The sequence below is a fragment of the Coenobita brevimanus genome, chromosome 92 (assembly GCF_032717465.1).
Source record: "Coenobita brevimanus isolate Jiangsu-jjx chromosome 92, ASM3271746v2, whole genome shotgun sequence".
Taxonomy (NCBI): Eukaryota; Metazoa; Arthropoda; class Malacostraca; order Decapoda; family Coenobitidae; genus Coenobita; species Coenobita brevimanus.
This window is the reverse complement of record NC_137045.1, coordinates 7,049,237-7,121,325: the sequence shown is the minus strand read 5'-3', so window position 1 is coordinate 7,121,325 and position 72,089 is coordinate 7,049,237. Positions and strand designations below refer to the sequence as shown.

General features: G+C 41.4%; 1 protein-coding gene, 2 non-coding genes and 1 pseudogene across 4 annotated transcripts; 2 read left to right on the top strand and 2 right to left on the bottom strand.

The window, feature by feature from the left end:
• Positions 1-20,806: 20,806 nt before the first annotated feature.
• On the bottom strand, positions 20,807-20,925 carry LOC145412324 (5S ribosomal RNA). Its single transcript, XR_013899582.1, has one exon. It is a non-coding gene; the product is annotated as a 5S ribosomal RNA (ribosomal RNA).
• Positions 20,926-21,653: 728 nt separating this feature from the next.
• LOC145412341 (5S ribosomal RNA) lies at positions 21,654-21,773 on the top strand (annotated as a pseudogene).
• Positions 21,774-22,904: 1,131 nt separating this feature from the next.
• On the bottom strand, positions 22,905-57,544 carry l(2)37Cd (general transcription factor IIIC subunit l(2)37Cd). Of its 2 annotated transcripts, XM_080282152.1 has the most exons (12): positions 57,530-57,544; positions 52,909-53,042; positions 52,427-52,583; positions 50,934-51,035; positions 45,763-45,932; positions 44,557-44,670; positions 38,536-38,703; positions 37,286-37,421; positions 34,405-34,490; positions 33,175-33,315; positions 31,405-31,570; positions 23,243-23,457 (listed from the first exon to the last, which is right to left on the bottom strand). In XM_080282152.1, exons 2-12 carry the CDS (start codon positions 53,035-53,037, stop codon positions 23,357-23,359), a joined length of 1,470 nt encoding a protein of 489 aa, XP_080138278.1. In that variant the 5' UTR covers positions 53,038-53,042; positions 57,530-57,544; the 3' UTR covers positions 23,243-23,356. The 2 variants fall into 2 exon arrangements, with proteins under 2 accessions (XP_080138279.1, XP_080138278.1); XM_080282153.1 differs by lacking the exon at positions 31,405-31,570 and having other exon boundaries at positions 22,905-23,457.
• A 14,393-nt stretch (positions 57,545-71,937) lies between these two features.
• TRNAP-UGG (transfer RNA proline (anticodon UGG)) lies at positions 71,938-72,009 on the top strand. The gene has a single exon. It is a non-coding gene; the product is annotated as a tRNA-Pro (tRNA).
• The last annotated feature ends 80 nt before the right edge of the window (positions 72,010-72,089 follow it).

The window sequence follows — 72,089 nt, the reverse complement described above, 5'->3', positions numbered from 1 at the left end:
GTGTTAACCTCTTTACAATGCTGTATATATATATATATATATATATATATATATATATATATATATAATCAGTATATCTATCTCTATCCATCTATCTGCCTATGTCTGTCTATATCTGCAGTATATCTATGTAACTCATTCAGCCTAAGTACATCATATATTTAATTCCTGAAGCTACCACATAGTTTCATTCAGTTTAGGAGAGCTCCCAAGTAGTGAAGGGGCTGTTGAAGGCTATTCAAAAAGTTTCTCCTGTACCCCCCCTACAATATGTCTACCCGCGATGTATATATGCCCCCCTCCCCAATGCATACATGCCCCCACTAAACTTGCTGACCTAGCACGCTTTCCCAGAGTCCAAGCCTGGGCAGAGGGCGTTACTGCGTCAGTTCTGAGCAGACACTCACGAAGGGCAGACTATTTTTGTCAGAGCTCGTAATAAACTCCTTAACTAGCTGTTTGTACACGGAGTTTCTATCACCAAAGTATTGCAAGTTACACTCCCAAGCTTAATGAAATCATGAGATAGCAAGAATGAAATTTAAAACATCCTGGGGCTGAAGGACTTAATTCAGTATTAGATATTGCCAGTTTGTTAAAAGTATGTAATTGTTTTAGTATCATTTTTCTGCCAGAGAAATAAACCATACTCTGTCCACTTTACCTGGCTCTAAAACTGCCCTCTCCATCTTGAATACAAGAGATCATCATTAGAATATGGTGCTAGTCCCAAAAGAGTGCTATGAAAAAGATTTATGGCCATAGTATTATCGTATTTAGCCTTTGAGCTAAGGGAAATAATCTGCTAAAGGACAGAAATTTCCACAAAATTAAGGTGGATGAACTACTGTGTAGTTTGCTTGTACTTTGCATTAATTTTATGGGGAAGATAATGAAGTTGCCTGTGTTTGGAAAGATCACCATATTATCAGGGAAAATTTCCAGTTCCAGGAAATTAATTGATTTTTTTTTATCTACTTTTCTAAACTGGGTAATACTTTAGAGATTAACAGAGAGTTGCACTAAGTATTGATGCTATACAGCAGAGAGGAAATTTGAAGTAAAGTGACAGTTGCAAGACTAGATAAATTTGTTGATTGCAGTTACAGTACATACTTTTGTAATTTACCTTACAGCTTTTAGTTGATAACTTCAAGCATGATGTCAGGAAAATGTAATTTTGTAACTGTCTATTGTATTGCACAAAAAATGCACAGTTACAAGTATATGATCTCATGCATGTGATATGTATTTTCTGCCTGAGTACTGTTGTTGCCTTTAGCCAGAATGAAAGGCTGTAGTGAAATTTATCACTTACAGCAATGATTAAAATTTATACCTGATGCCCTTTGTTCAAGAGTTTCATGTGACATTTGAAAATGGTACAAAATAATTAAATTCCTTGTTTCAGCAAGTTTTTTTTTTATGCATTATGTTTAATAGTGTCACTATCAACTTGTAATGTTGTGTATGATACCAATACAAGGTATCCAGATGTCAGAACTACTCACAACCTAATTACTGTATTCTCAAAAATACTGTTTTGCATCAGTCAGTACAACCATTTGATGTTGATGTTTGAGTTATTTCTGTAGTTAAATCTTTTTGTACAAGTAATGAACTGCTGAATTTATTGTGGAAAGAACTTTAATGTAGTATCAAATTTTAGATATTTTTCATGCTGTAGTTGGTGAATGTGATTGTCAGACTTACCTCTTATTTACTGATCATTCAAATGTATGTGACAGCTTAATGTCATTGAAACTAGAATTATACCAAAATGAAATGGATTGTGTGTGTGTGTGTGTGTGTGTGTGTGTGTGTGTGTGTGTGTGTGTGTGTGTGTGTGTGTGTGTGTGTGTGTGTGTGTGTCCGACTGGTCATAGGCTTCACAGCTTGCTGCCAAGACCAATAGTCCTCCTACTGGTACATACCATATACCTCTCATGTCACCACTTTGGTGCTAACACCCACTGTCCATACTGAATACATAATAGGGTTGTTTCATACAGGACTGGTGTATTGGTATCACATGTCAGTGAGTCTTCTGATAGATCAGTAAAATCTGCCTTTTATGATATTAAAATCCTTAAACTGTTTCCTTCGCCAGCCAGGATTCGAACTCAGGTCCATTAGGACTGCATGCCATCTCTCTACTGATTCAGCTACTGCCTCCCCTATTCAGTCATTGCCTTTCTTCTGTGTATGACAGAACAAAAGTGACTGGTTGGTGGTGAGATGGAAAATACCTGGGAAGCTAAGAGCTCCAGGTGCAACCTTGGAATGGAAACGCTTCTCATTCTACATCTTGCCACTTCAAATAGTAGAGTGTTGGAATGCTGTCTGAAAGGATGGAAAGCAATCCCAGGCTGGGGCAGGGCCCTGTCTAGAGAATTAAGCCTCTCTAAAATAGTCATCCACAAGCTCCACCAACGTGAAGGGGGGAGGGGGAAGTAATACTGTTTCATCAGTCTTGATTAAAACATCCTAGCATATATAATATTTAGTGTAGATGGTGGAAGGCCTATATGCTGATTTGAACATATATGGCACCATCAGTCGCATGCAGGAGGACTGCTGGGCTATAGGGAATGGATTGTCTTGACTCTAGTCTGACCAGAATCAGTTAAATAAAAAAGTGACACACAAACACACATACATGCACATAATGACATAAACACACATTTACTAATGTAGGACAGAGCATAACTGTCAGTTTCATTAAGAGTTTAGGGTTGTTCACAAAATGGAACTGTGTACATTTCGTAAAGTACTGTCCCATTTCTCAACCTTTCATGTAGTTTTCACACTTTTGATTGATATAATAGTTTGCACTACAGAAACAGTATATTAATAAAAATTCAGTGAGATTAGCAATCAGGAGTATAGTACATCACTAAATTCACTGAGATTAACAAAAAGTAAAGAAGCTTTATTGATGTCGTTTTTCTCTAATGCCAAGCCCAGTTAACAGGATAAGTGCTCATATTAGTGGCTTTTACTGTTAAATTTTCCCCGATACAGAACAGATTATGCTAATGTAACTATTATGTTTTTTGTCTTTGTTATTATGTAATTAAAAATTAGTTTACTGGTAAAGTGTAGCTACGTAATCTTTGCTTCATGTAAATGTACTCTGAATTTTACAACCATAAACTTTCATATGTACAGCCCCCCAAAAAAGGTATTGGTCCTTTCCTTCATCAGTAAATCATGACACAAAGGACAAAACCTTTGAAACTGTGTCTGGATACTCCTGGATTATGTTGGTAGTCCTGCCATCCTAATACGGTGTGGGAGAGTTGCCACTTATCAATTAGGGACATACTTTAATTATTTTGACCCATAGTGTCAGTCTCTAGCAAAGTAGTACAGTAAGGCAGTGAAATATACAAATAGGTTTAGACCCTTTTTGTGAATGATGATGATAATGCTTGTGATTTTTGTGATGTATTTATGGTGACTGTAAAACCCATGGGCGCATCTGACACTGCTTTGACTTATGCATCAGAAAAGCCACCAGTGGAATGATTCATACCAGATGGAAATACTACAACTACTATACAGTAAATAACATGGCATTGTTATTTGATATAGCATTTTAATACACCTTTGGGCACTTGCAAATGAATGCAATATTAGATTATTTCAGTTTAGTGTACTGTATATTGCGTTTAAAGCATTCAACAGTAAGCTCAAACGTGGATGCAATCATAGGGACCTTATTGTGCTACTTTGTATCCCAACTGCTGGAACAGACATTATCTATGTAGCCTGTATCACTTGAGTTATAAGTACAGTAAAACCTCACTACAACGAACTAATTGGGGTCCAAGCCATTCCGAAAAAAGTGAAATTCCGATAGAAGTGACATCCAGACTTCCCCCTGCTAACCTGGACTGTTTCTGATATATGGTATCAGACATTAGTCTGGATTGCAACAACAGATTTTAAACTGTTTCCACTACCATTAGTACTGTACTGTATTTTACATTTAGTGCAATAATCAAATGGTATAATATATACTGTATAATAATGCTATACTGTACACTGATAAACGTGTCTTTTTTTCTTTTTTTTTTAACATATTGTGGTGACCATAGCTGAAGTGGTCAGGCAGTGTGGATTGCTTGTGGCTTTATCGGACTTTTTCCGATATGTGAGAATTTAGTCCCGTAGCTCCTCGATTCCGATAAAAGCGAATTCCAGTCTATTGAAGTCCATTATATTGAGGTTTTACTGTAGTGGATTTGCAAGTGGTATTTAAAAAAAAAGAAAAGAAAAAAAAAGAAAGTTAAAGTAAACAGAGTACAGTACTGCTTGTATGATGATTATTTGGTGCACGAAAACAGAAAGGAAGGTGCAGACCACTGTCAAAAATACCAGCTCTGTCAAACCTGCTGTGTACGTTGTGTGAATACAGTATACAGAATCATCAACTCCAAGGGGGTTGATGCATTTAAGGGAGACTGTACAGTAATAGTATAACTAGCATATTACTCCAGTGACATGCAGTATTTTTACATTTTATTTTTGCTGCCTGTTGATAATTTTATTCATGTTAGGAGATACTTTCTGACTTGGAAGACATAAAAAGCCTTAACCACTAGGTTTTCCAAATTCTGAATAAAATCATCTGACAGTGTCAGGGATAAAGAATACTGTACTGAATTCCTGGATTGAAAGGGTTAAGTGCAGTGATATTACCTTCCTGGTATGGATACATTTGAATGGTAATAGTGGTGTGGATTTTTTCATCCTCCTTTGTGCTGTACTCCTTGTTTTCTTGGTCTCGCCCCACCTCGTTTTAGGTGGGAAAACAAGGTCATGATCATGATGACAATGATAGGCTGTACTAGGTACCGTTGGTCCTCATTTAAAGTTGAGTGAGTTAAAGTTGTTTCATTTTTTCAGTTGCTGATGAATTACTACTTTTTTTTCACTTTAAGTTGCATATTTTGAGAACAGAAATGAGAGTTTTGTGGTTTTAACCCCTCATTCATGAACAGAAGCATATCACATAAAAGAGTTTCACTAAAAGCTGCATTTTTGCCTGCACACATTGTTGGCTTAAAGTGAGGACTGATTATGAGAAAATATCTGTATGTCCAGGTTCCCTTCTTGACTGATAGAGACAAGGCTTGGTTTAGAGAACCATTTTTTAAGTGTCATAGGAAATTTCACTGTACCTCTTCCTTAGTGATTCATTATACAGTTATTCAGCATGCTAAGCTTTGCTATTCTCTTTTATGTTATTTATGTGATTTTTGGTCAGCATAATTGTAGAGATGACTAAGTGTGGTGGAGAGAGCAGAATGAAGTGCTTGTTGGAGATATGTAAGAAGGCATGGATAAGTGACGCTGTGCAAGTAAAGTGGAAAAAAGCAGTGATTGTACCCCTGTTCAAAAATAAAGGTGAGCAAAGTGAGTGCAAGAATTATCTTGGCATAAGTCCACTGAGTGTGGCAAGGAAGGTACAGTATATGGAAGAATTATTCAAGGGAAAGTAAGAGAGATATCAGAAGTCAAGTGAATGATGAACAGGGTGGCTGTAGGAGTGGCAAAGGATGTGTGGATCAAATATTTGCGGTAAGACAGATAGTGGAGAAGGCGTGTGAGAAGAACTGTAAGGTGTTTATGGCATTTATGGGTCTGGAAACAGCATATGACAATGTAGACGGAGAAGGATTGTGGAAGGTTTTGCACATGTATGGTGTAGATGGTAAGCTGCCAGGTGCTGTCAAGAGTTTATATGATTATAGTGGGGCATGTGTAAGGGTAAATGGGCATCAAAGTGAATGGTTCACAATTATTGTGGGTGTGTGACAATGGTGTGTGGTGTCCCCATGGTTGTTCAATATATATATATGGTTGGGGTGATGAGAGAAGTAAAAACTGGAGTAATGGAGAGAGGGATGGCATTGGTAATGAACTGTGATGGATGGAATATCTCAAATTTGTTGTATGCTGATGACTCCTTGCAAATGCCAGACGAGAGCTTGGTAGACTAGTGCAGAGTTTTGTAGATGTCTGTGAGTGTTGTGCCTTGAAAGTAAATTTAGAAAAGAGTAAAGTGATGGTCACTGAGAGAGAAGGTGACTCCCAGTGTGATGTTACAGTGAATGGAGAGAGACTGGAATTGGCGAGAGAGTTCAAATACCTGGATACAGAGATAGAAAAGAGAGGAAAATGTGCAAAAGAAGTTGAAAGTACAGTGACACAAGGATGGAAAGTAGCTGGTTCTATGAAGGCCTTGCTAAGAGGCTTGAGTGTTGCAGCTGCAGGAGGCTTATTTGCAGGAGTGTCAGTGCCAACTTTAAAGTACGGAATTGAGACTATGGTGTGGCATGAAAATGAAAAGTCAAGAGTAAGAGCAGTGGAGATGAGACTGCTGAGGATTGTATGTGGAGTACAGACAGTGGATAGGATATAGAATAATGTGATTCATGAAAGATGCTGAGTAAGGAAGTCTGTGGACACCAGAATCAAAGAGATTGTACTGAGATGGTTTGGTTATGGGAAGAGAATGAATGACAATAGAGTGGTGAAAGATATATCTTAGTGAATTTGAAGGAGGGAGGAGGCAAGGTAGACCAAGGAGAAGGTGGAAGGATATGGTGGATGAGTGTGTGAGAAAGAGAGGTATGGAAGATGGTGAAACTAAGGGAATGGCAAGAGACTGATCTGGTTGGATGAATTTTGTGCAGAGAGGCACATAACCAGGGGTATGGCACCCCTTCTTAACATGACAGTGTGTGGATTGACTCTTTATCAGATAGGTATATGTGAAGCTACAGAATGTGGTGAAAGATTTTTTGGCCCATCTGATGGAGGATTAAAATAAAAAATAGTCCAACTTCTTCTCAAGAATAAACATTAGATAATTCTAACATATAGGCAACTGGAAGAATTAGGATTCTGTGGGGTTGAATGATGAGTGAATGGAAGCATAGCCCATTGAACTGGGCAAACTTAGGCTGTCTGGATGTTGCCACTCCCCACCTTGCCCTAGAGTGGGAAAGGAGGTCCAGATGATGATGATGATGATGATGATAATTTGCCTCGGTAATGTACAAGTGGAAAAGTTGTTACATGTAAAATATATAACTAGGGAAGAGATACTAAGAATTCTCTATGTCTCCTAGAATGTGGTCTCTAGGCTATAGTGATGAGAATGAAACTTGTAGTAAACTACACTGAGTTCATCAGACCATCTTATGTACTTCAGTTTGTTATATGTAAAATATATAACTAAGGAAGAGATACTAAGAATTCTCTATATCTCCTAGAATGTGGCCTCAAGGCTATAGTGATGAGAATGAAACTTGTGGTAAACTACACTGAGTTCATCAGACCATCTCGTGTACTTCAGTTGTCATGCGATTTAACTGCTTCAACTGAATGACATATTTGAAATTGCTCCTCCTGCTTTTAGATGAGTTAACTAATCATAGAAGAAACCTCTGTTAGTAAAGAGGTGAACTCCATGTCTACAGGGATTTGAAAGGCATGGGTATGTCTGGTACGAGGATATTTGAGTTACCATAAGTTTTAGGAGTACAGTACATGTAGCCTACTCCACCAGTAATCTGCTGGAAAATGATGATGAGAGTCCCAGTAATCTACGGTACCCATAATGTACGGGTTACTGAATGTTGTAACTAACTTTTCCAGTAAAAAAAAGAAAAAAAAAAAAAAAATCTCCAAGCTGAAGAAAACAGTTGAAGGATGCAAGAAGAAATGTAAACTACAGTATGTTGTATTGAAGGGGCTTAAAGATTTGTTCTGTTGAAAATCAGACAACTCACATGTGCATGATAACATTGGACCGTTCACAGTATTTAAAAATAATGCTTCGTTGCTCACTGCAGTAAGGAAATAGATACATATGATGCAGATACCCAGACACTAATGTGTATCACATGCAGCATAGCAACAGGATTACACAGACTACTCTTACTTCAGTTAGTCATTCATTTGGTCAGGTGAGCACTTAAACTGACACTCCAGTACATTACAGGATCAGTACACTATAACCTAACTGAACTGAGGAAATAGAATTCATGATTCATTTACTGAGTAAATTTTGTAAAGTATCAATATAAATACGTTAAACAAGTCTTTAGAAAAACTTGTCAGGGACAGTGGTTCTGTGCTTCTATTTTTCATTCACAGATATAGCTGAAACTCTTCTGCAACATTACATATAGTTTTGATTTATTGAAGATAATTTTAAAGTTTTTCCATTTACTTTATATTGGTATAATAGAATGTACAGCAAATATCAGATATCCCTAATCTGAGATAGATTTGGAAATCTTTAAGTGCAAACTTTGATTTAAAGGGATATTATTCCCAATTATGCTCAAACTGTTATGTATAATTAATATTTGTACAGCACGGTATGATATTGTACTGTAATCATTATGAAAACCTCATTGTCTTGCATACCCAGGTAATTATCAACATTCCAATAATTGAAGTGCCTTGACCTGAAATATCAGTCACCTTGGAACTCACAGGTGTTTTGTGTCCTATGTGTAAATTTGAGGTACTGTATAAATAGGGCCAGGTGAGAAAGAAATGAGGTATTGAAACAGAGAAACCATGAGATATTTTGTTTATGGTCAGTTCATTTTATGAACTGTGCAAGTATGCACAGAAATGGGTTGAAGTACATAAAATTACATATTATGTAATTTAATTATGGGTTCCAATATGTACACTGTGCTGTAAGTATGTATCTTACACTGTTAGCAGTTTTTTTTTACCAGAGATGAAGGACAGATATTTTTAAAATAATATTTATCATGTATATACTTTTCAACAAATTCTAATGTGATCAGGAAATGTGAAATTATAAATATGGTTAATGTGGATCAGGTATCTGCAGTATACAGAATTTATAAAAAGTTTGTGTTCCAATTTTACAAATTTTTACTGTATCTATTTTACTATATGCTGTACTCTGTGAGCACCCAACATTTAATATGCATGACATTAAAATGTTTGCATTTCTGAATTATTTACTATCACTATACAGGCACATGTACTGTAAAAATATAGTAATATACACCAAATTTGGCCAGCCTTAGGAGCTGTGGGGCTGGGGCCCCCAAGTTCACAGCCAAGGTTTGTAGAATCATAGAGATATGAATGAAATCTGTTATAGACTCCATGGTAGAATGGAAAGCAGTCAAAATGTGTTTAAAGAGGGCATGTGAGTTGATGGACCAAATAGATCTAAGCTACATTTTAATATAAAATTGCATACATGTAAGCCTACAAGTAAACAAACAAAATGTGTAGATCACCTTTGAAAAGTACAAAGTTGTTTTAGTTTTCAAAATATAAACGGTATAAACAAACACTACTGACTTTTAAGAATTCAGAAGAAAATTATAATTGTTGCTGTTCTCTGTAAAACCGGATATGAGATGTTAGGTGTATATTGCAATGTGCTGTTGTGTGTACTTGACAAGACTCGGGTAGAATACCCTAGCTCCCTAGCACGGGGCCCCCTTAGGCATGGGGCCTTATTATGAGCACCCTGATGCCAAACTTCAGTAGGTTCTCAATCCTCTGAGACATTGGCTTGTAACATCCATGTCAGAGAGTTTTCTTTTCCAATAGCAATTAATCATGGAGAGAGAGAGAGAGAAAAAAAAAAAATAACTCCCCCCCCCCCCGATGCATATCAGAGCCTATCAGTCTGAGGTTACTACAGAATTATTCATACATATCAAGGCAACCTGATGGCACAGGATAGGGCTGCATGTAAGGTGCAGTATTTGTTCATGGTCACACCAGTCAGGTCTCCAAAAATGGAAGGGGTAAAGATGGGGCTAAGCTTTTGTTCTGGGGAGGCTACTACTGCATAATGTTAACAGTAAATAATTCTACGTTTCAAATGGGGAGGCAAGTGGGGGGGACCAAAGGTCCGCTTTGTTGGCTACAAGTGACTGTAGATAGAAAAATGAAATTCTTCAGCATTCCCCTCAGTAACCATAGCACAATGCAAATATTTTAACTCATAAACTGTAAAATGTATTATATTCTGAAATCCCACAAACACACAAAAATGTAAAATTCCATATCTTTTCAATGTCTCCTACCATGATCAAAACTTGTTAAAACTGAATTGAAAATCAGTGATTTTTTTTTTTTTTTTTATAATATTGGGAAATGAATTCCCTGTGCTAGACCTTGCTAGATCATATAGCCCCTCAAGGTGACGGAGAGCGCTACCTCTCCCAGCAAGTCAGCTACTTGGGTGGGGCATGAACACCCGACCCTTTGGTCTCAAGTCAGGGAGTCAGGTGCTCTACCACTGAGCCACCCTGTCCTCATCAGTGGGAATTAGTATTCTTAGTATATTATAATACCTGTTACAGTGCTTTTTTCTCCCCCCTCTTTCAATGGAGACACCTTGTTAGTAAGGGTTATTTTCCCACAGCGATCACAGCAAGCATTTAGAAGTGGTCAGGAAGACTCACATCAGGACAGGAAAAGGCTGATACTTGGGAGTGCATGATTGCCTATAACAGCATTTCCCAACCTGGGGGAAATTTATTGAGGGAAATACAAATCTTATGCTACATGTACTAGGGTCAGCTTCTTGTCCTCTGAACATGTGCTGCTGATACGGTGTTCTTTTTGAAGACCGGGTCTAGAGTATACAACTAGAGGAACAGGACAAAAACTGGGGTTGACCAACCTTACATGTATATTACCTTAATTACAACTAGAGACAGAATACAATATTAATACACTAAATAGGTATGGGACACAATAGGACAGGTGGACTCCAGTCCAGACTGCTGTGGTCTTGGGCTGCTCACAGGTGTCGTCCAGGTGTGGGAGGGATCTTGTCAGGTGTGCCCTCCCGCAGGAGGCACGGGACTACTGCTGGGGGCTCAGGAGTCTGGAGTGGGCTACTGGGTGGCGTGGAGGAAGGCCCTTCCCTAGTGGGGTCTCAGTGGGGATGGTGGCCCTCTGGGCTGGGGCCGACCAGGGTGAGCAGGTGGGCTTGCCTGCATCTGCTCCTGAAGGACTGCTTGGCGATGGAGCTGGAGAGGTCATGCCCCAGAATCCTGGGGGTGCCCTTGGGCATCTGGGGGCTGCGGTCTCACCCGGGTCGAGCCACTGTCAGGAGCTGCCTGCGGCGTCCCTTCCCCGTGGAGTCCGACAGCGAGGGGCTTTGCCGGGGTGCTGCCTGCAGGGCACAGACGCTCAGACTCACTACAGGGCCTCTCCAGATCTCCAGCTGCAACTCTGCCTGGGAACTGCTCCTGTGTGGAGAGAAGGGTGTCCTGCTCGGTCTCTGGGTGGGTGGTGAGGCAAGCAAAGGACGTCCTCCGTGAGGGTAGTTGCAAGGGCAGTGGGCGAGGGACGTACAGTGGCCGTTCCCTCCCCGACGCAGACAGTGGCCGTCATTGCAGCTCCACGTGCCCCTGGGACAGCAGGTGAAGGGCATACAGTGGTCGTCCCTTCTCTGGTGCGGACAGTGGCCATCACCGCAGTCCTGCTCCCTGAGGAGGTGGCAGATGACAGGTATACAGTGGCCATCCCTTCCCCGGCGCGGACAGTGGCCGTCGCTGCGGTTCTGCCCTTCTCTGGGGACACAGCAGGAAGACGTACAGTGGCCGTCACTGCGGTGCTGTTCCCAGGAGTGGCTGCAGGTGAAGGGTGTACAGTGCCCGTCCCTTCTCTGATGCGGACAGTGGCCGTCACCACGGTCCTGCAGGGTAGCAGCTGAAGAGCCCACAGTGGTCGTCTCTTCCCCGACACAGACAGTGGCCGTCGTCGCGGCGCTGCCAGGGACTGTATCTCTACGGGTCCCACCCCAATCCTGGTGAGGGCTGGCCCGGCTGGATAGTAGTCTGCCGGGGCGGCGTTCCTGTTTCTGGCTCCGTTAAGAGGAAGAAGGGAGCAAAGTAGTAGAGGACATAGGCCCGTCTTGAGGGGGTTTACGCGCACCCTATGCGCCTCCCTGTGGTCTCCCTCTGGGGACGGTGTTGCGACACCCAGTCCATGGCTCCTCCATGGGGTCGGTATTGCACCACCCCTCCGGTGGTCTCTCGGGGTGGATATTTCAAAATTAGTAGCTATTAGCCGACAGAAAAACAAACATGGAATGTGGCGATTGACTTTTCTTAAAGTACTATATAAAAATATAAATCAACATTTATGCTACGATTGCTTTTAGTCAGAAAGAGTATGACAGTGTAGATGCGCGCGACTTAACCAGCTCTGAGTGAGGGTGGCACTAAACTCACAACTAAAGAAAGGAAGTTTTAGTTTACTCATTGTTTATCATATTATTTGTATTAGTAAGCAAATAAATTTTGTGTTTGGACTGTTTTCCTTGTCTATTTGAAGGAGAAAATCCGAACAGGTGAACTGACTGAAGGGGGAATCGGAAAAAAGGTTGGGAACTACTGAATTTCTTAACCCCTTGACAACTGTCCTCATGAATCTACAGCTATAATTAAAATTCATTAGCTCCGATTTTTTTTTTCGTTTGGGGAATAAAAGTAGAGAAATCTTTCCCAGAGTTTCTGATGAAGTATCTGTATTTTGAAATTCAGGGCAACTGTCTCCATACAAACATCCCTGGATTGGGATCGTCTTGGCATCATTCACCGGTGCATTGGTGTACCGGTCACGGTATAATCTGCTCAGTTCATTTTTCTTTGACAGTTACTCAAAGAAGTTTATACTGTAAGTGTCCTAGCTTATTCTTAGTAGTTTTTACTCACAGGTCGTCAGTGATGCCTTTATTTTCAGATGTGTTCAGTTGTTTTGTTGTAGGTAGGGGCGCTCATCATCCCGCTCGATGTAGTGCTGCTCTCGGGTGTCTGCCCTGTCCTCTCCTCCATCCTTCTTTCCTTCCATCCTCTTCTGTCTTTCTTTCCTTCAGTCTTTCCTCGTCCTTCTGCCTACGGGTGACTTTACAATCCCTCTTCTGTCTTTCTTTCCTTCATTCTTTCCTCTTCCTTTTGCCTGTGGGTGACTCTGCACTGAGTGACAAGCCAAATTGTTTCCTGTAAACCAGGAAAGCATTTACTATGCTGGGTGGTAACCATATAACCAAATTTTGGCTCCTGGTGGTTTAGTGGGTAATTATTGCGCTCTAATCGGATTGGGCCGGTGAAGGTTTATATCCAAGGGATGGTTGGGGTTTATTGCTCACGTAATGCCACTCAGGGATGAGTGAGGCTGGTCACTCTCATCTTAAATGTCAGGACTAAAATAACTGTCTAGCCCCAGGCTCCTACGCTCCTCATGGGGCAACGTAGGATTGGATGATGGATGGATGTATTCAGTTGTTTGCCAGTAAGATGCCATTTCAGTGTGTGTTGATCTCTCTCTCAATTTTTGGTGCTACCTTTCCCTGGTTTATTACAAATTTGGCAAGTTTTGTTGGGATCTGCACCAATTATGGATGAACATAATTAATAAAGGGGCATAGTCTGACAGTAATCTGATGTGCAAAACAGCATATGTATTACCACAGTTATCGACCCTACAAACTGAGAAAGGGCATAATTTTTACAGGTTCTTTCCCCCAAGAAGACTGTGCAAGGAGATATAGAATTTCTGCCTCAGTCATCAACTTCCTTCAACATGACGGAGCAGAAGCTTGATATGCAAACAGATTTCTCAAAGGTCAGTCAAAAAATTTAACCTCTTGCCCCACGAGGCCAATCGATCACACCCTTTCATACAACTCCCAAACAGAATACAGGTAACACAAAAATAATAACCAACAAAACTAGTCAGTACAGTACGTTCACTGTCAAACATCAGTGTATCTCCAGTAGTTCTGGATAGTGTACCGCACTGAACCTTGAAAAATATGCACATTAATATTAGAGTCCTGCTGTGAGTAAAGTTGCAGTGCCAAATTTGTCTTCAAGGTTTCCACAATGTGATTATGTGGGGGAGGGATGCTAAGGGTGTGGGGGGACCTGTAACCTAGAGAATGGACTGGAGTTTGCCAAGGTTTTCACTGTGTTTCTGTTATATGTGGAAAGTAGGACAAACAATGGTGACCTCGTTAGATATAAAGGGATTCACAAGCAGTGATGAATGGTGGGGCATGCAAGGCGAAACACACGGGGTTGGGATCGAGAGTAGCCATGTGCAGACTCATAATATCAGGGAGAAAGAGTTGGTACTGCAGGATACATTGGTGAGGGACTGCATTGCTAACCATCACTACCTCGGGAGGCTGACTGTACCCAAAAGTTTTAGTCAGTCACTGTGAAAAAGAAGCGGAAAGGGTATGGTTGGCTACTGAAGCAGAAGGGAGGGAGGGGGGGAGAGTTAGAGAATGATAAATCTTGGAGACAATTATGATGACATCTAGGCCGCGGGGGGGGGGAGAATAATTAAGTTGTGAAGGTCATTACAGGTGTTTTTTTAAATGCCTGTTTGATGAATGCCAGGTTAACTCTACACTTGTATTCATTCCATCCCAACCCCTGAGGGTGGCTCCCCACGAGGAGGTGGCCTTTGGGAGTTGTGGTTAGTGCTGATACCCACGGCAATAAGTTTTTACCTAGGTACAAAAGTTTTACAGTGTTAGATCACCACTCTGATCAGGTTTTAGGCAAGGGTGGAATTCTCATAGGTCACCCACTGTTGGGGGGAGGAGGGAGGAGTAGTGCCCCTCGGGCATCTCGAACAATTTACAGGTATGCACAGCCAAAGTGTTTACATAGGAAAGCAAAATTTTGCTTCCAGACCAAGTTTTATCCAAGGTGGGACTCCCTTTCACAGGTGGGCAGTGGTAAACCTCCACTTGACTAGATTGTGGGCTAGGTGAGACTTCCTTGTCCCTGAGGGATCAGTGCCAGTATTGGTGGCCATGGCCATTGTTTTTACTACTAAGGGGAAAAAAATGTGCAGTGGTAAGCATCCACCCACACCATGTTTTTGGCCAGAGTGGGAACCTGGGGGATCCCCTTGTAAATAATCATTTATTTTCCCTTAAAACACTGTTTTTACCAGATAACTGATTTCGAAAAACCTTGATTTTGGTACACATATTCAAATCCTGTCCACAGAGAGAATGTGACTTTTCAAAGGTACAATAGTCATCTTACCCCTGAATCGTGTGTTTTGATGTTAGTGCCCAGAGTCATGGAAAATCTTTTTCATTCCATTAGTAGCAATTGTACATGTTCAAAATGCAGTAAACTTTCGATACCTGGTCTTTTCAACTTCTGGCACTGTTGAAAATCTGTAATAACTTTGCTTCTCTCTCTCTTTCCCACCACTTTTAAACCTAAATGGCTCTGTGTATGTTTTCTCTTTTGTTCAAGCTATGTGCTTAGACCTTTGCTTTTAACTCTGATTTAGATGACTCCAATTCTCCCCTATATCCCCCCCCCCACCCTCATTGGGATGTCTTTATGCTTTACATAAAGATTTCTTCAACAACTGTGTAATGCTGTGTTTTTAAGGCGACTTCTCGTCGTAAAAACACGAGCACTGGAACGGGGTCCTTTTACTAGACCGGATGTAATGCACTAACAAAGGAACAGGGCATAAAAAGAGACAGTATACCGTATCACATCTATTGCTTAAGTTCTACTCATTACAGTGTACATACAACGATATTTGGCACATAGGAGAACAGAGATACAATATTACACTCATTTACATAGACTGATCCAATATATATTAACACGTGGCACAGGGCAGTCGTGGATATGCTTTACTGTTGCTTGAATGGAATATCACCTCACTGTGATTGTTAGTTTGAATTAATTATCATGTTACTTGTGGATAATAATAAATGGGGGAGTTTCACTTTGGATCACTGCGATTGGGAGTCTGTGGCAGAGATATTACTATAATAGAGGTAGGGTGCGGATGGCGACACTCGACACTGTCACCAAGTCGCGGGGGGGGGGGGGGGACCTCACTTGCCTTTCGGCTCACTCGCGCACCTACCTCTAATTCCACAGAAAACTCCCCGGTTCCTTGATGCAGGGGGTGCTGAGTTATTTAACACTTTACACACGAATTTCTGTGATACCACTGTTTAATATATCTTTTATAAGACGCTGCCACTGTGCCTTGGATCACTGTCACTGTATTCTGGGTCACTGTCACTGTCTTACCCTTGTTTCCTGGGTTATTAAGTCACTGGTACTTACTGTCAGGGAGGCTCCCTTGTCTGGGGCCTCGACCTGAGGGGCGGCTCCTTCCTAGGGCCGCGCTGGTGGGTTGCAGGGAGGCCCTGTGGTCTGGGGGCCTCGACCTGATCGGGGGCCCTCGGGGCTAGGGCCGAACAGCCGGAGGAGTCGGGCCTGCTTCCTCTGCTTCCGGGGAGCGAGGGAGCCTGGATCTCCGTCGTTGTAGACTGCGGTGGAGGGCCTGGGCGTCCCGGGACTGCGGGTGCTCAGGGGGAGAGGCGCCGTCAGGGCTGGGCTGCGGCAGCGTCTCCTGTAGGGCTCCGACAGGGCTAAAGAACTCCCGGGTGTGGGCGGTAAGTCCGTTATCGGGCCTTGCCACCACTCTAGTGCCTCCTCCTGGCCTAGAAGCCTGGATGGCGACGAAGGGCTCCCCGAAGGGAAAGAGGCTAAAGGGGGACTCACGCTCTTCGTGATTCCCTGAGTGTGTTCATAGGGGTGAGTCGGGACTCTACTTCCCCTATTGTGAACTTTGGCTGAAGCCGTGAACTTGCCCGGCGTGCGGGGGACACCTATAGGGTAATCGAGGTCGCCCTTTCGCCGAGGCAAGGTGCCGCCGACGTGGTGTTCCTCCCGCAGTAGGAGACAAGCCGGAGTGAGGGGCTCAGGAGCCGCACTCTCTCCAATACGGACAGATCCTACCGTCAGGGAATTCTCCACCCTGGTACGTGCCCCAGCCGAAGCCGAGTGTCTGCCCGTACGGAAAACGACTAACGGAGAAACGGGATCACCCGTCCGTTCCGGCAAGAGGCCGACCCCGAGTCGCCGCTTCCGTAACTGGGTAGCGCTACACGTACGGTAGCAGGGTCTCTCTACCCTGGACCGTATTCTGGCCGTAGCCAAAGAACAACTGGAGAGGGATGCACACAGGCAACTCTCTCCTCAGCGTGTTAAGGCCGGAGCCTGGGGTCACCTTCCCCTTTACACACTCTGTCAGGCCGTAGCCTGTGTCTATCTCTCTTTCTCTCTTTTGGCCGTAGCCTTGGGCCTCTTCCTGCCCTTGGGCCTCTTCCTGCCCTAGAGGGTGTAACAAGACCGTCAAGACGGTATTACCTGGGACTGACCTCTTTTCAGTCCCACCCCTGGTCTGACGGTCACTACCCCGCCCGCACAGTAGTTCAGTTTGCCTGAACGCCTGGGGTTGGGGCACTTGCGGGGAATAGGGGCTCAGGGTCGGGATGCCCCGATGACCCTCTTGCCCGGGGTCACTAACCTCACCGGTGTGTCCTCCCGGGGTGGTGGTGGGGTGGCGGCTCGGTGGTGGTGTGGGGGGTGGTGAGGTGGGAGGTCCTGCGGCGGGCATTTTAAACTGTATACCAGTAGGTATACTTTCACCTTGTTTCTGCCCAACTCTTTAATCCAAAAGTTAACTGGTTCCCAGTCTTTCATGTACAGTATATAGATAATACACAGCTGGTCATCTCTGGAGCTGTCATCCTTAGACTGTCTTTCCCACTTCCCATTACCTAAAAAATATTAAATGCAGTATATCTTAAAATTTATGGATCGTGATTTCATCGTACTTTTATTCAGTTTTCTTTGGGATAGACAAACTTTACAGGCTTTAATCTTTTTTAATATAATTTTTATGGGGGGGGGGGGAGTGAAGGCAGTAGCAGAGGTCAGGGTAGGTGGTGGTGGGGTTAGCAAGGAGTTTGAATAACTAGGTAGATGTATCCATAAAATGGTGAGAGGAATACCGGAAGCTGGTGAGAGAGAATATTAGGACACCTCTCTCATCCACCTTACAGTGTGGACCTGACAAGGGGATTCGTTTTTTTTTTTTTTTTTTTTTTTTTAGTTAATAATTAATATAAGATGAACAAAGGACAGAAAAACAAATAAAAAAAGTTTACAGGTGTCCTCAGTTCATAAGAAAATTGTAATGGGTGAACTTGAACTGAATACCGTAATTAAGCTAGAAGATGAGCAGGTTCTGGGAAACACTTTTCAAAACTATTGGAGGAATTCCATCTGGATCTGGAGCTTTGTTGGCTGGTAGATTGTATAGGACAGAGTTTGCGTATTTAGTCTGTATCCTAACGTGGAGCAGTTTTGGGAAGGGCAGGTTCTAGTACGGGAGTGTTCTGATTGACTTCCTCTTAGGCAGAATTTATAGCAAATGTAATGGCAAGAATGTTAGCTAGCTTTCCCACAAGGGTCTTTCACAGTGTTTCCACCTTAGGAATAAACCTCAACTGTCCCTTGAACATTATGCACCTTGCCTACATGTGTTGTGTGTGAAGTACTGGGTAGGGGAGTAGTCTGATAGAATGATGTGGGAGGATGAGGGTGTGCCAATATAGAGATGGTAGGGGGAAGGAAGGGAGAAGGGTTCCTCCTGGGGGAAGGCTGGGAGAATGATGCAAGACCCTCATATGGAAAATCTGGAAGAAAGGGTCAGTGATGGAGGAAGGCTGAGCCAAGGGAATTCTGTGAACATTCATGTATTGTTGTCTTAGAAAGTCCTGTATATTTAAAGTTTGATGTTTTGGGGATGCAACAGCAGGGGTGGAAGGGAATACGATGGGGGAAGGGTGCAGTAAAGGCAGTATATTTAGTGTGGGTTGGGGAAGCCACAGGTGCATTTGTAAAAAGGGAAAAGCATGAGGAATGCAGAATTACAGGGTGAGCTGATCAGTTCCATCATGACGGAGTCTGTTGTCACTGTGCTGTAAATGATGGTTTCAGGATCTGAGTTGAGAGGGACAGCCTTTGAAAGGTTACTGTAGGAGGCATGAAAATTTGGAGGCTCTTCCCCGGATAAAAGGTTATCACTTAGAAACTACTTGGCATTGGTGCAATTTTGTACAGCTTTACATATCATGGCCCTAACATTTCTAGAAAGTGATTGTTGAGACATTCATGGCACACATCATTTTCCCACTATGAGTCATTCTACCCTCCACTTCCTTTACACACTTAGCTACCATACTTCTTTTTTGTCACTGCACTGAGGTACAGCGGTACCTACAATCTTCCACCAAGTCACTTTTCTCAACAACCATCACTTTACTTCGTACACAACCCCCACCCCAACACACTTAACCTCCTCGTGCACGATGACGCAATATGAGCCAAAGTGCTTGCAGTCTGAAGAGTAATTGATGATGCACCATGACGCAATTTCCCTATAAATGATCTAAGAAACTTTTCCTGTGGCTGAAAGTGTGTCACATTTTCGTGAGTCATAGGTTAGGGTGGCCAGGTCTGAGGGCAATATATGGTAACACTCACAAGCCTGTCACACGAACAAGCAGCCCATTATTAGCTGTGTCCTCTCAGCAGTCAGGAAAGGAGGGTGTACTAGCGCGCACCATACATTTTATTTTATTCTTCGTTTTCTATTACATCACCCGTCCATATCTTACGTGTATTATAGTGATAGTGTGTTATGTAGTGAAGTGTGTCAGTGAAGAAGGTGTATAAGTGTTTTTTTTATATTTTCAGAGAAATCCAATTTTCAAATTTATGACCACTCATGACTGTTCCTTTGCAATATTGAAAGTAACCACGATGGCAGGGAAAGGGTTATCCTAGGAGGAGTACCTGAAATATTTTTTCAGTGAAACTAAAAGTGAAGAGGACACAGACAAAGAATCTGGGGAGAGTGGTTTTGAGAGTGACTGGGGTGAGGAGGAGAGTGAGGCGATGATAAACCACCCTCCGCCCTCTGTGGTCAAAGCCACCTTCATTTGTCACCACCACTACCACCACTGGTACAACCATTACCACCATCACTATGGAGACAGCTGCCTCTTATCGCCACCTCAAATACACACACACACACACACACACACACACACTAACACAAACACATCACAAATAATCACGCACACATGGGCTGTGATCGTACATTTCTTCCTATCTGCAACTCCATCTCAACATTCTGGAAGCATTACAACACTGCTAGAGGATGTGAGTAACAGCTTCTTTGTCTAGTTTTTATTCCAGCCTATACATATATTTAAGGTATAAATGTGTGTTTACTATATATTCTCATAGGGTAAATGTGATGCATTTCATTGCTTTTCTCTCAGGCATTTTAGTTGGAAAGTGTAAGTGACATCACAAATCCGAAATGACCATGAGCAAGCTGATGATTTTTTATGCATACTTTTGTAAAGCAAAATAACCTTTGTGTGCAAATTACTTTGGGAAAAGTTTTGAAACAAACATACTGTTCTCGGCTTACAGGCACGAGCTTCCGTGCTGTTAATGTGCCCAACCCCTCCTAACTTTTCAAAATTCATTTTCTCAGTAAGGGTTATAACAATGTCTATTATATCATGGGCATCCTTAACCTTTGGGCTGCAAAACTGGAAATAATATACATATATGTTTGTTACAGTGTCAGTAATAACATATGAAATGATAAACAAATAATTTTTAGGCGATTTTTTGTTTATTTTTGATTTACTCAAAAACTATTGGGCATATAAAATGGCCACGGGGCTCATTAGAAAGCTCGTGAAATTCTCATCATTCATTCATTGCCAGACGCCATGTATCCCAAACGGGGTGGTCAAGGGCTTAGAGTTAATTGTTTTACAGGGAGGGGCACTAATCCTCCACCAACCCCACTTGACACGTAGGGATGCCAACAGCATCTTGTGTTCCCTGGCAGTCACCCATCCAAGTACTAACCAGACCCAACGTTGCTTAACTTCGCTGATCGGACAGGAAGCGGTGTACTCAACGTGGCATGGCCGTTGGCATATACTTTGCAACTGCGCATTCCGGGAAAAATTTTTTGCAGTGATGTTGGGAAGTTATTAGAAGCTATACTTGGTTTCACGGAGTCTGACGCACTGATTTTGCCAGCCGAGGACAGGTGGATCTGGTAACACTGCGCGAAGTACTTGGGCGGTGATTGGTGGATTTCCATTGTTTGAACGTGCTCCAAATTGACTTTGTATTCCAACCAAGGCCTCATTGATTTGTAAGATACCGGTTTATACAGATACAAATTAAAGCAATGATATCTTTAATGATAAATATGTGCCTTTTAAATTACTAGAGATACACCTGAACGACAATGATAAGAAAAAGTAAGTAAAATCGCGACTGGACGCATGTGGACAACAGTCAGCAACTGTGGCGGGAATTCAGACGTTCATAGCGAAGTGGTCCCGAGGTCCTGTGAAGGCTCGAATGTTTTTCCCACCACTACAACACAGTGTCACAATCTACAGTCTACACCATGCCCTTCATTACCTAATCTGCTAATATACAACCTGACCGTAGAGACGCATAGCTTATCTCATAATAATTATGATTTGTGTGAGCACACACACACACACACACAAAACCTCACTGGGGTCAATACATGCTATTCTCAGTACATATAGTGTACATACACATTTTCATTACCTTCATAGGTAACAGTAGCTTTAAAAATCTGCATTTGTTTGTATTCATAGTCAGATTCAGTTAAATTATTTCTTACATGAACATGCCACGTTGAGTACACCGCTTCCCGTCCGGTCAGCGAAGTTAAGCAACGTTGGGTCTGGTTAGTACTTGGATGGGTGACCGCCTGGGAACACCAGATGCTGTTGGCATCCCTACGTGTCAAGTGGGGTTGGTGGAGGATTAGTGCCCCTCCCTGTAAAACAATTAACTCTAAGCCCTTGACCACCCCGTTTGGGATACATGGCGTCTGGCAATGGATGGATGGATGGAATAAGTTTGGCATCTGATTTTCCCTAACATTTTCGTATCATAAGCGACAGACATACAGACGGACACCCTATCCCTGGTCACATTGCATCCTCAAGTATGTATCTCCGCCCACTTGACAAAGAGCTGGGAAAGTAATGGATTACATCATTATAGAATGAACCGAATTTTTGTTAATGGTGGAAGAAAGGAAAGTAAGATAAAAGCAAACTCCATGAGAAAATAATAATTGAACTATGCTGCTATAATAAAACCGCGTGCAGTATAAACGAAATCAAACATAATGAAATGAATTTAAATCAGTCGCTGACTTGTCCGCATGCGTCCAGTCGCGACTTTACTTACTTTTTCTTATCATTGTCGTTCAGGTTTATCTTTAGTATTTTAAAAGGCACATATTTATCATTAAAGATATTGCTTTAATTTATATCTGTATAATCCAGTATCTTACAAATCAATGAGGCCTTGGTTGGAATACAAAGTCAATTTGGAGCACGTTCAAACACGACGGAAATCCACCAATCACAGCCCGAGTACTTCGCGCAGTGTTACCAGATCCACCTGTCCTCGGCTGGCAAAATCAGTGTGTCAGACTCCGTGAAACCGAGTATAGCTTTCACCCAAATAAGATTTATTCTTGCTTCATTTCTGTACATTCATTTTATTTTATTTTATTTTATTTTTTGCTTAACTTATAGTAGATGATGGGCTACGATTTATAACAATATAAGCATTTTCTGAGGGTAAATTTGGCCTTAGAATTTTTTTCCTTTCCGTGCGAGTGGAGGCAGCTTAAGCGGGGTTTTAGTTTTGTGCCTGGCTCCAAAACTTACTGGAAACTTATGGTGGTGTGCGAGAGGGTTGAAAAAAAAAAAAAAAGTTTCTGTATGGTAAACAATGTGGATCTGCTCATTTCGCCAACCAGTATATGAAATAAATACGGTAATTTATCAAATGAAAATGATACAACGGTATTACAATCTGACTTTTTATATTTTACTATTACTCCCTGGACATTACACCCTTGGCTGCCAGTAGTTTACTGTACTGATACTGTTGTATTTAGCATGCTGCCCTATAGTTTTGCAAAATATACATGTGCTTTGACAACTACCTTCACTTTTCTAGCAGCCAACTTTGATCCATCGTTATTCTTGCAATTTAACAAATGTTGAGCCTTTCATGATCCAAAGCAATCACAGCACATCTTTCTTTCTGGACCTTGTTAGGCCTTATACACAATACAGTATTTGGAAACCTAATCTTCAAAACAATATCATACAGGTATCAAGCTTGAGGTTACCAGTCAATATCATCACACAGGTATTTTCAAGACATCAGTCCATTTCTCCATCCTCTTGTTAGCCAAAAAATTAATGACTGTGGTGAAGAGCATTGTGTGAAGTGATCCATAACACAGAACTGCCCGTTCCTTAAGCAGCACGCTTAAATGCTCTTCGTATGTTTTACTCTGCAGCATCCTCCTCAGTAGAGTTGCCCTCAGTGGGGGAGTCGGAATCAGAGTTGGATCGCAGCTCTTCCTCTTCCAGGCCTTGACCCTTCTCCGCTGCAAATGTAAAGCAAATTAGCTAGGATATCTCACCGTGAAATGATCCCTGCAATCCAATGATTTTTGTCTTTTATTCTTGCCAGGGCAAGAAACCATATTCAGTTTAAAAGAAACTTTGAACAAGAAGGATAAAATTATAACCTTTACTAACTGCACCAATACTACTCTTTAAACCTGAATAAAATAATCTTGATCAGGAAGCATACGGTACGGTAAAAAAAATATATATATTAGGGATGTGCTGACAATATTGGTATCAGCAAGGTAAAGATATGGCTGATACTCCGATACCTTTCTGGTTTATCATGTGATTCAAGACACTCATGTTTCATGACAATGATAAACAAATGGTTATAATATCTATCTATCTATCTATTGCCAGACGCCTCAATCCCGTTTGGGGTGGCCACAAACAAATCGCCTCCAAGTCGCCCTGTCCCCCGCCATTTCACTACCCTGCTCCCAACTCACACCCCCCTCTCTCATATACCTCTCCACCCCATCCCTCCATCTCATCCTCGGTCTCCCCCTCCCTCTTCCACCCTCCACCTCACTCACATACACTCTCTTCGTCAGTCTTTCACCCTCCATCCTCTCCACATGGCCAAACCACCTCAGTGTGTTCCTCACAACGCTTCCTATCACATCCACATCAACACCACAACGCTCCTTTATATCCTCATTCGTCAGCCTGTCTCTCCACGTGACTCCACAAGCTCCTCTTAAATAACTCATTTCCACTACTCTCACTCTTGACTTGTGTCCTTCCAACAACGTCCAAGCTTCACTTCCGTACGTTAGAGTTGGTATCACAATACTGTCATGTAGTAACTTTTTTACTTCAATGCTCACTTCCCTGTTTCTTATCACTGCTTTCAAGGAACCAGCAACCTTTCTTCCCTGCTGTACCCTTTCAAGCACTTCACCCTCCAAACCTCCATCCTTACTCATCACACTACCCAAATACTTAAACGTACTCACATTTTCCAATTCCTCACCATCCAACCTCTCTATACATTCACTGACTTCACCTCTCTCAAAGACCATCACTTTACTCTTCCCTACATTCACCTTTAGGTTCCGTTTCTTACACACTCTCTCAAACTCATCCACCAAGCCTTGCAGCTCCCTTCATCTTCACTCAACAACACAGTATCATCTGCAAACAACAGTACAGGGAGTTTCCAAACACTATCCTCTCTCACCAGGGCCACTCCAACATCCACTACCCTACCTTGTACCTCTTTTATTACCCCATCCATGTACAGATTGAACAACCATGGAGACATGACACATCCCTGTTTCAAACCAACTTTCAAAGAGAAAAATTCACTTAGTTCACCATCCACACGCACTGCAGCCTTAGCACCATCATACATACTCTTCACAGCATTCAACAACTTCCCATCTACTCCATATATTCTTAACACTTTCCACAATCCTTGTCTATCCACCCTGTCATATGCTTTCTCCAAATCCATGAAAGCCGCATACAACTTCTTTCCCTTCTCTAGAAACTTTTCCACTAAAGATCTAAGAATGAATATCTGATCTACACAACCTCTTCCCTTCCTAAAGCCTCCCTGTTCTTCTCCAACTAATTTCTCTGTTCTTTCTCTAACTCTGTCTATAAGTATCCTACCATACACTTTTCCTATTATACTAAGAAGACAAATGCCCCTATGATTACCACACACTTCTTTTTCCCCTTTTCCTTTGTACAAGGGAATAATTATACCTGACTTCCAATTACATGTATGATGTACCATTATCGTATATTAATACTATACGTATATCGATTATTATATTGCTCCTGCATTAACGACACTCATGTTACTGGCATCAAATGAATCAAAATAAAATCAAATAAATAAAATCAAAAGAAAGAAGTATCGGTATTGGCAAAGTATTGGCCATTTGTTAGTATCGGAGTATTGGTATCGGCCAACATCATGGTATCAGCACATCTCTAATATATATATATATATATATATATATATACTGTGTATCTATCCATCTACCTATCTATATATATATATAAAGCGGCTGTAAACATGATTGGTTCTGGGGGTGTGCAGAGAAGGAATGCAGTGCCAGGAGATGTGACACTTGCATAGATGAAGAGTGCTGTGAAGTGTCCGAAAAACGGGAAAGCTGCTGGGGTTGATGAGGTGTATGCAGAGATGCTTAAGTGTAGTGAAAAGTGTGGAATGAAGTGCTTGTTGGAGATATGTATGAAGGCATGGCTGAGTGAAACTGTGCCTGCAGAGTGGAAAAAGGCTGTGATTGTACCCCTGTACAAAAATAAAGGTTAGCGAAGTGAGTGCAAGAATTACCGTGGCATAAGTTTATTGAGTGTGGTAGGAAAGGTATAGGGAAGAATTATTATAGAGAAAGTTACAGAAATGTCAGAAGTCCTAGCGAGTGATAAACAGGGTGGCTTTAGGAGTGGCAAAGGATGTGTGGATCAAATATTTGCAGTGAGACAGATAGCAGAGAAGGCTTGTGAGAAGAACCATAAGGTGTTTATGGCATTCATGGATCTGGAAAAAGCATATGACAAAGAAGACAGAGAAGGATTGTGGAAAGCGCATGCACGGTGTAAATGGTAAGCTGTTAGGTCCTGTCAAGAGTTTTTATGATGGCAGCAAAGCATGTGTAAGGGTTAATGGGCAGCTAAGTGCATGGTTCACGATTGGTGTGGGCGTGTGACAAGGCTGTGTGATGTCCTCATGGTTGTTCAATATATATATGGATGGGGTGATGAGAGAAGTAAAAACACGAGTAATGGAGAGGGATGGCGTTGGTAATGAATAGTGATGGATGGAATATCTCAAATTTGTTGTATGCTGATGATGCAGTACTGCTTGCAAGTACCGGACAAGAACTTGGTAGGCTAGGAAAGAGCTTTGCTGATGTCTGTGAGCATCATGCCTTGAGAGTAACTGTAGAAAAGAGTAAAGTGATGGTTATTGAGAGAGAAGGTGACTTCCAGTATGATGTTACAGTGAATGGAGAGAGACTGGAATTGGTGAGAGAGTTCAAATACCTAGGTAAGGTGACAGAAAAGAGAGGAAAATGTACAAAAGAAGTTGAAAGTAGAGTGACACAAGGAAGAAATGTAGCTGGGGCAATGAAGGCCTTGATAAGAAACAGACTTGAGTGTTGCAGCTGCACGAGGCTTACATGAGGAAGTGTTAGTGCCAACTTTAACATATGGATGTGAGACTATGATGTGGCATGAAAATGAAAAGTCAAGAGTAAGAGCAGTGGAGATGGGACTGCTGAGGAATGTATGTGAAGTACAGAGGGTGGATAGGATGAAAGGTGTGGAGTGAGGAAGTCGGCGGACACCAGAATCGAAGAGAGTGTACTGAGATGGTATGGTCATGTGGAGAGAATGGATAACAACAGAGTGGTGAAAAAGGTATATCTGAGCGAATCTGAAGGAGAGAGAAGGTGAGGTAGGCCAAGGAGAAGGTGGAGAGATATGGTGGATGAGTGTGTGAGGAGGAGAGGTATGGAAGTCGGTGAGGCTAGGGAACTGACAAGAGATCGAGCTGGCTGGATGAATGTTGTGAGGAGAAGTGCATGATCAGGGATTTTGGCACCCCTTGTTAACATGGCAGTGTCCAGATTGACTCAATCAGATGCATTTATGTGAAGCTACAGAATATGGTGAATGTTTCTGGCGTATCCGATAAAGCCAGGATTTCAGGAGCTTGAATGATAAGTGAATGGAAGCATGGCCCATTGGATTGGGCAACTTTGGGCTCTCTGGACATTGCTACTCCTCACCCTGCCCTTGGGTGGGAAAGGAGGTCCGGTTGATGATGATGATGATATATAAATATCATTACAGTGAGTGAAAGGGCTCATGCAACATTTAATGAATAAAGACATAAACAAGTACAGCAGACCTACTGCTGTGAATCGGCAAGCAGATGCCAATTAATATATGATACATGTCTGTACTGGATGGGAAAAATTATCCAATAATCAGAATCGTATCAGAATCAGCTGAGTAACAATGAAAAATACATAAATGTGTTATCCACTGGCTCTTGACGCATGACTTCTAACATTTGTATCTCCACCATTATAGGTGTGAACCAAGACTGTAATGATTAGGCCTAAAGTATTTTCCAAAAATACAGTCGTATCCCACATCCCGTTCACTGTCTTGGATGGTAAAATGCTTGAACAAAAAAATACTGAATATTTAGACTATTATATAATTAACACTGTGGTTAGACTGGAAACTTGACAGAAAAGCAATACCTAGACAGCAGTCTTTTGTCAAGGAGCTGTGGCAGACAGGTAGGAAACTGCAAACAAGATGGTAAACCAATCACACACACACACACACACACACACACACACACACACACATACTGCAGGAGGATTTGGATAGGATACACAATTGGAGCCGGACGTGGGAAATGAAATTTAATGTAAAGAAATGTAAAATATTGGAAATGGGTAAAAGTACCAGGAGACCATCACTGAATTATTTTGTTGGGTAATGAATTAATCACAAAAAGGAGAGAAGAGAAAGATTTGGGAGTGCTGGTCCAAGATAGTTTGTCACCAGAAAAGCACATTAACAAGATAGTTGGAGAGACTTATAAACTCTTGACTAACATAAGAGTAGCATTTCATTATATGGATGAGGAAATGATGAAAAAATTGATAGTGGCCATGATCCGCCCCAGGTTAGAATATGCAGCGGTAGTGTGGTCCCCACACAAAAAGAAAGATATAAACAAGATTGAGAGAATACAAAGAACAACAACCAAGATGGTCCCTAGTCTGACAGACCTGTCATACAGAGAGAGGCTGGAAAAACTGGATTTGCCTTCGTTAGAGCAAAGGGGAAAGAGGGGGAGACATGATTGCGGTGTTCAGGACCATGGTGGGAGTAGATAAAATTGACAAAGAAGATCTGTTTGTATGGGATAAGAGAGCAACAAGAGGACATGGAATGAAATTGAAAAAGTCAAGATGCTTGAAGGATATCAAGAAATATAGCTTTCCTTACAGAAGTATAGACTTATGGAATAGCCTGGACAAAGAGATCGTCCAGTCTAAAAACTTAAACGAGTTTAAAGTTAAATTCGACTTATTGAGAAACAGCGACGGAAACCCACGAGCATAGTACATTCCGTGTATATCACAATTAGGTATATTAGGTAAATACTTAAATATTTGGAACGACTTAGACAAAGAGGTGGTGCATGAGAAAAACATTCATGTGTGTAAAGGTAGACTTGATAAATGTGGATATGGAGACAGGACAACACGAGCATTGCTCAATTTCTGTATACTACAAATAGGTAAATACACACACACACACACACACACACAGTGTACACTGATGGTTTCCATCAATGGTATGACTTAGGCTTCATGTTTACATTTGATGGTAGGCCTACAAGAGCTAAGAGTTGAAATTCAATTTCTTTTAATTTATTTCTATTACTCCTCAGTAAAATGCATAAAATAAAAAAATATACATGAAGGTTTATATGCAAGGGATGGTTGGGGTTTACTGCTCACATAATGCCACTCAGCATCTTAAATGTCAGGACCAACTTGCCTAGCCCTGGGCTCCTATGCTTCTCATGGGGCAAAGTAGGCTTAAATGATGGATAATGAATTTTCATTGCCTTTCTTGGACTTTAAGGAATTTTGTGCTAAATTTGGTGGGGGCACTCACCATCCACTCACTTAATGTAGTGCTGCTTTGGGTGTCTGCCCTTTCCACTCTTCCTTCCTTCCTCTTCTGTCTTTCTTTCTTTCATTCTTTCCTCTTCCTTCTGCCTACGGGTGACTTTACACTCCCTCTTCTGTCTTTTTTTTCCTTCATTCTTCCTCTTCCTTCTGTCTGTCGGTGACTCTACACTAAGTGACAAGCCAAATGGTTTGCTGTACACCAGGAAACCCTTTACTAAATTGGGTGGTAACCAAATAACCAAATTATGGCACCTGATACCTTAGTGAACAATTAAGACGCTCCAGTCAGATTGAGCCAGTTCAGGTTTATAACCATGGGGTGGTTGGGGTTTATTGCTCATGTAATGCAATAGATATAGAGATAGAGTAATGCCACTTACGGATAAGTGAGGCTGGCCAGTGGCCACTCTCATCGTAAATGTCAGGACCAACTTGCCTAGCCCCAGGCTCCTACGCTCCTCATGGGGCAACACAGGATTAGATGATGATGATGATGACTTGCAACTCTGATTTTGTATAGCTAATGCAAAAAATGCTGATAGCTACAGTAAACCCTGCATATGTCGAATTATACGGAGCTCTTGGATAGTTCAACAACGAATTTTCTGAGTAACCGGATACAGTATAATTGCAAAAAAAACCTATATCATCCCCCACAATAGTCGCAAATTATATGTGATTACTTGTTTATTAACACTAAAATAAAGAAACATTTATAAAGCAATAAAAATAAACAATAAAAAAAATTTGGTGCATATCATGGGCTAGGCTAGGATAGGAGGTTGCATAGGTGGAGGGGAGCAAACCACTTAATTACTGTATGGTACATACAGTTCTGCACTTATCTGCTTCATTTTACAATCAGTTAAACTTAAATGTAACAACTGGAATATAATAAACTAAAATGCAGCAATTGCAATATAAGAAACTAAAATGTAACCCTTTGAATAAACTCTAAGTCACACCTCGGTCAGAGTTCAACTTACCGGAAATTCTACCTTCTGCAGGGTCAACTTATCCAGGTTTTACTATACCTTATAGATTACCAATATATATAGACAGTGGAGCCTCATTATACGATGCCCCATTATAAATGTGACAAAATCGTTACAATAATAATTAAAAAGTTATACTCTGTTGATGTTAAAAAAGTCATTACGATTTCAATACAGTGATATTTTCGATGGCGGCCTCAAAGAATCTCGTGTAGACTTGGTGATGCACGCAAGTCAAAACAGCTGCCCAACGTTTACATATGGTGTGATCCTTGCGTTTTGTTCTAGTTTGTGCAGGAAAGGCCACTGAAAGACCACTGTTATTACCAGCAAACAGTGCAAGTGCTTAACAAATAGTGCAGTGTGCAATATTAAGTGAAATGATACTTTTGTGTGTGTAAAATACTGAAACTTGTGACTTGGAAATCGTGTCAACCTTACATAACCATCATCCCCCATTTGTGCCTCTGCTCTTCATGAAAGGCCACTGAAACACTACTCTTATCACCAAGTAGCAGTGCAAGTGCTTAACAAATAGTGCAGTGTGCAATGCTGAGTGAAGTGATAGTTTTTTGTGTGTGAAATACTGAAACTTGTGACTTGGAAATCGTGTCAACCTTTTGTAACCATCATCCCCTTTAGGGGCCTCTACTCCTGCGTGAAAGGCCACTGGAACACCATTGTTATAGCCAAATAACAGTGCAAGTGCTTATCAAATAGTGCAATGTGCAGTATTAAGTGAAGTGATACTTTTTGTGTGTGAAATACTGAAACCTGTGACTTGGAAATCAAGTCAACCTTACATAACCATCATTCCCTTTTTAGGTCTCTACACAGCTGAGTGAGCCAAGATACCCACATAGTGTTTATACAGGCTGTGATCATTGCCTTTCATTTTATATTGTGCATAAAAGGCCACGGAAACACCATTTCTTTTGTCAAATAACAGCGCAAGTACTTAATAAATATGGTACTGCAGTGAGTGATATCAAGTAAAGTTATACCGTATCTCTTTTTGTGGAGTGGTTGTCCAGGCCCTCCAACTGTACCCCATCCTGGGGGGCGTGGGACCCTTGATGATGACACATACCGGCATAGGGCAAAACTTCAACACGCTCAACATGTTCAAACCATCTCTACCTACTGGTTCACATCACTTCTCTAGTATTTCTTATGCCAAACCTCTTGCATAGCACACTATTACTGAACTTACTTCTCTCAGCTAGTGTCTTCTCAATAAGATGAGACATGATGTCCCTGCAGCGTGCTTCCACCCCAGCAGGCAGCCATCCATACTTCTCCGAGCACTCTTGGTTGGCGCCACTCAAGATGCTCTCTTCCAGTACCTTCTGGATTTCTGGCACCTCTATGTCACAGTACTGCAATGCATTTAAGTACAACTCCCAATGACCTCAGTCATATAAAGCACAGACACACTGACTTTGGGATAGGCAAGATAGGTACAGTCTGAATGTAGAAAATTCAGATGCTTCAAGTTCAGGTAGGTGAGGGTGCTCACCATCCACTAACTTGATGTAGTGCTGCTCTTGGGTGGCTGCCCTTTCCCCTCTTCCTTCCTTCTTTCCTTCCATTCTCTTCTGTTTTTCTTTCCTTCATGCTAGGGGGCACAGTGGCTCAGAGGCAGAGCATCGAGCTCGTGGTTCGGGGGTCGTGAGTTCGAGCCTCGGGATTGGTAGCGTGCTCCTGTAAACTAGCGGGGCTATATGGCCTTAGTTGCCTAGCTTGGGGATTAAATTTCATTCCTTCATTCTTTCCTCTTTCTTATGCCTACAGGTGACTCCCTCTTCTGTCTTTTTTTCCTTCGTTCTTTCCTCTTCCTTATGCCTACAGGTGACTTCCTCTTCTGTCTTTTTTTCCTTCATTCTTTCCCCTTCCTTATGCCTACAGGTGACTCCCTCTTCTGTCTTTTTTTCCTTCATTCTTTCCTCTTCCTTCTGTCTATGTATGATTACAGTATACACTGAATGACAAGCCAAAAGGTTTCCTATACACCAGGAAACCATTTATTATACTGGGTGGTAACCATATAACCAAATTATGACACCTGGTGGTTTAGTGGGTAATTAAGGGGCTCCATCGGATTGAGCCTGTGCAGGGTTGTATCCAAGGCGTGGTTGGGGTATACTGCTAATGTAATGCCACTCAGGGATGAGTGAGGCTGGTTACTCCCGTCTCAAATGGCAGGACCAACTTGCCTAGCCCTTGGCTCCAACTCTCCTCATGGGGCAACACAGGATTAGATGATGATGTTGATGATGATTCAAGTTCAGGAACAAAACAACAAATCAGACTGCTGCATACACACAGCAACAATCATCTTAGGCTTTAAAATTAATATAAAGAAACAGGAGGATACAGAATATGAGTTACTGTTACTGGCATCATTCAGCCATCTCGGTTAGGAGAGAAGATAAGGGTTAGATATGGAAAGGAGCTGTTGAACATGGGAAGCTGAAGGCAAATTTACAATGCCGTGTAAGTTGATGGAAAGTGAGTTATACAATGGTTCTCCTACCAGAAGTAAAATTGCTACATAAAAATTATTAATATATAATACAAGAGATTCAAGGTCACAGTATCAGCAAACATTTTGAAAAAGTGATGTACTGTACATAGTATATGCTTCCTTCCCTACAGCAATGCCAGTCTAATACATCAGACATCACCTAAATAGCTGACTATATCACTGTGAATCCCATAACAATAAAGTCAGTCCTCATTTCAAGTGTATGACATATGCTGGTAATATGCTGTTTTAAGTGAAACAACTTCAGGTACATAAAGCCTCTATTTCAAAACTGGTGGATTAAAAGTATAAACTTCTCATTTCTGACCTTAAAATGGCTTCATATCAAAACCAGTTTTATGTGAGACTTGTTAATTCATCAGCAAATTAATTGTGAAAACCTCTAACTGAAACAACTTTTAGTGATGAGAGACTATAAAGATGGAGAAGACTTACCTGGTAGAACATCTGTCGGTACGGTGGAATCATGCCTGGCCTGAAGATGTATAACTCATCAGAGGTCTTATCAGTGGTAGAAGTCTCTCTTCCTCCCTCATCTCCTGTTTCTCCCAAGTGTAATGACTGGATAACTGATGTCTGTGGTGACATTCAGTAAAGATTTATGGCAAAGCACTAACCAGGGAAATCTCTTTATTCATTAATTTCAACATGTGCTGAGATAGCTTTTTTTTTCTTCATTTTAGATTTTCGCATCCTTTTTGCTAGCTGCAAAATTTACCTACTTTATATGCAATCTGTATATAATAAATTTAGGTACCTCATTTGGCTGATCAACACTTCTGCCCAGTGATCTAATTTGCTTTGTATGAAGGTTGGTGTGACAGAATTGCTGCATTATCATCTTTGTAATATAGAGTATATACAGTAAGATTAAGAGAAAAATGAAAGCAATAATTGTGAACCTACAGTCAAAACACTGACCAATTGACATACAAATTTGATTTGTTTCAGGGCTTTTATACAACTTTTACAAACTGCTTCATTATTCATGAATGTAATATTTGGAAGGAAATACAATGAATAAAATTAATATCTATACGAGAATATTTACATGAAAAAAAAAAATATATGTTTTTAATGCATAAGATATTAACATAGGAGAAACCTCTTGTGGCTAAGGTGTTAATGAAGGCTATATCTAACCTCTCCAATTCCAAAATTTTGTAATATACCAAGCTCAGCAAAATCATCTGCCTGGCCTAAACAAATTTATGTCTGATGCTCATATAAAACTATGTACAGACGGCCCTCCACATTTGCAGGGGTTATGTGACACAGACCCCCACAAATGTGGATTTTCCGTATATGTTTGGTGCACCCTCCCATAAATGCCTCTACAGCTGCAAATCACCCCCTGTGAGCATGTGTGCACATACTGTACCTAATAAATCATATCTGGGACCTGAAAGCAACATAACATATCACAAACAGCTGATGACTTGCCCACAAGTGAGTGTGGGGAAGTCATCAGCTACATATTTACCTCAGCTTCTCACAACCATACCCATTAAATTCAGTCTTGGCTCCACAGAGGGGCAATCCACAAATCTGTTAGGCTCGCAAAAGTGATTCTGTGAATGTGGAGGGCTGCCTGTAGCGTATTAATGCAATACAGTATATCATTCAATGGATTATGAGTCCTCTGCACTGTAATTTTCAACTCACTTTCCTTCTGGAGGCACTGGAGCTCTTGTATGGTAGAACGTAGTTAGAGTAACTACGTTTGGCCTCAACTTTGGTCTTTACTCCACCTATAAAAGACCAATAATTCATCACACAAAAAGAAGATGGCTGGCTGGCTGCCCCTAGGAGGTATGGTAAGGGACAAAGTTTGCCTACCAGTAGCCTACTATTCCACGGCACCTACAGTAGACTCTCAGTTCACATGACTAATGAATCCAGCAATTTTACCACACAAATTGAAACACACAAATTGAGCCACTGAAACTCATGTTATATGGCTAATTATTATGATGAAATGCAAAAATTTTCCAATCTCTCTTCACCCCTCTTGAAAAACTTCTATGCCCACATGATCATACCTAACATTCATTCTGGTATACATGCAACCTCTAGGAATATAACAGTATAAAAGAGGGTCAATTAGAGTATACAAAGAGATGAATAAATGATGATCACTTGCCATGAAAAAGGATGCAGCAATATTTGGATGATGGGGAATGGGGTATCTTCAGATAATGACTTACCAACTTAGAGGTACTGTATGTCAAAAACTACAGTATTTTGATGGCATAAAGTAATGTAAAACCTAGTTGAATGAATGAGGTGAGAGATGAGAGGAAGGTGGAAGATGTGTGTATGTGTGTGTGTGTGTGTGTGGGGGGGGGGATCAAGTGCAAACAGGACATATATTCATGTCCCATAAATTTAGCAGTGTTGATATATGACCGTTTGTTTTTGGTGGTAGGTAGGGGTGCTTACAATCCACTCACTGGCTGTAGTGCTGCTTTGGGTGTCTGCCCTTTCCTCTCTTCCTTCCTTCCTCTTCAGTCATTCATTCCTTCATTCTTTCTTCTTCCTTCTGCCTAAGGGTGACTTTACATTCCCTCTTCTGTCTTTCGTTCTTTCCTCTTCCTTCTACTTATGGGTGACTTTACAGTGAGTCACAAGCCAAATAGTTTCCTGTATACCAGGAAATCATTTACTATGCTGGGTGGCAACCATAACACCAAATTTTGGCACCTGGTAGTTTAGTGGGTAATTAAAGCACTCGAATCGGATTGAGCCTGTGCAGGTTTATATCCAAGGGGTGGTTGGGGTTTATTGCTAACATAATGCCACCCAGGGATGAGTGAGGCTGGTCACTCTCCTCTTAAATGTCAGGACCAAGTTGCCTAGCCCTGGGCTCCTATGCTCCTCATGGGGCAAAGTATGATTGGATGATGGATTTTAACCAATGGTTAAAACATACAAGCATGTTGGATCCCATATAAATGATATGAAAAAACTTATCTGAAAGAAAAAGTAACTACTGTACATAATAAGTGGTGGTGATGAGGTGAGAGACAAAAGAGGCAAGCAGCATGCGAAATGTGTGTGTGCAAGGCCAGGTGATCTATTGTAAATAGACCATTTCACATCTCATAATTTAAATGCATCTACGTGGTCTGACAGTGGAACTTTGAGGGGGATGGCTGTGGATGATGGCCAACTTCTGGGATTTTCCCACACAAGTTTTTTCCCCGCACTGACTGAGCCAGGTCAGGGTTTATCTTTCCACACAAAATGTGTTTGGTGCAAATATGGCCTGTGTAAGTTGAGGGTCTACTGTACTTCACACGGGCATGCTTGTTTGTACAAAATGTGTTTAGCACAATGCAGGCCCATGTAAACTGAGGGTAAACTTCACACTTAGGGCATGTTTGTCACTAGCCTGCTTTATGAATCATATCAAAGGGAATCTATCAGCAGGGAACTCCCCAAGCTTGTCTCTGCTTAGGAATAACCAGCAGAGGAAAGTGAGGACTGCAGAAGTCAAATATTAGGCCTAAGCAAGCTTTTGCCCCCAACTATAGTTCCATATGCATATTGTACAGCTGCAAGCTTGATAACTCTCAACACAACCATCACTTATACGAAAGGAACTCAGGTCCATGGTGGATGACTAGGGGAATGCCACGTCCCTAAGTCATTCCTAAGATATATGAACAGTAAAACTGAAATACAGAAGTCCTCATTACATGTGAGGGATATATTCCAAAGTATCACAATTTTACTCATACAACCAGAGCTGTAAATTTTATAGTAAATCAGCTTTATGGGTGAGAATGGAACTTCAATGGGCAACCATTTGTACTTTATTGTGGAAAGGTGGGGGGGGGGAAGAAAAAAGAAATGAGGACCTACTGTTGTACTCAAGATGATCCACTGTATGTATGAAATTTAGTCTGCCATCTCAGAAAATAAACTTATACCTCACAACTGAACTCCAAACAAGTGTACTTTATGAGATTTACTTTTTTCATTCATTCATTCATCATAATCCCGTGTTGCCCCATGAGGAGCGTAGGAGCCTGAGCTAAGCGAGTTGGTACGGTACTGACATTGAAGATGAGACTGACCAGCCTCACTCATCCCTGAGTAGCATTATGTGAGCAATAAACCCCAACCATCCCTTGGATATAAACTTGCACAGACTCAATCCGATTGGAGAGCCTTAATTACCCACTAAACCACTAGGTGCCATAATTTGGTGTTATGGTTACCACCCAGCATAGTAAATGGTTTCCTGGTATACATGAAATAATTTGGCTTGTCACTTAGTGTAGAGTCACCCGTAGACAGACGGAAGAGAAAAGAATGATGGAAAGAACACCAGAAGAGAAAAGAATGATGGATGAGAGGAAAGGACTGTCACCTGAGAGCAGCACTAGATTGAATGAGTGGATGGTGAGCACCCCCAAAGATTTATTAATTTGTTTTTCTCTTAAACATCTTATACCTGTACTTTACTCCCCAGTTGTAGCTAAAAAGAAAATAAGCTATGAATAAACACGTTCAGTACAACCATGAAAGCATGACTTACCTGCCTGCCTGATGCGGTAGTCAAATGTTTGGTAGATCCAGGCTTTGGGGTCTTTGCGAGGGTCATAGCCTAGCCGTACCCAAAGATTACGCCATGGTCCAGTGTGGAAGTAGTAGGATAAAGTTGGCAGCAGATACTAGAATGGGGTATTGTGAGGATTACTGAACATATTTTAATTGTTGTTGTGGGCTCACTCATCTGGATGTGAAGTAAAGGGAACTGGCAAGGCACTCCCAGAGATTTTTTCTGTTAGGGTTGTGTTGAAAGACTGACCCAATAAAAGATCTCTAACAGTGCTGTACTGAAGTGGATTGTTCCTTGAATCCACTGGGTTCATGGTGAGATGAGTCTGTATGTCTAGGTCCTGTGACAAACATAAATTATGATTCTGTATGAGGTGCTACCCCAAAATTCGAGGATTTTGACCATGAACGAAAATATTACTAACCCTAACTCCCAGTTTCCACCGTCTCCTTCAGTGTAGCCCCATTGGCCATGTATACAGCAATCTCATTGTTTTTTCCAAAAATCCATGCATCCATGGAAGTCCTCAATTGTGACTGTGTTGAGCACCTACTGCAACTCTGCATGGATATCCTCAATTGTGTCAAAACGACGCCCTTCCAGCCAGAATTTCAGCTTGAGAAACAAGAGAAAGTTGCAAGGGGCAAGATCAGGAAAACAGAGGGAATGGGGAATGACTTATGTTTTGGTATGCCAATAGCTGCCGAACAATGAATGATGTGTGGGTGAGTACATTGTCATGGTGGAGAACTCAGTCCTTGTTCTTCCACTTAAGGACTTCTAAGGATGCATGGAATCTTGGAAAAACTACTGGGATTGCTGTATTCATACCCAAGTGGTCTATTCTGAAGGAGGCAGTGGAAACTAGGAGTTAGTATTTTTCTTTCATGGTCAAATTCCCCGAACTTTTGGGTTGCACCTCATAATATGTGGGAGAGACAGTAAAAAACATAATGTTTCCAAACCTTCTCTTTGTAATAATAATAAAAACTAGCCACAAGTTGCAAAACAACACATATTAATCTCACTTCATAAGACAGCACTATCTATTATTATCTTGTACTGTACTTTAATATCACTAGAACTTCATCTTCTCATTTTCATAACACACGATAGAGCCTTTCCATCATCTGATGAGGAAAACACAAACTTATTATGTGCATCTTTGTATAAACAGTATTTCATTAATTATTAGTTTACCAGAAACTCTTTGATCTGATCTTTACCTTGAGCTTGTCCTTGTTATAGTTGAGCCAAACTCTGAGAGCATTTTTAGACCAGATGGGGCGCTTTTGGAAGGCATCCCTCAGCCCCTGGTAGAGTGCCCGGTCCATGAATTTGACACGCACCTGCGACATTGCTCCTGGTAGTGGTTCCTTTGGTACCTCTTCATCCTTAACAGCCAGGGAGTAAAGAGTGAGAATGTGATGATAAATATATATGGAACAGAAAGCAAGTAAAGAAGAGATGGGCAAGGGAAGAGAAACATGGAAGTAAAGATGGGCAAGGAAAGAGAAACATGGGGATAAAGGAAGGAAGAGAGGAAAAACTTGGCTGAAGATAACTGATTCCTCAATGACAGATTTTAATGCCATCACACATTCTAAGATACTGTGTTGCTTCATCTGTAAAAATGCCAAGCAATGCAACATACTTACAGTATATCCTGAACATACTATTTGATCAAAATGTCTTTCACTGGTCAATCTGGCACAAGCAGACATACATGGATGAGACTGGGAAACAGAAAATAAGGTGATGCAGAGATAAATTCTTAAGAACAAGGAGGGTCTTAATTTACCACAGAAAACCAGACAACAAATACACAGCCTTAACCCCTCAGTGGTTGTGAGGTAATACAGTGAAACCCTGGAATTCGTATGCCTCTCTACACGTACAACTCGGTTTTTGTACAGCTTTTTTCACTCCGGTTTTCGTACGGAGACCTGCTATTCGCACTAAGAGACGTGGCATCGTATGAGCCACATGGTCGCCAGTCCCGCTTTGGCTTCCACCAGCTACGCATCAGTCATACAGGCTCCATTAACCTTTGTGATAAATTATGTATTTTGGTCAGAAAACTGTACATAATCATGGGCCCTAAGAAGATTAGTGAGTCAGCTGGAACTAAAAGGAAAGCAGTGAGAACAACAATTGAGCTGAAAAAAGAACTCATTGCAAAGTTTGAAAGTGGAACCCGTGTCTCCGATTCTGCCATTCATTATGGTATGGCGAAATCTATCTTTTCATCCAGGCTAAAAAACAAAGAAGCAGTAAACGGGGTTCCTGTGGTGAAAGGAGTGACTACTCTTGCTGTGAACAGGTCACCACTTATTGAAGAAATGGAGAAATTATTGCTAGTGTGGATTAATGAAAAACAATTGGCTGGCAATAATGTTTCTGAAACAATAATTTGTGAAAGAGCTAACCAGTTGATTGGTGATCTTAAGAAAAATGCTGAAAGTGATGAATTTAAAGCAAGTAGGGGCTGGTTTGACAGGTTTAAGAGGCAAAGTGGCATTCATAATGTTGTAAGGCATAGGGCGGCTGGTAGTGCTAACAAAGAGGATGCTGAAAAGTTTGTTGGGGAATTTTAAAGATTTGTAGAGAGTGAGGGATACACTTCTCAACAAGTTTTTCATTGTGATGAAACATGCCTCTTCTGGAAAAAGATGCCTAAAAGGACCTACATTACAAATGAGGAGAAATCACTGCCTGGACACAAGCCCATGAAAGACAGGCTTACACTCTTGCTTTGTGCTAATGCCAACGGGAACCTGAAAATTAAACCTCTGCTTGTGTACCACTCAGAAAACCCAAGAACGGGAACCTGAAAATTCAACCTTTGCTTGTGTACCACTCAGAAAACCCAGGAGTGTTTAAGAAAAACAATGTGATAAAAAGTAAACTCAGTGTAATGTGGAGGTCTAATAGTAAAGCTTGGGTAACAAGGCAGTTCTTCACTGAATGGACTCATGAAGTGTGTGCCCCTGCTATAAAAAAAATACCTTGAGAAGAAAAATTTACCTCTCAAGGCCCTCCTGATACTGGACAATGCTCCTGCTCACCCTCCAGGCTTTGAGGAAGAATTGGTTGGTAAATGCAGTTTCATCAAGGTGATGTTCTTGTCCCTTAACACCTCTCCTCTAATCCAACCCATGGATCAGCAGGTCATTTCTAACTTTATGACACTGTACACAAAAGCACTTTTTCAAAAGTGCTTTGAAGTGACCTCTGACACCGAGCTAACCCTCAGGGATTTATGGAAGAACCACTTCAATATCCTTCATTGCTTGAGGTTAATAGACAAAGCCTGGGGTGAAGTTTCTTTAAGGACTTTAAACTCTGCATGGAGGAATTTGTGGCCAGACTGTGTCCCAGTCAGAGACTTCGAAGGCTTTGAGGCACAACTTGAACAAGGGACTGCAGTGGTGGATGATACTGTGTCCCTGAGGAAGTCCATGGTTTTGGAGGTGGACGATGAGGATGTGGAGGAGTTAGTGGAAGACCACAAGAATGAGCTAACCACCAAAGAACTCCAGCAACTGCACAAGGATCAGCAAGAGGAAGTGGCTGTGGAACTTTCTTCTTCTTCAGAGAAGGAGATGAGTAAGGGGAGCATTTCCACTGCAGAAATTAAGGAACTGTGTTACCACTGGGAGAAAACACAGACCCTGGTGCAAAAATGGCATCCTAACACCGCTGTGGTCACCAGGAGCATCAACCTGTTTAAGGACAATGTTACTGACCATTTTAGGAAAATCTTGAAAAGTCATCAACAGCAGACAACACTGGAGAGGTTCTTTACCATTGAAGAACCCAAATCAATGCCCCAGCCCCAAGCATCTCCTCAGCCCCATGCATCTCCCCAATCCCAAGAATCTCCTCGTCCAAAGAGAAAGAAAAGAGGAAAAACACCAGAAGGGCAGTTACCTACAGTTTTCATGGAAGGTGACTCTCCTTCCAAAAACTAACACCCCTCCTCTTCCTCTCCACATCCATCCACTTCAGCCATCAGCTCTCCTCATTACAGGTAAGATGCAGTAAAATCATCATTTATATCATCTACAGGGTATACTGTACTTCTTTATTTTAAAGGCTTTATGTACGGATTAATGCAAAATACAGTACACTGTTTCTTATGGAAAACAATGATTCGGTTTTTGAACGAGTTGCAACTCGTACAGCTTCCAGGAATGAATTGTGTACAAATTCCGGGGTTCTACTGTACATTCATGTGCACCATAGACTGGCCTTGGGACCATTTTTCAAATTTCGAAAACAGATTTCTTTTTCCCCAGATGAAAAGAGAATCATCTGGCACACCTGGCAATGTGTTTTTTAGCTTCCTAAACCCATCCTGTGATTTGCAGAAAAATTCATAAAATTACAGTAATCACCTGATTGTCCAGACATCCACTATCTGCACGATCCATTATCCATATGCTGTGATCTAGCTGTATTAAACCATTAATGGCACTTTTTTTTTTTCAAAATATCCAGACAATATTCTCGCCTCCGCGGTGAAATTTTTGCCACGTGGACATTTCTTGCCCATGCAGACGAGAATAGCCCAGTGATGTCACGCCGCCTGGCTCCGTAGTTCACCCAGCACCTGCTACAGGCTCCCTCAGTCATTCTCATTTCCCACCTGACATCCAATGAGTAAACATCTCCTCTAGGAAAGTTGTCATGGCAGTGCATGTGGTCACTTTTGTGGCGATTTCCTACCTGCTTCACGCACTGCTATTCCTCGCATACCTCTTCCTAGGGTGTGTGATGATAGCCCCTTCACCAGGGAAAAGGAAGAGGGTAGTGTTGACTCAGTCAGAGTCAAGGAGCTAGCAGGTTATTTCACACAATGCCCTGCGAGGAATTGAGTGTTACCTTCATTTTATTCTAGCTGACTGTACTGTTCCTTCATTTTATTCTAACCTACTGTACTGGTCCATGAATTTATTCTGTTTTACCATGATTTTACTCAGTTTATCATTACATTTTGTGTGCCCACTGCTTTTTTCTTTTGTTGCCGGTTTTATTCTAGATGACTGTACTGTTCCTTGATTTTATTCTACCTTACTGTACTGTTCCATGATTTTATTCTAAAGTATTTTACCATGATTTTACTCCATTTTACCATTATGTTTTGAGTGCCCACTGCCTTTTTCTTGTATAGCCGGTTTTATACTAAATGACTATACTGTTCCTTGATTTTATTCTAGTTTACTGTACTGTTCCATGATGTTATTCTATTTTAGCTACGTGATTTTATGCCATTTAACCATTACACTTTGTGTGCCCACTGACTTAGCTTACTGTTATGTTCCATGATATTATTTTACCAATACAGTATTTTATTTCATTTTGCCATAACATTTTGTGTGCCCACTGCATTTTTCTTGTGTAGCCAGTCTTATCATGTACAGTACTGTACATTATGGTACTTTTTTCATGTCACTGCAGGGTATGGTCCTGCATTGGTAATTGCATGTCTGTGGTTGATGGGTCTGCTTGACTGTGGTAACTGCTTGGTTGTTGTTTATAGGTCTGTTTGACCAAATACAGTAGTGTAAAACACCAGGAACAAATGTTGTACGATGTACAGTAGTGACCTTTTACAACAGTTTTCAAAGTTAGGACATGTAAGAAGAGGGGGGCTGGGGGAGAAGTCCATTATCCAGATAGAGCCATTACCTGGACATGACTCTGGCTCTATTATGTCAGATAATCGAGTGATTACTGTACTATGCACGTGCCAATAACATGTAAACCAATGGGCGTGATGAACTGACTGCCCGAGTGCTTTGGATGGTACGAGTAGGGTCATGTAACCATACCACTGATTTCATTCCCATCCCGTAATTGTTCGCAGTTTTTTCTATATTGCGCTAATTCGACACCCCCGGCACTGGCGCAGTAGGGCATCATTTGACGCCTGCAGCTATTGAAGAATTAAGGGGCCAATACACTGTCAAACTGATGCTGGATCATACAGTCTATGAGTGTGTGGGCACATATGAAGGTGTGATCAATATGTTTGAAGATGATTGAAAAAGTTTTATATTTCACCCTCAAACATGATGTTTGTCAGATATGTTTGGTAGTGTGTGGTAATGCATGATCAATCATGCACAGTCGCAGGGCAACCATCATGGCGAGCACAAGTGAACCTTGCGCATTCTGAAATGATTTCACTGAACTTTAGGCAGCTTCCTGCGCTTTGGCAAATCAAGAGTGAAGAATAAAAAAATACTGCAAATAATATACATCTTATTATTGTCTCTGAGCACCGTTGTGATGGTGCCGCATGTCTCCATGAGAATACAACCATGACTGAGCACAAATGGCAGTTGTAAACTTCAAATCTCCAGAATTCTTGCATGCTGCGAGAAAACAAAGTGTACTTGAGAGTCTCTGACTTGCTGGTATGACTTTTCTTAAAACAGTGTCCTCTTTGTTCACACTGGGTATTACTTTCTCCAGCAATTCTGCAAAAGTTTCACTATCCGTTCTCAAAAAGTTTTTGAAATCTCCTGGTGATGAAACCTTTCAGTTCTTTCAAAAGGGTTGCATGAGAAAATTGGTGCCCCCCCCCCTTTTTTATTTTTACCAATCTTTCATCTATTGTTTCTTTTTCATTTTTTTCTTATTACTGTCTGTTGCCAATGCAAGTATAATAGCAACACAGAATGATCTTTGCTCATACTGGCAGTGTATCACCCTATGTGAATACAGTGTGTCACTGGCACTAACTGAAGTTTGGTTAGTTTTGCTGTATTGTGTGGCGATGTATGATCAAACATTGTGTTTGACAAACATGCTTGACAGTGTATGGGCCCCTTTACAAAAGAATAATACTGTAACATGCAGGTGGCAGTCTTATGATTATGTAAAACTTAAAGGACTATGTTTATTTGACTCAATGGTGTATGACTGTACAGTAGGTTAGAGCAAACACTATTAACTGAGGGGTCAGGTATATGATCCCACCCAAGAGCCACTGGTTGACACTAAGAAAGGCATTTGCTTGCAAAGTGCTATATACCCTAAAGTTCTATAAGTAGAGTCAAAGATATATACCGGTAATCCCTGAAGAGGGGCTGTGCATGACATAAAATAAGTTTCAAGGATAAGTTTAAACTTAGACCAAAATTATCTTTCAATCTGGCTAAACATTTTGCACACAGTAGGATAACATACACTATTGATTAGAAACTTGAAATGAATAACAAAAAGTCGTAACTTACTTTAAACGAAAAGAATATTGCAAAGTGTGTCCTGCGCTGGCGTGTGCGACAAATAATGTTCTGAGGAGTCTTGGATTTGCTGTCACTGTTGGCTTCTCGACGATAACGGTAGTCCTGCATAACAATAAAACAGAAACCAATATTTATTGTAGAGTCACCTTGAAGGTAGCATCAAGTAGATGGATGGCAGGTGCCTCCACCTACAATTGCATAATTAATGATAAGAACATTATTTCTGTGTAAACATTGTGCTTCACCATAGGTAAGTCAGTAATGTAGATTGGGGATTCATGTAAGTACAGTACTGCTCCTATGAAGAGACAATCACACTCTGATAATATCACTATTCATTCACTCATTCATCACCTACTCTAGTGTTATCCCATGAGAAGTGTAGGCACCCCGGGCTAGGCAAGCTGGTCCTGACATTTACGAAGAGTGACCAGCCTCACTCATCCCTGAGTGGCATTACATAAGCAATAAACCCCAACCACCCTTGGATATAAGCCTGCACCGACTCAAGCAGATTGCAGCGCCTTAATTTCCCACTAAACTACCAGGTGCCATAATTTGGTTATATGGTTACCACCCAGCATAGTACCGTACTGTAAGTCGTTTCCTGGTGAACAGGAAACCATTTGGCTTGTCACTCAGTGTAGAGTCATCCGTAGACAGAAGGAAGACGAAAAAATGAGGGAAGCCCCGGGCTCCTACGCTCCTCATGGAGCAATGTAGGATTGGATGATGGATGGATGGATGGAAGAAAGACAGAAGAGGAAGGATGGAAAGAAGGATAAGAGGAAAGGGGAGGCACCTGATAGCAGCACTACATCAAGTGAGTAGATGGTAAGTGCCCCCACCAACCTTATATATCACTATTACCAAAGTAATTCAGTAAAAGAGAATTCAGCCAGACTGAACACTGTTACAGGTATTCATAAGAGGTACAGCAAAAGAAACTGTGAATTATTTAACATGACCAGTGCATATTAACCTTAAGTCTTGTGAAATATATTTTGTTCTTGGTATCACCAGATAATTCTGTTCAGCTTATGAGAGCCACCCTTTAATGAATGGGTTACTGAAGATGTACTTACCTCCTCCAGTTCAAAGGGTGTCTCCCTAGCCAAGTAAAAATGCATTAAAAAAAAGTCATTACTAGTGTTAATGTCGCTACATGAGGACAAAGTAGGTGGACTAAAAAACCTGTGGGGTATCCATCCTTGTGAAGGCAGCGGGGGGAAGGTAAAGAGGAGCTGGATGGTTGAGCCAGTCAGCCCCTACCATACCCTTTGGTGCCAGCTGGTCATACACACACACTTGTGATAGGCCATCATCAGTGCTTACCAGTGGTACATACTGGAAGTCACACATATCTGTGGGGAAGTATGTGAGTACAGTACAAGAAACTACTCAACATCTAGTAATGTACCATACAGATAAAGGAAATCAGGATGATAAAGAACATAAAGAAAGGTAAATGAATCTGAAAACTGAAAGTAAAAACAGTATTGGTAATATCAAAGTCAAGCTGCTTGACAGAAAAGTATAAGAAGAAAGTAAACAGCTGTAAAATTAAGATTATTATGTTTGACAGGAAAGAATAAAAAGAAAAAAATGGTGAGAATCAGTCCGACATTGTTTATTGTGAACCTGAGATCAAAGCTTAAGGGACTTGAATGCTGCAAGAGATTGCTGATTCATTCATTTCTCTGGCAGAGAGGACTTTTGTTTCAGTGTAAGTGGGTTGTGGGAGTGGTTTTGGTGTAGCCATTGATGATGTGTACTGTAGGGTGTTGTTCTGTATGATTTGTAAGGTGTTATGGTGGGCACAAGATAGGATGGGAGTCCATGCTGGGGAAGCATAGGACATTAATGATCTAATGTATTGTTTGTAGAGTAAGGAGTGTTTCTTTTTGTTGCCCAAAGTCTGGTCCTGTTGTTGTCCTAAGTGAATTGATGAGTCAGGGGGTGCACTACCACTTAATGTCTTGTACATGGTCCTTGAAGGTGAGTCCAATGTCATATGCTGCTCCAAGGATCTCAGTGGAGGAGGTGTGTGGCACACAAACATTGTAGAGTGTGACATTGGGGGAGTACCAGTGTTCACGTTTTGTGCTGGTGATTAGTGTGGTGATGGATTTGGCTGCAACAGTCGTCAGCCTGTTGTTCTCAACCCAAGTCTGTAGTCCTGTTGTAGTGTACAGGCCATGTCTGCAGTGTGGTGTGTGGTTGTTAAGGTGATGTCATCTGCATTAGAGGCAATGTTTGTTGGTGGTTTGAGGTGTGGGCATATCATGCACGTATTGGATGAAGACTGTGGGTATGAGAACAGAGCCCTATGGAACTCCACTGTGGAAATTTTGTGTCTATGACTACTTGCCCTGGAATGTAACACGTGCTTGTCTACCAGACTCTGGACAGCCAGCACTATGTATTTTTTGCCATGTTTGTGATGTGTACAGTATCTCAGTACTGTAAAAAGTTTGCACTGGGGGACAGCATCGACGACTCTTCTAATATCTGTTGTTGTGAGAAGTGTGTGTTGTGTGTGTCATGGAATTGATTTGGTGCTTGTTGTGTGAGACTAGTCAGTATGGTAAGGAGTTTGTACAGTGTAGTGCTCTGAATCCATGTTTTGAAGGATTCAGAGTAACATGGGTTTTTAGGGAATCAGGCATTCATTTATTTTGGATGGTTTGCAAAGTAGTGTTATAGGTCTGTCAAAAGAAGGAGTGTAGGGTCTTTGGTTTAAGTAAAGTGATGATTGTTCCATGTTTCTAAATACTGGGAATGCGAAACTGGGCATGAGCGTAGTTACTGATGTTTGTGAGGACCTGGATGCCTTGTGGTCCTAAATGTTTCAGGTGTACTCAGCTGCTGTTGCCACCTGGCCCTATAATTGCAGATTTTTTTTTTTTAGTATAATAAAAATATTGTGCCTGTTCTGGAGTAAAGGGGGTTTCACTGTCATTGAGTGGAAAGGACAGCCTATGTTGAGAGGGTTGTTTAGACTCAGGAGTGTTAATGATAAACGACTTATGTTCGCATAGTGGTTAACGAGAATGTTTGCTTGTTTTTTGAAGGAAGGGATGTGCTAGGTGCTGGACGTGACAGCAGCACAGGTCTTGAAGTGGGTGTAAATGATTTACTGATACTATTAAGTATTTTGCAGAGTAGAGAGGTGTCTGTGGAGTGAGGAAGTGTTGTTACAAAGGCCTTTCATTTCTTTTTTTAATACTAATTTTGTTGTTGATATTGTTTATTTCTTGGAGTTCTGTTTGGGTGTCAGGTGTATTTGGGAGAGGTGAGTTATGTTTAAGTCTTTAGCCATGTCTTATGAGGTGGGGGTTGTAATGTCAGCTGTTGTCTTGTGGAATGTGATGTCTGTGTTAAGTATGATGTTGTTGAACTTTGTAATAACATGCCTGTTTATGTTGGTGATACCTGTGTTGTTTAGTGTGCTGATGTGTTGTTTTGGTTCCTGCATCTCCGGTTACCTCTTAGGAACCTGAATTTGTAAGCAGAGTTCATGATCTTCACCATAACCCACTGCTGAGCGAATAAAAAAAAAAATAATAATAATAAATTCCATGGGGTGATTGGGGTTTATTGCTCACGTAATGCCACTTAGGGATGAGTATGGTTGGTCACTCTCATCTTAAATGTCAGGACCAACTGCATAGCCCCAGGCTCCTACGCTCCTCATGGGGCAACGTAACATTGGATGATAGATGGATGGATGAATAATAATAAATAACTAAATAAAAAATAAGTGCCTAGTGAAGGTCATACATCTATTTAAAACATTCAAGGCTTCAAGCCATCAAAACTCTTAGCTCTACATCACAAGAAATGATCCATTCACAATGGGCTTTACAGCAATAATCTGTTGCACTATACTTGTGCCGTACACCACCAATTAGTCAGCAGCAGAAATGAAAAAGGATGCAATCCTTCTCACATATTATCTTCATACATACTTTATGCATCCGTTTCAATCCCTATCAGTTCTTTAGTTTTGCAACGTCTATACCTCATGCATTCACATAATCCCTTACTATATTCAACTATCTTAGCATTCCTCACCTCCTTCCTCTCTGAAACTAATTTGTGTCACCATCATTCAGTCAGTTGCGGAATTAAAAGAGGATGCAACCCTTTTCACATTTATCTCTGTATATACTTTATTCATCCATTTCTATCCCTCATCAGTGTTTTTGTTTTTCCAACTTCCATACTTCACTTGCTAAAATAATCCCTTACCATTTTCAACTGTCTTGGCATTTCCCACCTCTTTCCACCCAAACTAATTCATATAGAATAATTCCTCAGTAACAGCAAAGTACTATGGGTCTTAAAAGTATTGGTACATAGGGGGTCCAATGCACACTGAAAACATCTGAACAACTGCTGTACATTACCAACGTCTCACTGTGTATGAACAATGTCTGTTTATATAAATTACATCTGCTATATGTTTGCAAGAGGATGTTGCTAGATGGCGATGTGACACCTCCCGACATCAGGGCTATCAACGTGTGGTAGGTTGGACACTAATATTTCAGTGACCTTCATTCTGTGGTCCCAAATGTTTCATGCATATCGTGCACCGATACTTTTGTGACCCATAGTACTTTCACTGTTTTCACTATAAGCCCGAACGGTAATCAACATGCATCACTACAGTTCAAACCACAACCACCATGAATATGACCCTGACAACTATGTACAATCACTCTAGACACTTATTATAAACATTACAGTCATAATATCAATTGCAATGGTGAGGGTAAAAATCCTCAGTTTAATTCTTAACTAACCATTTTCATTGCATTTTGAATATTTTATGGTTTATAATATATGTGTGTAAATGGTGTGGGCAGGATTAAAGACTGGGAAAATGAAAGTATTAAATGAGAACTGTCAACAGAATGGCCAATAACACAGATCACACAGTCATTCCATTATTCAAGCCTCTGACATCTTTACTACAACTCACAGGCAAAAACTACCCTGGAACATACAAAATGCTTTATAATAACATTCCTTATCACCAATCAGTAATAGTAATGTATGTATGAAAATGGATGTTAGTCACCCAAAACCAAACAATAAACTTTACTAAAAAAAAAAAAAAAAAAAAAAAAAAAATAACTCAGAGACAAGACAAACTAAAATGCAGCAATGAACTTTACTCCAGCACCAAAAACAAAATAAAACTTACACATATTTCATTCTCCTCTGTCTGTAGTGCCACCTGTCACACCACAATTTCACCTAATAAAGTATCGTATTGTACAGTACTGACAACAGAGACCATTCCTTAGTATAAACTCAGTGATATCTGGAAACATCCAGTTGCAGTGGCTGAATTCTGCAGAAACAGTCAGTTGTTACATAGAAGGTTGGTAATTCATCTAAGGCGTACAAAAAGACAGAGTATATAATAACAGCAAGAGAATCCTGTTTAATGTGGACTAGAATATTTTTAGGTAAAAGATAAAGGGAAGTGAGGCTTGGAGAGTACAATAATGTACTGAGGTAATGTACACTGTAAAAGTCATGTTAGAGCTATATTTCACAATTTTATTCCATGACATAATATGGTACTTTCCTTAAACATTGCATTTTATACCTTCAATGAGAGTGACATTACTGTTCTATTCTATTGGGTATATTTGGTACAGTAATACCTCGATATACGAGACCCCTAGATGCGATACCTCAACTTAGTGATAGGGGTAGAAATACTGTACCAAAGTTACCCCGCCTAACGATGGCCAAACCCTGGTTTAACGATGCGTTCTGATTTCTTAAAAACTGATTCTGATGATATTTTAGACTAAAACTGTGTCCCAGACTTGGATTAACGTGTTTTAGCCATAGGTGGAGTGAATATTGTCATTTTGAGGTACGGTTTACTAAGCTTGATTTTTTCCAGACATATTTGACAATATTCAGATTTTATTTGTTGGTTTCAGTGAGTTATTTACAGGTGTTAGGCTTAGGTTAGCTTCCTTTACAGCTATTAGGCCATTTAGATTGGCTTTAAACTTGTTTTGGGCTCATTTGGGTGGGTTTTGGACTTGGCTGGAGGGGAAACCCAAGGTTGATAAACGCTTCCCATTACTTTACATGTTAAAAGTACCCTGATATATGATATCCCGCCTAATAATGGGGTTTTGCCTAACTAATTACACTGTTAAACTGGGGTATACCTGCATTTGTTGTTAACACTGAAAGACCTCAAATAGTATGCATTGTACTGTATTTGGATACTTCAGTGAATATATTCAGCTTTTGCAGTTCAAACATAATCTTAGAATTACTATGATATAAATAATGACAGTAGTAATCACAGACAAGAAACTGACTGTTAAATTTGTAGGTAGTGTGGACGACTCCCATCAACTCAGTTTTAATGTTGGCTGAATCTGATGCTGAGTGTGTTGCCACCTCCTCCGCATCACCCTCGACTGCAAACAGAAAAGGATGATACATATTACATTTGGCAACACTTAAAAAAAAAAAAAAAAAAAAAAAGTAGGATGCAATAAATTTGGTGTTAATGTGGGTTGACTGGCCTGAGAGGCAGATGGGTCCTGTGAGCTTGGGATTCAAATGAGTTATGAGCTTAGGATTCAAATGAGTTATCCTCGTACCTCATCAAGTTTGTTTCACATAAAATAGTCTGCATACTGTTTTTCCCAGTCCTGTAAATTTCATACATAGCAGTTTGACTGTGCGTCTGTTTTTCCCAGTCATGTAAATTTCATACATAGCAGTCTGACTGTGAGTATGACAGACCAGAAGTTCTAAGTACATGGGTTTGAACTTTCAGCCTTTACAAACAAAAAAGGAATGCCTCAATAATACTATTATCAGACCAGTATTAAGAAGTCATCTTATGCCAATCATCTAGATTATCTGTGGCAGGTGAGGGTGTTCACCATCCGCTCACTTGATATAGTGCTGCTCTTGGGTGACTGTCTATTCCTCTCTTTCTTCCTTCATTCCTTCCTTCCTCTTCTGTCTTTCTTTCCCTCATTCTTTCCTCTTCCTTCTGTCTACGGTCGACTCTACACTAAGTGACATGACAAATGGTTTCCTGTACTCCAGGAAACCATTTACTACGCTGGATGGTAACCAGGTAACCAGCTTATGGCACCTGGTGGTTAGTGGGTAATTACAGCGCTCCAGCTGGATTGAGCCTGTGTGTGTTTATATGCAAGGGGTGGTTGGAGTTTACTGCCCATGTAATGAAACTCTGGGATGAGTGAGGCTGGTCACTCTCATTTTAAATGTCAGGACCAACTTGCCTAGCTCCGGGCTCTGACGTTCCTCACAGGGCAACACAGGGTTAGATAATGATGACGTCGATATCTAGATTACTGTATCATGACATACAAAAAACCATAAATGCTGTCTTATCCTACACAATGTGTCACACAGCACAACTTGTGAAGTAAACTGTATCTTTAAAGTTGCCAATATATTTCTTTTTATTAGGTACGGTAATTATAATAAAGGCTGATCTGTTGTTTCTCAAAAGTGCCAGTTCTTCAAATGAATTCCCTAGTGTTCAAAACCTAAACTAAGAACAAGGCTATCAGTTCATACGTACAGTAGTATTGTACTGAATCAGAACAGTGGCTCCTATTCAACCCTACAATCATCAGTAACAGTATCACTGACAGGATCATATGCCTCTAAGAAAAGAAAAGCTTTGACTTGTTTCTTGAATGACTCCACAGACATTTACTAATACTGTAGGGGTAACTTACTGAATTATTTGGGTGCTATATGAGTAACAGAACATGAAGCAAAAGGACACATTCTAACATTCATGAAATTACAAAGGACCAACCCTCTGACTGAGTGCCGCTGGGCTTCTTTTTCTTTTTTTTGCGAACAACTCGAAGCAGAAGTGCTGTTGAGTTGTGTCGCTCTCCACAGGTGGGCTTGCAATAAACATCGTTTGGTCGAAATCGCAGCTCCATACGTCGGTTATCTTCACAATACACCTGAATGGCATAAATGGAAAGCAAGAATATGAAGATGGTGCTATAAATCAAGAAAATGGGAAGCAGACACAAAGTACTCACTTAATCCCTTCAATCCAATGTTGTGTTTTGTTATTTATTCTTACCACCTTCTGATAATTTTACTTATCTTAGGAGAGATTTCCTGAACTGGAAGAGTTAGACACAGCCTTTGTCATCCACCTCCATACAAGAAGTCTTTCCCAAGTTGCAAAGTCACGAGAGAGGGAGAGCAAATTTAAAAGGACATCATCAAGATTCAATTTAGTACTTATTATTATGCAGAAGAAATGGGCATAGTAATTACCTCCGATATTTTTTCTATTCCTCCAAGTGTGTTGATCATCTCAGGTACATTCTCTACCAGGCCAGGGTATTCTATACACATGAACTGCCTCAGTTTGCCTGTGTTGACTGATACCCCTCCATGTGCCATTTTTACTGTCAAAGCACAAAATAAATATTCCTTTAGTATGTTAATACGGTGGTAAAATGGGTCAAACATAGTTGAGTGAGTCTGAAGGCAGGAGGTTGATGTATGGTGAGCAATGACCAAAGTGGATGGATATGGCAGGGGATCAAGTTGGCTGGATGATTCACATACAAAGGGGCACATGACAAGGATTTGGTATCCCTTTTTTAACTTCAAAGTTGGTGGACTGACTCCATCTGGGAGATGTATGAGCAGTGAAGTATTTTGTGTGTGTGTGTGTGTGTGTGTGAGTGATTCTGGGCTAGGATTCAGCCTGTTATAGGCCCAGTAGTCCTCCTACGTCCATACACCTCCATGTGTCATCACTTCGGCACTAACACCCACCATCTATATTGAATATTATGCTAGGGCTGTCTCACACGGGACTGGTGTACTGTATTGGTATTTGCGGGGATATTTTTACAACATGTTGGCGGGTTGTCTAGTAGATCAGTAAAGTCTGCTTTTAATGAAATTCAAATACTTAAACTGTTCCCTGCCCCAGTGGGGATTCGAACCTGGGTCCATTAGGACTGCAGGCCACCTCTCTACTGATTTGGCCACTGCCTCCCCCATTTGCGATTATTATAAGAAAAAAAATAAAATGTGCAGATGGTTACATCTGCAGCTGGAGTCTGGGTTCCAAGGGTTCACCTCACTGGGCATGTTGGTAAGTTTTCTTTCAGCTTTTTGGATTCTGCTACACTCTGACCTTTTATCTTTTTGTAGGAACAAAGGTCATGTTGGTGATGATTAGGAAGTAAAATATATTATCTCTCTACTTCAATTTTACATTCACAAGGAGTGGGGGATCCAGAGCATGAGCTTTGGTCTTATAGGGAACATGGGTAAGGGAAGAAAGGAATTTAGTAAATGGTAAATGTGTTGTACAGTGCCACTCTTTATTACTGTATATACTGCATACATTTTTTTTTACAAACTCCAAATTTCACTTGGAAATTTACAAATGTTTGAATTTTGGTACCGGTACTGTATTTTACGTCTGTATATGAATTTCAGTTAGACTTACAATACCCCGTCAATGCTGATTCCCTAAAAAGAAGGTAGGGCTGTAAAATCAAGGTAAGTCATGGGGTACATGAATGGGAAAAATGGCAAAAATATATACCGTAATCAAGAGAATAATGTCAAGTTTCGGTCAATAATCATGTACAGTTTTGTAGTGTACAGTATTTTAAGACAGTCCAACTGAATTGGGGGGGGGGTCTTCTCTATGACTTTTAGTTACAAATGCTTCATTTGTGTAGTAAATAAGGAGGGGCAACTGAAGCTTCTAGCTCCAACTAATACCATATTTACATTAAAATAGGTTACATTAGGTTTGGGTAAGATATTTTAACAAAGATAATGGATGGAGCAAGGAGCTGGAGAATATCCCTTCCCTCTCCTTATTAAATAAATACAAAAAGAAGCATTTGCAATTGACAAATCCCCTCTAATTTGGCCAAACAATGTAAAAGATACTATTTATCTATCTATCTATAGCCCAACGCCCTAATCCCGCAAAGGGTGGCTGCAGACAAAACGCCTCCAAGTCGCTCTGTCACCCACCATTTGACTACCCTCCCCCCAGCTCACCCCCCCTCCCTCATATACCTCTCAACTCCATCCCTCCACCTCATCCTCGGTCTACCCCTTCCTCTTCCTCCCTCCACCTCACCTACATACACCCTCTTAGTCAGTCTTTCATTCTCCATTCTCTCCACATGTCCAAACCACCTCAGTGTATTTCTCCTAATCTTCGCAACCACATCCACATCCACCCCACAACGTTCCTTCACTTTTTCATTCGTCAACCTGTCCCTCCATGTCACTCCACATGCTCCACTCAAGTAACTCATTTCCACTGCTCTCACTCTTGACTTGTTCCCCTCTTGCAAAGTTCACGCTTCCATACGTCAGGGTAGGGATCACAATACTATCATGCAGTGACTTCTTAACTTCCATACTCACCTCCCTATTTCTAATCACTGCTCTCAGTGAACTAACAACCTTCCTTCCCTGCTGTACCCTTTCACGCACTTCATCCCCCAAAGTTCCATCCTAACTCATCACACTATCCAAGTACTTGAATGCAATCACATTCTCCATATCCTCACCATCCAACCTCACTGTACATTCTGTGACTTCATTCCTCTCAAACACCATAACTTTACTCTTGTTTACAATAACATTCAGATTCCTCTTCCAACATACTGCCCCAAATTCTTTCACCAAACCTTGCAACTCCCATTCATCTTCACTCAACAATACTGTATCATCAGCAAACAGCAACACCAAAATCTTCCAAATCTCACCCTCATTCATTACAGCCACCCTCACACCCACTGCCCTACCTTGCACCTCCTTTACAACCCCATCCATGTATATATTAAACTGCCATGGAGACATCACACAACCCTGTTTCAGTCCCACACTGAGATCAAAGAACTCACTCAGCTCACCATCCACTCGCACTGTAGCCCTAGCTCCTTCGTACATACTCTTCACAGCACTCAACAATTTCCCCTCCACTCCATATATTCTTAATACCTTCCACACACCTTGCCTATCTATTCTGTCATAAGCTTTCTCCAAGTCCATGAAGGCAGCATACACTTTCTTTCCTTTCTCTAGATACTTCTCCACTAAACATCTTAGAACAAATATCTGATCTACACACCCTTTTCCCTTCCTAAATTCCCCTTGTTCTACTCCAACTAGCTCCTCTGTCATATGCCTAACCCTGTCAATGAGTATTCTGCCATATATTTTTCCAGTCACACTAAGAAGGCAAATATATACCCCTGTGGTTACCACATACTTCTCTCTCCCCTTTTCCTTTGTATAAAGGAACAATAATACCTGATTTCCAGTCCTCTGGAACCGTTCCCTCTTCCCAACCCAATCTACACAACTTAACAATAAGTTTTATAATTCTGTAATTCACATGTGACAGATCAATTTGTTGCACAGTTCTACGGCAGCTATCTTCTGTGACTTTTCTCCCGTAAACTAAAAATAAATGAGATACAATATTGTGGAGTCTCTAATGAGTGCCTGTGCTGACAGTTTGCTTAAGTTTCATTCATTACATCATGCAATACGTTTGTTCCTTTGTGGTTCATTGTGGCCACAGGTGGTGTGCTTTTGTTTTGCTGGTGCATTATGGTTCTGATTCAATTAGTCAAGAGGGCTGGAAGCAGGTCTCACATGTTCTCAAATTTGAAATTTGTCAAGATGGACTCCACTGATGACTTACGGTAGGTAAGACTGGAAATTAGTCTTGGTTAGGCTTGAATGACACAGATCTAGGTTAGCTTAAGTGACATTTGGGTAGGGTAATACCTAAAATGGCCTGTAAATCATTCACGGTAAGTGGTGGTGACCATCATCCACTCCCTTGATGTAGTGCTGCCTACTTCCTCCTTCATCATTCTTTTTCTGTGTCTGCCCTCCTCTCTTCCTATTTCTCCCATCTTTCCTGTCAAATTTTATTACTCTACTTTCCTTTTCACGTGGCTTTACATTGAGTGACATGCCTAATGGTTGCCTGTAAGCTAAGAACCCATTTACAACATTGGGTGGTAACCATATCATCAACCCATACTTGTTCCCTACATGTCAACAAGTAGGCTGGCAGAGGGTTAGTGCCTCTCCTTGTAAATTAAGTAACTCAAAGACAGATGGCCACCCCTTATGGAATTATGGTGTCAAGCCACAGGGATTAATGTTTTAGAAGCCTTAACACCATATTAAAGACGCCACAGTACCTCACTTATTTTCAGTTTGCGGAAGAAACGTCACAGAAGAAAGCTAACTTACAACTGTGCAACGAATTGATTCATGTTACTATTCTGTAAGACTCTGGTGTTATGGTTTTGTAAACATGTATCAGGCACTGTGATTCAAGGTGTTTACTTAGAAACCCACGTTATTTAGGAAATAAGTGGGTAAATGTACACTTACCTTGAAGCGGCAGATTGACCTCACCAATCCAGTTCATAATCCTCAGTTTATTTTCTGTATTTTTCTATTTTTCAGGGTGGTACACTACCTTTTCCTGCTGAAAAATTTCTACTGTTATCATCATCATGTTCCTTAAGCTGTATCCACGACTGCTTCAGGCGTCATTTAAGACTCACTCTAAGGTAGGTTTGGTTTGGCTAAATTATTAGGTAAAGTTAAGCTAGGTTTGGTTGGATTACGCAGACGAATCAAATAGGAATTGTCACAGAGAACGGCTAAAAACAATGAGGAAACAGCTTTAACAAGAAACGTTTATTTACCACCCTAGAAATAATCAGATAAATATAACATCATGAATAAATGATTGGTAAGGTGCATCTACTGCTAAGAGTAAAGTGTTCGTTTACCAATAATTGTTGTACTAGGCAAATCACAGGTGATTAACATAGATTTTAGAACAAAACATATTCAAGGGAACAAAATATACCAAGTCGCTTAACACCTCCGGCAGCGTTTACTGTTTACTGTCGATCCCTGCGAGTCCGACACTCTGTCACGACGTCAGTACACCAAACAAACTCGTATGTACCATAAGTAGCAGTGGAAGCCTAACTGGAGAGATATTGAAACCTAACCAGGGGCTTCTCCCCCCAGATCCCCAATAATTTTTAACTTATTGAAATACAAATTTAGGTAAAGCTTGCGCCAAAACAGTTCGTGCGTTAAGAGCGTTCCATTACGACGCGTTTTGAAATCATCAATTCATCACCCGACCATGGGATTGGGATGGCGAAGGTAGGTGCAGACATAAAGCAGATCTGTTTATACATCAGACAGTGGACATCCGATTAAAATGTGATAAGGAAATAATGCTCGGAGCATTCATTAAAATATCTCATATTCCATGAAATTCAAGATACACCAAGTATGAAGTACAATAACGGAACCCTTTATTTACCTTTTTAAAAACAATTTTTAATGAATGAGGGTGAGATTTGGAAGCTTCCGGTGTTGCTGTTTGCTGATGATACAGTACTGTTGAGTGAAGATGAATGGGAGTTGCAAGGTTTGGTGAATGAATTTGGGACAGTGTCTAGGAGGAGGAATCTGAAAGTTAATGTAAACAAAAGTAAAGTTACGGTGTTTGAGAGGAATGAAGTCACAGAGTGTGCAGTGAGGTTGGATGGTGAGGATATGGAGAATGTGAGTGCATTCAAGTACTTGGGTAGTGTGATGAGTAAGGATGGAACTTTGGGGGATTAAGTGCGTGAAAGGGTACAGCAGGGAAGGAAGGTCGTTGGTACACTGAAAGCAGTGATAAGAAATAGGGAGGTGAGTATGGCAGTTAAGAAGTCACTGCATGATAGTATTGTGATCCCTACCCTGACGTATGGAAGCGAAGCATGGACCTTGCAAGAGGGGAACAAGTCAAGAGTGAGAGCAGTGGAAATGAGTTACTTGAGAGGAGCATGTGGAGTGACATGGAGGGACAGGTTGACGAATGAAGAAGTGAAGGAACGCTGTGGGGTGGATGTGGATGTGGTTGAGAAGATTAGGAGAAATACACTGAGGTGGTTTGGACATGTGGAGAGAATGGAGAATGAAAGACTGACTAAGAGGGTGTATGTAGGTGAGGTGGAGGGAGGGAGAGGGAGAGGTAGACCGAGGATGAGGTGGAGGGATGGAGTTGAGAGGTACATGAGGGAGGGGGGGTGAGTTGGGGGGAGGGTAGTCAAATGGTGGGTGACAGCGACTTGGAGGCGTTTTGTCTGCGGCCACCCTTTGCGGGTTTAGGGCGTCGGGCTATAGATAGATAGATAGAAAAACAAAGGATCCAGTCAACACTGTTCCAAGAAATTTAGAAATACGACGTGGCCGTTGCCGTCCATATCTTAATAAGAAATTTACAGTTTCATTGCTGCCAGGATGTTTTAGGCATTGACCTACCCAGGGATCCCATTCAACCTAACCATTACCTACCCCTTTTAGTTCAGTTGATTAAGTGTAGTCCGCTTGGGGCTGACTTGGCTAGTAGCCAAAGATACTCACTATTATCTTACAATCAAGGCTCATCGAATTTCATGCAACCACGACTTAGTATATAAGCTGTGGAGTGCCCAGTTCCGTCAGATGAACATGTTGTGTGGCTATTGTAGTATAGCATCTGTGAAGGGATTTAATGCCCGAGCTAGGCAACTATGGCCATATAGCCCCGCTAGGTTACAGGAGCGCGCTACCACTCCCGGCACGGCAGCCCTGGGCGAGGCTCGAACCCACGATCCCCCGATCACGAGCTCGACGCTCTACCTCTGAGCCACCGTTCCCCCTAGCATTTGTGAAGATCAAAATAATAATAGTAACAGAATCATGTAGCAACCATACACACATAATAAAAAAAGTGAGGGAGTGAGTGAAGTTAATAGCTATGAATGAGAATTAAAGGCATTCAGATACGGACTTAAAAGGTGAATGAATGGATTTAGAATGGTTAGGCCACAGTGTACTGTAGAGTGAGTTAGCCTTCGAAAGTCTGAATGAACGCTGTTTACTAGTAACTAGTAAAAGGATGAAACAAATGCTTCCTGGGTTCCCACTTAACACGACGAGCAGGGGATATTGAAGAGTCCTTGGTTAACACCACTGAGCTCTGTCCTCAGAAGATTCTGAAAAATCGCAAAACATACAAAAAGGTAATCCTCAAGGAAACAGGACCACCTCCTAAAAAAATAAAAACTACCTTTGCATTGATTCAGTGATTTTGAAAAGGTGAAAAGAAGTGCGTTTTCGATTATGAGGCGGATCCATCAATAACAAGGAAATATGGTTACGTAAGGGATAGGTTACTTTAGATATATGATAAGTTTGGTTAGGTTAGCATAAAATAGGTTAGGTTAGGGTAAAGAAGGTTGTGTCAAGTTACGAGAACTTAGTTTTCTTTTTGTCAAAAGTGGCGTTCTAAGATGGCGTCCGTCTGTTTTTGGCGTCCTTAAGGATGGAAAGCAAACACCACTTTTTGCTTTTCACTTAAAAAAAAAAAAAAGAAACTTGAAAACGCAGCCGGCAAATACGCAATGAATCCCTTAAAGAGCATAAGTAAAGAATAAAATAAAATAACACTAGTGGTCCAGGAGTGACAAAATAACAACTACCGACAACACCCCATTTGAGCGGCGGCCGTCTTGACGCCATATTGGTATGTCAACTTCAAGGAAGCTCGAGGCATGAGGAAAGTAAAAATATGGAGGAAATAACAGCGCTGCTTTCTCGCGTGTAGGACATCTCGACAAAGAAAATGGGCACGGGGAAATTAAAGAAAGGTGTCAGGATTTGAGGGTAAACGTAAACATTTTCGTAATATCCACTTCCGTGTCCCACACCTGACTGTTCGTATACATTAAAATAATTATTGGTGGCCTCTAGTGACTGTTTCCTCGAGTACTGGGACCAGCAGCTTGGCAGTAGGTAATGATGGCACACTCCAAGTTGTAAGAATACTTTTTATTTTATAATAAACTATAATAATTCTTAGTTAATCCCAGACGCCTTAATCCCGTAAGGGGTGGCCACAAACAAATCGCTTCCAAGTCACTCGGTCCGCCACCATTTCACTGCCCTGCTCGTAGCTCACACGCCCTTCTCTCATATACCTCTCCACTCCATCCCTTCATCTCATCCTTGGCCTCCTCCTCCCTTTCCCCTCCTCCACCACACTCATCTACACTCTCCTCGTTAGTCTCTCACTCTCCATCATCTCCACATGGCCAAACCACCTCATTGTATTTCTCCTAACTCCTTGTATCATATCCACATCCACACCACAATGCTCCTTCACTTCCTCATTTGTCAGTCTGTGTCTCCATGTAACTCCACATGCTCCTCTCAGATAACTCATTTTCACACTGCTCTCATTCTTGAGACTTGTACCCTTCCACAAAGGTCCAAGCATCACTTCCGTACGTTAGAGTTGGTATCACAGTACTGTCATGCAGCGACTTTTTTACTTCCATGCTCACTTCTCTGTTTCTTATCATTGCTTTCAAAGAACGAGCAACCTTTCTTCCTTGTTGCAAGCTTTCAAGCACTTAACCCTCCAAACTTCCATCCTTACACTCATCACACTACCCAAGTACTTAAATGCACTCACATTCTCCATTTCCTAATCATGCAGCCTCATTGTACATTCAGCGACTTCATTTCTCTCAAAGACCACTTTACCCTTCCCTACATTCACTTTTAGATTCCGTTTCTTACACACACTCCCAAACTCATTCGCCAAGCCTTGAAGTTCCCTTTCGTCTTCACTTAACAATACAGCATGATCTGTAAACAACAGTACATGGAGTTTCCAAACGTTGACCTCTGTCATTAAAGCCGCTTCAGCATCCACTGCCCTACCTTTTATCTCTTTTATAACTCCGTCCATATACAGACTGAATAACCATGGAGACATGATACGTCGCTGTTTCAGCCCAACATTCATATAGAAAAATTCACTCAATTCACTATTCACACGCACTGCAGTTTTGGCCCCCTCATACATACTCTTCACGGCAACGGCATTCAACAATTTCCCATTTGCTCCATACATTCTTAATATTTTCCACATTCCTTGTCTATCCACCCAGTCATATGCTTTCTCCACATCTAAGAAGGCCGTATACAACATCTTTCCCTTGTCTTGAAATTTTTCCACTAAAGACCTAGGAATGAATACCAGATCTGCGCAACCTGTTCCTTCCTAAAACCTTCCCTTTCTTCACCAACTAATTCCTCTGTTATTTCCCTAACTCTGTCAATAAGCATCCTACCATACACTTTTCCTATTTCACTAAGAAGACAAATGCGCATGTGATTACCTCACACGTTTTTCCCCTTTTCCTTTGTACAGGGGAATAATGATACCTGACTTCCAATCCTCCGGGACTCTACCTTCTTCCCAGGCCAATCTGCACGTCTTCCATATCCATTCTAATACTATCTCTCCTTCATGCTTCAGCATTTCACCACACATTCCATCAATTCCTGGGGCTTTTCCCATTTTGACTTTCTTCATTGCTTGCACAACTTCCATCCTACTGATTTCTTCCTCTCTTCTCACCTCCCTCCTTCTCCCAGCCATTCCTCAGCCACTTATCCTCGCATAAGTTTCATTCTCTATGTTTCACAGTTCCTGAAAGTGTTCTTTCCCTCTGCTCGCTACTTCTTCCTTCTCCACCAACAATCTACCATTTTTATCTCTCGCTGACTAACTTCTTTATCACCCTGCCTGACTTTCTTCACCTCTTTCCAGAACATTTTCTTACATTCCCTCCAGTTTACACACAGATTCCTTCCAAATTCCTCATCCACTCTCTTCTTACTCTCTCTTGCTAATTTTTTTTTTTTACCTCTTTCTTCGTCTTCACATATAACTCTCTCTTGCGTCTCACAACTTCCTCCACGCCCATGCTTTCCATTCACTCACTATATATATACATTCTTCTTTTGCGCCACAGCTTGTCTCATCTCTTCATTCCACCATGCTGTTCCTTGCACCCCCTTTCGTCATCTCTTCACTCGACACCCCCCCTCACTGCACAGATTTCTTCTATGAATATCTTGCACACACCTTCCATCTCCCTCATCTCATATTTACGCAATCGCTTCTCCACTTCTCTCTTATGTTCTGCTTTTTTTCCATCCTCTTGCAAGCTTTCTACATTCTTAGTTATGTAAAGAAATATGATGTTAATCATTGCTTGGAGATATGAAAAATTTTGAAGAGCATAACATTTATTTGCTATAAATATTCCATCAGTTTCATAACAGGTTTTAGTAGATACACACACACACACACACACATGGGGTCCTAGAACGAATAATAAGCTTCGTTTCATATAACAGTTGGCAGCATTATGTTTTATAAGGCTGAGGCTTGGATGGTAGTATAAGTTCTCAAATGTAAGTATACTTGCTAGGGCGAGCTCGGTATGTCGCTGTCCTTGCATCCAGTGACTGAGCAGTACAAATTCCCGGTATCCTTGTGGTGGCTTCTAGACACTCAACAGAGGAGCCGGAGATCGAATTTCGGCCAGGGTAGTGCTATTAAATTGTTAAGTTTAAATACGTAAATACATATGCAAATGTAATGCCTACTAGCATAAAGTTTTTATTTCGAGCCAGTATCTGAAAGTGTAAAACTTTAGTATCGGTTGGTCCGATTACTTGCATCTGTATTATGTTTGTAAGACAGCAAAGACGGCGCAACAGAGCGCATTTTTGTTAGAGCAAGGTACCACTAAAATTCTCTAACTTGAAGAATAAAACAATTTCCAGTCCAGTTGGGCCATCGGTTATCGAGTTATGACTCATTTCTGACCTTTTGATATCGAGCGAAGGCCACCGAAGGCGGCCTTTAAGCGAGTTTCATTAAGGCACGATAATGATTTCCATAATTGGCCCAATACAAATCCAGTATCGCACCATTACATCCCAGGATGCAAATGGATAGTTAAAATGTGTTGGAGTGATATCAACAGTCGGAGTTATTTCTCTGGTCCGGTATAGTGAAAGTCAGAGTACCACTGATGGGACGATATTGGCCCGTTTATGTTATGTTTGAGGGACCAACAGCACAACAGCCAAAGCAGACCCTCAGAACACCACACCAGACCTCACAGCCACACCAAAGCCTTACAACTCACCAACCACACCAGAGCCTCACATCACGCCTGCCACACTAGAGCCTCACCACCACGCCAGCCACGCCAGAGCCTAACCACCACACCAGTCACACCAGATCCTCACAACACCATGGGCAACACCACACCAATTACACTAGAGCCTCAAAACGCACAAGTCACCATATCCTTACACCACCACACCAGTCACCACCAGGACCTCACAACACCACATTAGTTACATCAGATTCTCATACGCCACATTGGACACACCATAACCTCACATCACTACACCAGTCACACAAGAATCTCACACCACCACACCAGTCACAACGGAACCTGACGCCATTACCAGTCAAAACAGAACTTCCCAACCACACCAGTAGGCCTACCTCATACTACCACACCAGTCACACCTGAACCTCACACCATTCATACCAGAACCTCACATCACTACACCAGAGCCTCACCCCAGACACACCACCACACCAGTCAAACCAGACCCTCACACCTCACATCAGAAACACCAGAACCTCGCACCACTACACCAGTCACCCACCTTTACACGAGAGCCTCATACCAACACCCCAACACCCGCATCCTGTTCGGCGTGGCATTCGTGGAAGTGGGGAGGAAGTGATAGCACGTGGCGGTGATGTTAAGCCTGTGATTCACGGAAGGGAAGTAAAAAATACTTTTCGGCTTATTCCTCTTCTGATGCCACGAGATTATCCCGACGCTTGGAGAAACATTATTTTTCTTTTTTGTTTGTCCTGACGGTTAACTGCTGAATAATAATAGTACCGGGTACTATTTTTCTTCCAGAGTTTACACGAGCAGTCAGGAATGCTATTAAACATGACACTTACATAATAATTATATAGTAATAGTGTAGGAAAACGCGATCCATGGCCAGACTGTGTATATGGTATTACAACTGCAGCGTGTGCACACCGGCCGGAGTAGGCTATACCTGGAAGAGCTGCTTACCTATTTTTTTTTTCCCCTAAATGCGAAAAGGTTAGTACGACATTATTTTGCGTATATAAAACATGCTTACTTTTCATCGTGTCGGATTTACACTATTTATTTGTTTGTCTATCTATAACTTTATTTATCTGAGTTGTCTGTCTGTTTTTATCTATCTGTCTATCTATCTGTTGTGAAACTTGCTAGCTTTTCTTCCCATTCCTCCCCAGATACAACAAGATTATTGTCACACACGGAGAAACAGATATTTATCAGTATAAAACATCCATCCTGACGCTCGAAGAAGCAATCTTATTCCTGTTCCTGTTCTTATTAAATACAAATTTTATAACTGACGATTGATGATTAGTGTTGTCAGTTTTCCTGTAATGGAGTTTCTTTTTCTTTTTCTATGCTTTTTCTTTTTTCTGCTCCCTATTACCACCGACATTCATTTTCTTTTATTGCGTCCGATATATATATATTTTTTTTACAGCTCATGGGAAAATTATCGTTGCAGAGGAGCTAAATGGAACTTTCTTTTGACTCTGATCACTTCACTAATGCACGTCTCTCCCGATCTGAGTAAAATCATTCGGTAATAGCGAGAGCGAAGTATCCAGGGGGCCATCTTGTCGAAGAGGTTCATTCCTTCAGGACGATAACGTACCGGCGACTTATATTTTATCTCTGCCATCTCTAGACGATTTAATTCAGATTAGGAGAGAATTTTCGAAATGAAGAGGTTAGCTATAGCTTTCATTTACCTCTCCAAAAAGCTAAATAAAATAATCTTGAGATAGCAAGGATAAATCTCACACACACACACACACACACATATATATATATATATATATATATATATATATATATATATATATAGATAGATAGATAGATAGATAGATAGATATAGATAGATAGATAGATAACAAGAGGACAATGAGTTATGATGTAGAGAAAAAATCGCAAAGAAAAAGGTGTTACGAAATATTCAAAAGCCAATTAAAATACTACCACCCTAAACCACAAACAAATCTGCCCTCTCCTCGCAATAAAATTTGTTTGCATCAATAACGTACGAGAGGATAACGAGGTGTAATATGGAGAATAAATCGCAAAGGACGAGGTGTTGCGAAATTTCCAATAGTTACCTTGAATACTACCTCCCCAAACCACAAACAAATCCTTCCCTCTCCCCAAAAAAATCTGTTTGCATCAATAACATACAAGAGGATAATAAGGTGTGATGCGGAGAATAAATCGCAAAGAAAGAGGTGTTGCGAAATCTTCAAAACCATTTAGAGTACAACGTCTCCAAACCACAAACAAATTACCCCACTCCCCAGGGCGATAATCCCAGCCTGTTTATACTCCTTGACCTCAGATTACCGGCAAACAAGACGGCCCAACCTGAGTCACTGAACCCCAAGTTGACTTTATGATTATAGTTACCCCTTGCTACCTCACTACCTACCTACCTCACCCTGTCATTCCCCTCACCCCTCTTCCCCTTACCCTCCTTCGGTCGCTTTTCCTTCTACTCTTCTCTCCACTCCCTCCCTTTCTCTTCTCTCGGTTTTCCCCTGTCACCCTCCCTCTTATGGTTTTCCTTCTCCTACCCTCCCTGTCTCCTCTGTGCCCCCCCCCCCGTCAGAGATCCCTCCCTTCTCTCCCTCCTTTGATTTTCCCTCCTCATACTTTTTTCGTTCACTTCTTAACCCTGTCCCCCTTCCCTCCCGTATCCCGGTTTTCCCTTGATCACTGTTCTCCTTGCCCAGTCATTTATCACATACCACACCCTTCCTCTTAACTGCAAGAAAAATTATGTACCTGTATAGGAAATGTGTATATAGTCAGGCTGCAACAGAATTAACCTGACTTGAATCTTCTTCAGATTATGCCTTTTGTCTCGCCCTTCCTTACCCTTGCCAGTCCCTAACCCCCCACCCCCCGCACATACACATCACCAGCTCTGTTTCCCTTTCTAAACTGTATAACCCCGTCTCTTATCAAGGCCGTAGATAAACTAGCGAGTGTGTAGCCACAGTGAGAAGAACGGCTATAGAATATATTTATATGATTTTCCCGTAAAAGAGACGACGTGGAGTTTTAATTCGTGTAAACTCAAAATAAATTCGGCGTTTTTTTTTTTTTCTTTTAATGGAGAATGATACTGCGACTAAAAGTAGACTAAATTGGTGAAAGCGAAAGGCAGGCTGCAAAAGATGCAGTAGAAATAAAGGAAAAGTAAATAAGTTGAGAAAAAAACAATCGTTGAAGCTTTAATAATTTAGATAGGTATATACTTCGACCCTAAGCGTGTAATATGTTCTGTTAGTTTTCACTTAACGGAATTGGCCAACTCCCACAACTTGAATACACGTCATGCTTGCGTGAAATTTGATGAACCTTTGTTATGATTCCTTATTTCAGTCGACGCTGAACAGTCTGGCTATATCAGAGCATCTTCTTAGCTGAAAAGGGTTAGAGAACTTTGTCATATTAAATGCGTTATAGTGTTGATTTTACCTTGGTTTTTACCTAGGTCGACGCGTGGCAAATGTCTCGAGAGTCATGGCAGATATATAATTTGGCTGTTTTCTGTAGTTACGTTTTTCAAAAATATAGGTGAGAGATAGAGAAGATCACAGCATTTCCTGTTTTTCCATTTAACATTTCTTTATTCTTTCTAAGAATCATTGCGTTTTTCTTCCTGCCTTTTTTTTATGCTGAAGGGAGAAATGTGAAGGGGATAAACTTCCTTTTTTTCATCATTTACTGAAGCATGTTTTCAGATGAGAAGTGTTTTGTGTACTAGTAATTAGCTTTACCCCAACAGATAATCTCGTCGTAAGCCAATAGGCCTCCTATTAGCCTATCTGTACTTCCTATGTACAGTACTCTCTTCCCTACCCTGATCAGTCCCACCTCGTAACCATTGTACCCTCCTCCCCCTGGTCCCGTTCCATTTCCATCCCTCCTATCCTCACCCATACTGTAACCACCATACCCCCTTACCCATTCCGCTCCACGCCATCTCCCCTCACAGTTTTCTTTGCCTTACTCCTCTTTTTCTCCGTCTGTTCCCACACCATGGTATCCCTGTCCTCATCATTACAGTCTCCATCGCACCCCTTCGTGTCGCTCCCTCTTCCCCTTCCCACAATGAGTGTTTGCCTTAATGTCTCTCGTGCTGTCGATAGGCATAAATTTAAGCCTTCTTCTCTCTTCCCTTGCGCCACCATACACCTCCATCTCATCTTCACAAGCTCCCTCTTTACCTTATTCCCCGAACCCATGTCTTTTAGGTCACCCTCCCCCCCCTCACACTCGTCCCTACTTCTCTCCCTCCCTCCCTTTTTCTTCCTTCCTTCCCTACCTCCCTTCATCCTTCCCTGTCTGCCTCCCTCCATTCACATCTTCTCCCCTTCCCCACTCCTTCCCTACCTCTCTCTCACTCTTCCTCTCCCCTCTCACCTCTCCATACCGTCTTCCCTTCTTCTTGCCCCCTCTCCCTACCCCTGTCCTTACTTCCTTGCTTATCTCCCTTCCTTTGGTTGGTCTCTTCACCAAACTGTGGGTTTTGCGTTTCGGCTCCATCTCGGACCATACTGTTTGTTCTAGTGATAACCTTGTGTGTGTGTGTGTGTGTGTGTGTGTGTGTGTGTGTGTGTATTTCATCATCTGACCCTACCCCGACGAATGATTTTTCCTCCGTGTGTTTTCCTTTGTAGTCGTGGTTCCTTTCATGTTAGGATGTCATTGGCCTCGGAGTCTGTGATAACTGAATCATTCATTCGTAAGTCAGGTCGTGGTAGTCTGATGGTTATGAGTTTGCTAGAGGAAAAAATGTTTTAGTCTACTGAATATACGGTACCCAGATCATTCTCGAGGTCCTTGAATTATACTGTTTGTGTAGGCTTATCAACGTAACTCTTTGAATCGGGTAGTTGTACTGTGCCCTCGAGAAATGGCTGATGCACAACTTTTATAGGTTGATTTTAGCAGTATTACTAACAGACAGAAATGAACACTTATAATCACTTTCAATAAACACAAGTACGTTGAAAGTGTTCCAGCATTACTCTGGAAATGTAAATAAATTTTCTTGTTGTAGGTATATCACCATTTACTGTGAAAAACTGTATATGTTTTCATCTGCTACAGTTGCCCTTCGATGCACTGTGAATATCTTCATACATTTCCTTTTGTTTAAATTTTTCCAGCTTATATCTGTGAAAAAATAATAACGTTGTTGTTTCACCATGTAATCAGAAATTTTTTGTATCTTGTCATTTCTCTGCCACAAGAAGTGCAAAAAATATACAGTATTTTCTTACACTTGAGTTACTCCACCCTACAGGCCTACTGTGAAATTACATATATATACTGTATATATATATATATATATATATATATATATATATATATATATATATATATAGATATTTATTTATATATATACACTGTATGTTTTGTAATTGCTCCACCGATTGCCTTACCGTTAACTCTGAAAACGTTAACATGCTTTCTTATGTTTCAGTTACGCGACCAAGTGTGTTGGCGACACTTCTCGTATCTGCTTCACGTCGACAACAACAAAAGGAAAAAAATGGCCATCACGCATTTCCTTCCACACCTGCCACGAGGTGAGGATGTGAGGAGGTGCTGGAGGGGAAGGAGGGGGTGAGTTGTGGGTTGCTGAGGTTGTGAGAAGATGAGGAGAGGTATGATGCTGAGGTTGAGAGGGAAGGGGAAGGGGTAGTGGGGTGGTGGGGGTTAGTTGGGTGATGAGGCTGGGAAGGATGGGGAAAGGGCAGTAGGGTGTTGAGGTTGGGAAGGGATGGGGAAAAGGTAGTGGGGTGCTGAGGCTGGGAAGCTAGGAAAGGGGTCGGGTATCAGTGACGTTACTAAGACGTGAAATGGACCAAGAGCAAAAGGATTCTGGAGCGCAGACCGATTAATGGATAAATCGGTATAAGCTAAATTGAAAAGTCAGAGTATCGGAGTGATAAACAAGAGATGGAGCGAGAGGAAGAAGCAGAGTACATGATGGTGAGTGGAATTGGCACATAAAAGTTAAACCCGTCAGTAGTAAAAATAACACCCACGTACAGAAATTATGTGTATTGTGAGCCTCGTGAAGTAACAGTTAATTAGTTACATTTGAGAAAGGTGGGAGAGGATTTCATACTGCAGTGGATTTTGTCATACTGATGGTGATGATGATGATGAGTGCAGATTTGAGTAAGAGAGTGGCTCAGTGAGTGGGTGAGTGTGTGGATGAGTGAGTGGTTGGGTCCTTTCGGGAGGCTACAGGTGTATTTACTGATACTGTTTACCTTGGGTGGTGAGAGGGGCACAGAGGGGCGGAGGGAAAGAAAGATGAGGAGGGGAGAGTGAGGGGAAGGATTGAGGGAATGAGGAGAGGTATTGTACGGAGGAAAAGAGAGGAGAGGGTGAGGGGAGGGAGAGAGGGAATCAGAAGAAAGGAGAGATAAAAAGACAAATGGAGGAGAAGAGAAGTAAGGAAGAGAGAATGAGGGGAGGAAAAGAGGGAATGGGGAGGGGTAAAGAGAGAATGAGAGGACGTATGGAGGAAAAGAGAGACGAAGAGAGAATGAAAGAGAAGAGGATGAGGAGAGGGAGGGAGAAAATGAGAAGACGCATGAAGGAAAAGAGAGGGGAGGAGGAATGAAGGAGAGGAGAGGTATGGAGGGCGCTATGTGAGGAAGAGAAAATTAAGAGAAAGGAGAAAACTTTTTTTTAACAGTAAGAACAAAAAGATGAAAAAGTCCAAAGAAAGTTGGCCGAAAGAATGCAGAAATCAAGATGCGTTTATATAGTAATGAACGGACACACATTCTCCCTAGCTGCCTACCAGCACCCCTTCTGTATGTGAGTGGCGTGCAATACCTGTGTAGCAATGCAGTTTCACCCTTTTTCTGTCCAGCTCCCTAATGTAGTTGTTAATGGGCATTCTCATACCTATAACCAAATTACCATCACTGGTAGTTTTCCTCAGTCTGTATTTCCCTTTGTCAATGACTGTAAGTCTTTTAAACACAGAATATCCAGGCACCTCATAATAAATGGATCTTGGTTTTGCCTCTCGTTCAGTATTCATTGGAAAGAACAGCCTCTTCCCAGCCTCCAGCCCTTGTTTCTTATTTTTTAGATGCGGGATCATATCTAAGTCTCTCTCTCTCTCTCTCTCTCTCTCTCTCTCTCTCTCTCTCTCTCTCTCTCATGATTTTCGGACGCAAGGTGCTTCACTCCCATAGACTTCAGTGACTTTAACGAAGCCACAACGTACCACATCACACAATACATCATACCACCTCACACATCACACCACACAAAATCACCCTCCCACGCCACACCACATCAAGGGCATTAATGGAAGAGCCTTAGTGATACCACATCTAATGTTTTTGGATTCCCCCCCCCCCACTTCAGAGCTCGTTGTGGGTAAGCTAGACGCAGCTTTTCTCCAGGAGTAGAAAGAGGAGACGGTTCTAACCAAAGCATTGTAAAAATAAAAACAATTTTAGTGTTAACTGCCTTATAGTAGTGTTACATTCATTTTGTTAGGGCTGACAATGTTATTATTTGCGCTGGCTGTGAACCTCTAGGTTTCACTGATTCTCCTGCTGTGGGAGGCTGCACAGTTTTCCTGCGCTTCTTTATTTAAAAATTGACCTGTATAGCGTAGTGATGAATTATTATTATTATTATTATTATTATTATTAAACTTTCTCCAAGAGCAACAAGAAAATCAAGTGTGGTAAGTAAGCACTTGCATCTGTCATAGTAAGTGACTCAGAATCATGGTGTTGAAAAGTAGAAATGTGAACGAGATGGAGACCCTTTTGTTTATTAATGATTTATTTTACATGAGAAGCGGTTTGGTGGTGAGGAAGTGAGAGTCAGCCGCTTCCCCCCCCCCCTCTCTCTCATTTTATTTCACTGCTTCCTTTCCCACTCTTTCTGGTTTCCTGCCACATTCCTAATTCTTTTTTCACTTTCACAGGGCTGTTTTCTCTCGTTGTTTGGTTATCACACTATCTTTCGTCCCATTACTTTTCATAAATTGTGAATCCATTCCTTCTTACGTACTGTTTAATCCTCCCACTTTCGCAGCTTTTTTGTCTTCTCTTTTTGTCGTTCTAATCTTCCTTTCATCTGTTAATTTCTTTGTCTTTTTCTCCCCCTCCTCCTCCCCCTCCTATTAATCACCATCGCTCGGCCACACTGAAGTGTGTATGGCCTGTTGGTCTAGGGGTATGATTCCTGCTTTGGGTGCAGGAGGTCCCGGGTTCAAATCCTGGACAGGCCCGATATTTTAATGGGTGAACAAGGTGAGTATTCTGCTTCCCTGTCCTGTTCGTAAACCCGGTCTGTGTATCTAAAGAAGGG